Source organism: Nicotiana tabacum, chromosome 1 (genome assembly GCF_000715075.1).
Source record: "Nicotiana tabacum cultivar K326 chromosome 1, ASM71507v2, whole genome shotgun sequence".
Taxonomy (NCBI): Eukaryota; Viridiplantae; Streptophyta; class Magnoliopsida; order Solanales; family Solanaceae; genus Nicotiana; species Nicotiana tabacum.
This window is the reverse complement of record NC_134080.1, coordinates 218,254,214-218,326,302: the sequence shown is the minus strand read 5'-3', so window position 1 is coordinate 218,326,302 and position 72,089 is coordinate 218,254,214. Positions and strand designations below refer to the sequence as shown.

Sequence of the window (72,089 nt, the reverse complement as noted above, 5' to 3'; positions counted from 1 at the left end):
TGGAAGACCTGTATGAATCTCTTACCCACAAGAAATCGAGAGTAGAACTCTCGAGTTCTCTAGAATCTGAACTCAATTTCTGGGATACCCCAAATAGGGATTTCTTTGTTGCTCTGAAAGATAAGCCCATTGCTCATGGCAGAGTAGTCGACCTTGACGATATGGAGGCCCTCAATTGTAAGGTAAAAGATCTGTTCGTTTTTCAATGATGGTCTAAATTCCTCTCTGTACCCCCTCCCAAATTCTATGAACCTTTAGTGAGAATGTTTTATGCCAATCTTCACTCTAGAAATCCTGATAAGTTGGAATCCCGAGTTTTAGGTAAACGCATTGTCCTTGATTGTGTCATGTTTGACTCAATTTTTCAATGTAAGTACTCCAATTTTCCTATGATTTTCAAGAATACTTGGCCTGATGATTTTGAAATTTCCTTTGATCAAGAAAAACGTTGTATTGCTGAGTGTCCATCTGATTTCCTTCCTAACCAGTTAGGTCCTAGTGATGTTACTTTTGAAATTCGAGTTCTAGCCCACATTATTGCAACCACTCTTCTTCTTCGTACTGGATCATTCTCCACCTTCTCTCAACGAGATATCTTTCTTGTCTAGTGTCTTGTCACCAAACTCAAAGTTAAACTATCATCTTGGGTCATAAATTTCATGATTGAGAGTGTTGATGATCCGACCAGTTTGCCCTATGGTATGTCAATCACCCACATTTTAGAAGCCCATAACATCTCTATCTCAGAATACCTTTTCGTCTCTGTTTCAAAATTCTACAACTCTAGAACTTTTGCCAGTATAGGGTATCTGTGTGCCAAGAGTTCCTGGGTGAAGAAACAAAAAGGTAAAGTCAAGAACGTTCAGCCTGATTCTAAGATCATAGCTTCTATTTCCCATCATAGTGTAAGTGATCCTAATCTTATGGAGAAATTGACTACCATTGACAACAAATTGACCATCATCAAGGACCTTCTTGCTGCAACTCAATCCACTATTGGGGACATCCGTGTGATCTCCAAAGAGATTGGGTCTGATGTTTCAAAGATGAGGGTTAAAATTCTCAAACTTGGAGAGAATGCAGTCAAAGCCTTCAAGGAAGTACATGACAGAATTGATGGGGTAACAATTTCAGCCAATGCCAGCTTTGAACGTCTGAAGGAGGTGATTTTGCAACACTCTTACTTATTTCTTGCGTCATTAGTTATGGAAGTTGCAAACAATTGTTTTTGTTATTTTGTACTTTTGGACTGGATGACCATCGCTGGATACTTTTCTTTATTTTTGCTAAACTTTACATGCCTACAATGTTTGCTTATGATGTATCTGCCTTTACTTTGTTTGTTATCTATGAGTATCCCCTCTTTGGTGATGTCAAAAAGGAGGAGAAAGAAACTGTACATTGCAGGACTGTTGGCAAATCTTATTGAGGGGAAGTCAACTGAAGTATTTGCAACACCTGTTGAGCAGAGTCGACTGAGGTATATGCAGCACCTATTGAGGGGAAGTCGACTACACAGAAGTCAACTGTTATTTATATATATTATTTTTATCATCATAAAAAAGGGGGAGATTGTTAATTGTAAGTTTTAATGATGACAAATAACATATCACATTTGGTGGAGGATCAAAAAAGAAACCCAAGGAATCAAGAAGTCAAGAATAGATTAAGGAAACAATCTATTAATGGGAGTTCTAAAAGCAATGCAAGGAAAAGAATCAATGACTAGCGATGAAATAGGAAGAAGCAGTGGAGATCCGAAAGAAGAATCAATCAGTGATTCTATAAATGATTGATGGAAGCTATTCCTGGAAGGTCCCAAATCAAAGGAAAACGAGATCACAAAAAGATGCACTGAAGATCGTTCAAGCCATAAATCAAGGGATCTAGCGGATATGCCTCAAGTAACGAAGAGATATGCCTAGCGGATGGAAAGCTGGTCAAGACTATAAATCAAGGAACATCAACGAAAACGTGACCTTATTATTGGAAAGAATCAATCTATGATTCCTTTCAAGGATCAACTCCCTTGGGTTTGCAATCTCTCAAGATTCACGTCATTCACGAAGGCCTCATGAAGTGTATATATACATATACTCCAGACTTGAAGAGGATATACTTTGAACGAACTATTTTCACTCTTTTAATTATACCCCAAACAAGCATTGTAATTCTTATAGATCTGTTGTGTAATTAGTGAGAGAAGAAAAAGAGATAAACACTGGTGAGACATTGTATCAAGAAGAGAAAAGTCACATAGAGATCAAATTGTTGGTGTAAAGCTACACCAACCATTCTATACTCAAGAAACTTCGATCAATGAAAAAGAACACCCTTACAACCCAAGGGGACTGGAGTAGGATTCACATTAAATCCGAACCAGTATAAAATTCTGGTGTGTTTATTTTCTGCATTTTATTTCTGCATTATTATTATCCTATTCTTATTTCTAGTCGACTAATTGGTAAACTAGTCAACTACTTATAATATAGTTTTTAAATAGGCAATTCACCCCTTCCCCCCTATTTTGTAATTTCAATTAGGAAATGACAACAGCGCCGGAGAATTGACATAAAGGATGTGTCAGAGCAAGTGCACAAATAGCCATTCGAGAACATTTACTTAAGGAATAGTCGATTCAAATTCAACTTTTTGGCTTGCGGAAAGCTCTAAAAACTACAGACATAGGTTTGATGTCAAAACTGTATGTCTGAAGTTAGCATATTGCTTGTGCGATTCGAACTTCAGACATTTATAAATGTATATAGTTAAGTGCGATAGTCCTTAACTTTATAATATGCAGGTAATCAAGACAAGATCACTGCAGTGATCAATTTACTGAAGTTCATTTTATGCCTTTCTTTCTTTTTTCAAGTTTGAATAGATAAATACTAGAGTGAATTGTGAAACTTTAAAGGAAAGGACCAGAAAACTTTTTACCTCTCTGTTTACCCATAAAACGGTACAGTTGAATTTATATGTGGCTTCTAGATAAGTGAATTAATTCGATCCCGAAATAATATAATAACTTAAGAAATATATAATACTTAGCCTTGAAGTGAAGATAAAATTGCAGAAATAATAACTCTAGGAGCAGTGCTTCCGGGCACAACAATAATGAAATCAAGGAATAAGAAGATAAAATTGTATAAAGTTGTGAATCGATTATAGCGTAAGTTTGTTAGAAAAGTCGTGTCCTTTACAATGATAAAATAGCTCACTATTTATAGCTGCACCTAGGGAACAAGGTCCTAGGATCATGCCCTTCTTTAATGTCAATTATGAGGGTCGTTGAAGAATGTGTAATGGTGAACATGAATGAGAAATTCTTTGCAACGGGCATTATATTAAATGTTGTAGAATATTCTCCATTAAATGCTACCGGGTGGTAGGCATTTATTGTATCTTTATGAGCATCATTCTCTCTGGTAGCAAACGGAATAATTGTCTTCAGTCTTAGTTATCCTCTGCCTTCGGTGTCACGTGTCACCCTCTTATGCAATTACTTAACATAGCATATTTTATCCTATACAGATAGTCCCCCTGCTTTCCGGTGACATAACTTTGTGTCACCGAGAAGTTGGTAGAAACACTCTTTTTGGTGGAAATTATAATGATTCCCTCTTAAAAGCTTCTGACGGTTGATTAGACACACGTCTCTCCATATTTAATGCCCCGAACACGCGTCATCCCATGATTTAGCCGCCTAAAACTTTACTTATACATATCAACCTCCTTCATTAATACTCCATAACTCACCAAACTCTCTAAAACTATCTTTATTCAACTAGTATCCTGTTCTTCAACCTTCCTTAACCTCTCTTCAAACGAAAAAGTTTTTCCTTCTTCCATAACATATAATGACTTCTCCTTCAAAGAATACCAGTTCTTCAAAGAACAAGAATGAAACCGAGGACACTGCTCCTCCAATAGTGAGCACCATCATCTCTAGAAGTTTTGTTACAACAAAAGACTTTGAAGAGAAATTCCCTTCAATTAGCCTTCGTACATTGGCCGTTAGCAGGTATCCTTCTTTCATTCATCTTTCCAGTATTCCTACTGTAAAGGAAGACTGTTGTTGCTAGGACCTAGACATTATCGCTTCCGACCTGGCAAAGCAGGTAACCTTACCCAAGAGGGGTTTTACGTACTTTTATATGTATTCCTTCATTTTAGGGACATTTTCTCTGAGTAGAGAGCTTAACTCCGCCATTGAGGATTTTTGCCATTGCTATCAAGTGTGTTTGGCACAGGTGAGTCCTTCTGTATGGAGAACGATTGCTTTCCTTTAGTTCCTGTGGCTGGAAATGAGGGAGGAGCTAACTTTAGCTCATGTGATGAACCTTTATTCCCCCAAGATCTTCCGTGGGGGAGGGGGTTTGATCAACTTCAGCAAGTAGGGCCACCATGCATTGCTATCTAGAATGTATGATGATAATGACCATAGGTGTATGGAACAATATGTTTCATTTTCCACAAGTGATATCATCCCAGCCTCGGCTCCTTCCTTACCAGAACTGTGGAACCGTACTCGTAAGTGTACAATCTGTTTCTTTCTTTGTTAAAGATTCTTTCCTCATCATATTAAATTTTCTTCCTTTTCCTGCCTCAGCAGCTCAGTGGGTTTCCCCTAGGGTTGAGGTCCTGGACCAATGGGTTTAGAAGATTTTGGACGCTACCATGCCCAAAATCCGCTCGTGGAAAAGGTTGTCCCTAAAATACAGGTGGAATGTCAAAAATCATGCTAAGTTTAACTCATTATATCTTTACCTTTTCTTATGAGAAAGTTATCTGACTCCTTCCCCCTATTGAATATAGGTCTACCCCAGGGCTCAGTTGTTGTCCCCGAGGAGGACATTTTGGCTGATCATGCTGATATGGCAAGATTGCTGTAGAAAGCCTTTTTGCAAACAGGCGTCTCTAGGCGTGCTTCTGGTGCAAGTGCTTCTTCTCGTAGACCCCCGCCAGAGAATAAGCAACCAAAAAGAAGGTGTTCCTCTACAACTAAGGGAAAGAATAAAAGGTCGAAGAATGCTTCCCTTGAGTCATCTCCGGAAGTCGTGGTGACTATTCCTCCGCCCGGGTCGGCCATAGATATCGTGATGATTGACGATGATGGAGAAGCTAGTGAGGAAGGAGCTTCTCTATATAGAATACGACGACCTTCCTCAACTCAACAAACCGCTCAATCTGTTGAGTTAGTTACACTAACCAAGGATGATGTCTCGGCGCTCTAGGGAGTATGATATGGTGGAAAATGCCAACTACCACTTTCGGGTCCCAGTCACCATGCTCGGTATTTTGGGGTTGAGTATCGGGTCCATTCTATCCTCAGTTGACGAGCAACCAAAAACCAACACTGTGTTTGTCGCAACTGCTTCCCACCCTTTAACACCATTAGCTTCATCTCCATCTTCACCAATACCAGCAACTGCTATATCATCTTCACTAGCCGCATCTGCCCGAGAAGAGGGTGTCCTTCTCCCCCACTCCCCATTTCACGGGAATTTAGGGCAAAACTACGCTCCCCCCTCAAAAGATTGATAAAGGAGGAGGAGTGTTACTCTCCCTATCTCCACCAAATGCAATTTTCTATTCCGGCCGGTGGAACTTGCTAACTATCTGAAGCCTTTGGCTTCAGTGAAAGATTGGGAAAAGATACATGCTCTCTCGGGAGAGTGTTTGTTGAACAATGCCATGCACAACGCCGCAACGGTACATTCTTTACTTCCTTTGTTATTTTTTCTATTTTTACCTGAAAATATCCTGAGTTTGCCCTGCTTGTTTTATAGGCCAACTTTCTTGCTTCCGAGGGGCCTCCAAAGGTTGATTCAGAAAAGGAAGAACTTACCTCCGCACGGAATCAACTTTTGGCCGAGTGGGAGCAAACTGCTGCTCGCCTCTTAGAATTGGAAACCAAAACTGCTGAGGCTGTTGCATTGGAGACTCATTTACAGCAAAGCGAGCAAGAAGTGGTAACCCTTAGCTAAGAGATTGGCCCGTTGAGGGTTAAATTTGATGAAGGCAGGGATATATGGGCTAAAGTCTATAATGTCTTTCTTGCTGCAACCGACCATGAGGCTGCCTTCGCTAAAAGATTGACCAACTTAGAGGCAGCCTTGAACTCCAAAACTGAAGAGCTTGTTGTGCGGGGGTAAATCATGCCCAGTTGGAGGATAAGTATAGGAAAAAATTGAGCATAATAGGCTCTTTAGCTCAACTGTCTGTGACCTTGATGTAGCCTCAGATTCGTTAGATCCGCCAATGAAAACCTTTTTGCCAAGGTAACCCAACTGAAAGAAGAACTTAAGCACCGAACGGCTTTCCTCATTGTTGAGAAGACTTATGTTTTGTACAGCATGAGTAGAAAACCCTTGGAAGAGGCCAAAGAGGGTATCATTGACTTTGATGCAGAAATCTTTAAGGCCCGTGAGCTTGAGTTAGATGCTAAAAGGGGTCTCCCGACAGAGCCTGATGCTTCCAGTTCCGGTTCCGAAATTTTGGGAACTGAAGAGAAAACGGAAGGCGAAGATGTTGAAGGCCAAACTGATGAAGGCCAAAATGTAGAGCTACCCACTTCCCTTGGGGCGCAGACACTTCTCATCCTTCGGGTTCCGGAGATGCAGCAGTTTAGCTTTTCTTTTCTTTTTCCAATTTTTGTATTTGTGCCACTTTGGCACATTATTATAAATAAGTACATCTTTTTGCTCAAGTATTATTTGAATCTTTATTTCGTTCGAACATTTATGCAAGTTTTAATCTTTGCATTCTCTTTTTTCTTTTGCTTAAGTGTTTCGCCAAGTTTTACTGTTTGCGTCTTATTATGTAAAGCCTTGGGTGTGTTTTTCCCCAAAAGCATTTGGATTTTGGGCCCAAATTCTTCCGAAATCAACCCTTTATTATGGGGGTTTTTCTAAGAGAGGGCCCTCTTATTTTTACAGTTCTCTTGAAGAGGACGTCTCCTGTTCATTACAGCATTAGCATTTGAAGTACTTGTTTAACTTTCAAATGATAAAATCAATTTATCGATCAGATTATAAACAAGATGGAAAATAAAAGGACTTTACTTTATTCCTTCCGTTTTCAAAAAGTACATAAGCATTCATTATGCTAAAAAGAAATTGCCATTTCTTGTGGCTAATTCGTACAACTTGTTTCTACGGAGATGGCTGTGCAATCCCCGGTCCCGATTATACAAATATGTTCTTGATTTTCGTATATCGGTCAATATGGCAATCATTGTTGTCGTATTCTCATATCATTCCCCCCGGTGTTCAAATGCGAATTTGAACAGTGAAAATCTTGCACCTTCGAGGATCCCACTAATAAATTTCTAGACAATTTTTAGCTCGGTAACAAACTTCGTTTTCCCTTAGGAATTTATGCTATATACCAAAAGACTATCTAACAATCCTCTAGTGGTTTGCACTTTTGAATGGTCGGGTAACCTTTTTTTGATAGCAAACTCACTTTTCCGGAGGGAATTTTTCTATCGAGCCAAAGATTATCTAACCTCCCCGGAGTGGTTCTTCGCTTATGTGCCTTGCTATTAAAGGTTTTATTGTTGCTGTTGAAACTTTCTTTGTAGTATGAATTCCGCTGCTGCCTTGTTAAAAACCTTGCCAGAAAAACCCAACTGGGACAAAAACTGGACGAAGGAAAAAAGAGTGCAGCACATAATTTCAGTACAAGCAATGTTTGTCAGCAATAATATCTCTTGAGGTGTGCCACATTCCAGTTGCTTGGAACTTTTTTCCATCCTGATTCTCCAACTTGTATGAACTTTCCCGGTGACAGCTGAAACCCGGTAGGGGCCTTCCCAGGTTAGACCTAACTTCTCTGAATTGAGTTCCCGGGTGTTTTGAGTTATTTTCCTTAGCTTCGATTATAATATCTTTCCATTCTCTACTTCTGGGCTGCCATTCTAATATGTGCCAAGTCCCTGTGTTCATCGAGTAACTCCAAGTTGACCAACATCGCTTTGTTGTTCTTTACTTCGCTTGCTTGGAAATATCTTAAGGTAGGCTCTCCTACTTCCACCGGAATTAAGGCTTCTGCTTCGTACACAAGGGAAAAAGGAGTTTCTCCCGTGCTCAATTTGGCCGTCGTTCGGTACGCCCATAACACTCCAGGTAGCTCCTTGTGCCATTTACCTTTAGCCGCTTCCAATCTTTAAGATTTTGATCACTTTGTTCGTTGATTCCACTTGACCATTTATGCTCGGATGATAGGGTGAAGATGTGATTCTCTTTATTTTCAAATCTTCAAGGAACTTTGTGAAATTAGTGCCAATAAATTGTCGCCCATTATTGCATGCTATCTCTTTTGGTATTCCAAACCTGCAGATTATGTTCTCCCACAAGAAATCCACCACTTCACGTTCGCCCATCTTCTGAAAAGGACCCTCTTCAGCCTACTTAGAAAAATAGTCAGTTAGAATTAAAAGAAACCTTACCTTACCGGGGGCCGAGGGTAGCGGTTTGACGATGTCCATTCCCCACTTTATGAATGGCCACGGAGACAGAACTAAGTGTAATGGTTCTGCTGGTTGATGTACCTGCGGTACGTAGCGTTGTCACTTATCGCATTTTTTCACGAAAGTTTTGGCGTCTTGTTCCATTCGGGGCCAATAATATCCTACCCTTACCAGTTTTAGCACTAAGGAATCTGTGCACGAATGGTTTCTGCATAATCCTTCGTGGACTTCTCGCATAACATAATTAACTTCGGACGCTCCCAAGCATCGTGCCAGTAGGCCTTGGAAAGATTTCCCGTACAGTTGGCCTCCTTTGAAGTTATACCGTGCTGCTTTAACGCGCAGTGCCCATGACGCCTTGGAGTCTTCGGGCAGCTTCTCTTGTTCGATATAATCGATGATCTCATTCCTCCAGTCCTAGACCAAATTAGTCATATTTACCTCATAATAGCTATCCGCATCCACGATCGAGTGCATGAGTTATACTACCATAGCAGAATCTAATCCCTTCATTTTCATTGATGAACTGAGGTTAGCCAGTGCATCTGTCTCTACATTTTCTTCCCTCGGGATATGAGTAATCGATCACTCCTGAAATCAAGACAGTAGAGCCTGGACCTTTACTATGTACTGTTGCATGCACTCCTCTTTGGTTTCAAAGACCCCGTCCACCTGATTTACCACCAGTTGGAGTCGCATTTGATTTTTATAACCCGGAATCTAGTCCCCAGGCCAGTTCGAGTTCTGCAATCAAAGCCCCATACTCAGCTTTATTGTTAGTTAAAGGGATTGTTCTGATGGCTTACTTAGGGTTTCTTCCGAAGGCGCACTTAATATTATTCCAAGCCCGGACCCCTTTACGTTGGAGGCTCCGTCCGTAAATATAGTCCAAACCCCTAATGTCGATTCTGATACCATTACTGCCTCTTTGGTTGCTAAAGGCGACAATCCCAGACTGAAATCTGCCACAAAGTCAGCCAAAACTTGTGACTTAATCGCAGTCCTTGTTTTATATTCTATGTCGAATTCACTCATTTCGACGGCCCATTTGGCCAATCTACCCGAGAGTTCGGGTTTGTGAAGGATCTTCCGCATGAGAAAAGTGGTTACCACAACTATTAGGTTATATTGGAAGTAAGGCCTCAGCTTCCGAGCGGCGACTACGAGAGCTAAGGCCAGCTTCTCGAAATGCGGGTAGCAAGTTTAAGTTCCCGTTAAAATTCTACTAATGTAATAAATGGGAGATTGCGTACCTTCGTCCTCACGGACTAAAACTGCACTTACTACTACTTCCGAGACTGCAAGGTAGACTAACAATGTTTCACCTTTCTTCAGTTTTGAAAGTAATGAAAGGCTTGGCAAGTACCTTTTTAAATCTCTCAAAGTCTACTGGCATTCCGAGGTCCATTCGAAATTGTTTTTCTTTTTGAGCAGCGTGAAGAAACGGTGGCATTTCTCTGATGACCAGGAAATAAACCTGCTCAAAGCAACCGGTCTCCTTGTGAGCCTTTGAACTTCTTTCACATTTGACAGCTGGACCGAGATGTCCTCGATGGCTTTGATCTTATCGGGATCTACCTCAATCCCCCTTTGCGATACCAGGAATCCTAAGAATTTGCAAGAGCTAACCCATAATGCATACTTCTCGAGGTTAAGCTTCATGTTATGCTTCCTTAGGATGTCAAAAGTTTTTTGAAAATGCTTAAGATGATCACCTGCGTTCAAAGACTTAACAAGCATATCGTTTATATAAACTTATATAGTTTTTCCTATCTGTTTTTCAAACATCTTGTTTACGAGCCGCTGGTAAGTTGCTCCGGCGTTCTTCAGCCCGAAAGGCATCACATTATAGCAATATGTGCTGAAATTCTTTATGAACGAAGTTTTTTCCTGATCCTCTGGGTTCATTTTAATTTGGTTGTACCCGGAATAAGCATCGGGGAAACTCATTAACCCGTGCCCGACTGTCATATCAATCATTTGATCAATATTTAGCAATGTGAACGAGTCTTTTAGGCACGCCCTATTCAAGTTTTTATAATCTACACACATGCACAATTTATTGTTCTTCTTAGAAACTACTACTACATTAGTTATCCAGTCTAGATACTTTAACTCTAGGATCGAACCGATGTCAAGTAGGCGAGTTACCTCTTCTTTGACGAATTTATTCATGACGTCCACAATAGGGCATTTCTTTTGTCTTACCCGGAGGGATGTCGGGATCCAAACTTAGCTTATGTATGGCCACTTCCGCAGGGATACCTGTCATGTCCGCATACGACCACGCAAAGTAATCGACATTATAATTAAAAAATTCAATAAAGCCAGACCTGAGCTCGGGGTGCAGTCCTGCCCCCAAGTGAAATTTTCTTTCTAAGAACTTTTCGAACAAAGCAACTTGTGTCCACTACGGATTTTGTTGCATTCGTCTCTTTTGGTACCTAGAAATATCTCGACACCTGATAAGATTTTGAGGTTTCTTTCCCCTGGCTAACTTAATTCAATTTGGGAGCGGGGCGCCGGTTGTTGTAGTTGTTATGCTGCGTTCCCCTTCCCTTTACTACTGGAGACCGAAATCGCATTCATCTCCCTTGTTGCCGGTTATTCACCCTTTATCTGCTTGATTCCTTTGGGCGTTGGGAATTTCAGTAACAGATGATACATTGATGGTACACCTCTTATTTTGTGCAACCATGGTCTTCCCAAAATAATATTATATCCCATATCACCGTCCACCACTTCAAAATGAGTCGTCTTCATCTCTCCTTCGACGTTCGTGGGCAGCAAGATATCTCCTCAGGTTGTCACGTTTCGAGGTTGAATCCGGCGAGGAGTTTTGTGGTCGAAATGATGCTTCAGGTGAGTTTGCCTTGTTCCAGTACCCTCAATTGTATGATATTGGTCGAAATTCCTGGATCCACTAGAACGCGTTTGATTTTAAAATCTAATACATTTAAAAAAATTACCAATGTGTCGTTGTGTAGTAGCAATAATCCGTCTGCGTCCTCCTCTGTGAAGTCGTCTTCAGCAACTTCCTAGAGTCTCTTGCTATGGGTTATCGATGCCTTCGTCTTTTTTGCTGCCGAAAATGTGACCCTACTGTTCTCGTTCCCCCCTGAAGATCATGTTGATCGTCTGGAACAGGGGATTTTCCCCTGCTTTCGAGGGTTTTATGTTATCACGGTTGCGACCGTAGTTGTTCTTGGCCCGGTAACTTAAGAATTCTCTGAGATGTCCATTCTTTAATAGTGTCGCCACTTCTTTACGCAGATGTCGGCAGTCCCTAGTCTGGTGGCCATTTGTCCTATGATACTCGCACCACAAATCGGGATGCCTCTAGATGGGGTCGGGCCTCATCGACTTCGGGAATCATGCTTCTTTGATGTTCCTCATAGCTGATACCAACTCTACTACATTGATGTTGAGGTTGTATTATGATAGCCTGGGGTAGGAAGGATCTCATGTACCTAATGTTTCTTTGTACTGCAATGATCTGTTGTTTCAACCGCGATCAGTTCTTCTGTCGGTAACGAACCTGTCTGCTGACCGAAAACCTCTGTCACGTCCTCCAGCCCGTTCGTACGGCAGAAACTGTCGCCTCGAAGATCATCTATTTGTGTTCAAATCATCTTTTGATATTTCTTTCTTCTTCTTCCGTCCCTTTGCTGACGACGGGGAGCCAATCTGATCATTTTGAATCCTTATCTTAGACTCGTACCGGTTGTGGATATCGGCCCAAGTCGTCCCTTGGAACTCGAGCAAGATTTCCTTCTATTTCCGGGAAGCGTCTGAACTTTTCGGATTCAGGCCCTTGGTGAATGCTTCAGCCGCTCATTCATCCGGAATAGCCGGGAGCAACATCCTCTCCTTTTGGGACCGAGTGACAAATTCCCATAGTAACTCAGACTCTCTTTGTGCAATTCTGAATATGTCAGTTTTCTCGGCCTGCACATTTTTGGTCTCGGCATGAGCCTTTAAAAGAGTCTGCGAGCATCTCATAGGAATCTATGGAATGCTCGGTTAACAGCGAATACTACATCAAGGCTCCCCTCGTGAGAGTCTCTCCAAATTTCTTCAGGAAAACAGATTCAATCTCGTGGGGAGCTAAATCATTCCCTTTCACCGCCATTGTATAGGTGGTAATATGCTCTTTAGGGTCTGAAGTTTCATAATACTTTGGCACGTCGGACATTTTAAATCGCATCGGGATTAATTCTGGTGCTACACTCGGTTTGTACTGTAACTGAGTATACTTCTTTAAGTCTGACCCTTTCAGCACTGGTGTTGCGCCCGAGACTTGGTCCATGCAAGCGTTCACTTCCCCCATAAATCGTAGAAGTTCGCTCTTGAAGGGATCGTTCTCATTGTTGGGACCGGGTCCAGTCCCCCCAGCCCCATTGGAGCCAACCTCACCCCTCGGGGCGTTGTTGTTGACCCTCTGCGTTGTTTGATTTGTGGGAGCACCGAGAGGAACTGGACCTCGCCTATTCACGTTATTGGAAGCTCCCAATAATGTCTGTTTCAACTCCGTCATAACCTTATCCTGCCGTGTAAGGTGGCCTAGAATGATCGCTTGTTGCTCTTATAGGACCCTTACCACATCAAAAATATGCTCCTCTTCAGCATCATCAGGAATAGCCTCCCGAACATGTCGCAGATACTGCCTATCATGGACCGGCGTGGCACCATTTCCCTTATTGTGGGTGTCACTAACTGAATCTTCATGATGATGTTGGTCTTCTTGAGCCTCAAGATTGTGTGTATTGTTAACATTATTATCTGCCATTTTTTTGCCAAGACAAATAATTAAAGCACGTTAGTAAAATAGGCAAAGATCAACTTAATTACACGATTGTCTAGGCCCCACGGTGGGCGCCAAACTATTTACCCATAAAATGGTACAATTGAATTTATACGTGATTTCTAGATAAGTGAATTAATTCGATTCCGAAATAATAAAATAATTGAAGAAACACGCAATACTTAGCTTTGAAGTGAAGATTAAAGAAATAGTAATTCCGGGAGCCGGGCAGCAGTAATGAAATCAAGGAATAAGAAGATAAAACTGTATAAAGCTGTGAATCGATTATATCGGTAAGTTTGCTAGAAAAGTTGTGTCTTTTACAATGATAACATAGCTCACTATTTATAGCTGCACCTAGGGAACAAGGTCTTAGGATCATGCCCTTCTTTAATGTTAATTATGAGGGTCATTAAAGAATGTGTAACAGTGAACATGGATGAGAAATTCTTTGTAACGGACAATGTATTAAATGTTATGGAACATTCTCCATTAAATGCTACCGGGTGGCATGTATTTATTGCATCTTTATGAGCATCATTCTCTCTGGTCTGCCTTCGGTGCCACATGTCACCCTCTTCTTCAATTACTTAACATAGCATATTTTACCCTATATACTCTCCACTCCCATAATTCCTAGTATGAGTTTGTCAATTTTAATAAGTGAGCTCAAACTTAAGTTGAAGGAGTAGGCAAGTTTTGTTTGAAGGTTGCTAATATTGATTACAAGTTAGTTTATAATTTAAATAGTATATTTTTGGTGGATGTGTTGATCGGTTGATTTAACAAATATCCACTTTTTTGGTCACCTGTTTGGATTTTGTTTCTAATTTAATTTTTTTTTTTTGCAAATATAGTACTTATAAAATTACCCCTTTCAGACGATGTTAGACTCACATATAATTTTTGCTCATAAAATTTTTCAGTTTGCTCACAAAATATTAAATTGTAGTCTAACGTTTTCCATAACCTACAATATTTTAGACCGTATTTTAATATTTCTAATAAAATTTTCAATTTCCTAAAAAGAAATTTTTCGATCGTGATCTAATTGATGCATCAAATATAAATAAAATAAAAAAAGCTAAACAATTGAAACAAAGAAGGACAACTAGCAAAAACTTCACAAAACATTACACCCACCTTGAAAATGAATGATCTTGATTGTTGACTCCCTCTTGCCCCATGTGCGAACATATAACATTAAAAGTCAAAAGTGTTGTCCATGGGGCAAGCGAGGGGCAATACGGTTAAACTTGAAGTTATACTTATGGTGCAAGCAGGGTAAAAAAAAGGAGGCAAGTGCACAAATAGTCATTCTCAGGGATACTATTTAAAGATTAGTCAGTACTTATTTTATCCTGATATTTCAAATTAAAAATCTTAAATTCAAATTAAGAAACTTTACGTTGATCTTAAATTGATGTTGGGTTGCATTGGTGGGCCCTGTCAAGAAGAATGTTTTATAGTGCATATCCATGTCTGTCTGTTTGAGGATCTTATGTTACATCAACTTCCAACACTTATGGAGGATTAGTTAAATTCCTTGTCTCGGCCATCTTTCTTTCTTTCATTTTTCAACGAAAAGGTTTTTATTTATTTTTTATTTAGCGTTCGATACCTATTTTAAGACTCTGGGATAATTTATATTTGTGTCAAGAAATTTTTGTTGGGATATACTAAGTGGAGAAAAGATATTTTTGTATTGAATATATAAAATATTTTCTCTAATTCATTAAAATGAGCTTATACTTCTAATCTTGATATAATTATTATGATCAATGTAATTTGTTTATTGTTTTGATTTATCAAAAGGTACGACTTTAGAGTTAGTGTATGCCTAATAGATTGGACAATAACGAATAATATTTGTGAATAATAATTAGTTGATAGAATCCATGACTCGGTTTTGAGTTTAATGATACCCCTTTGTGTAAGCTTATAAGTTCTCATGTGAAAACCCGGCCGGTGAATTTTGTATCCGCTACATGAAATATTTAAGCAAAATTGTAAAGGATTTAATTAGTTGGTTAAATTAAATTTTCAATGATTTAATTTAATTAACTGGTATTTGAGATCTTAGCATGAGGAGTTAAAATAAGTGTTATTGAATTTTTGAAATTCATATTGAGGAGTTCAATTGCAGTTTTTTAGTGGAATAAATTACAATTAATTATAGTAAGAATTAATTCATGCTAATTTCGAATTAATACTATATTGGTAGCCTCTTATTATTTATGTGGTCCCTACTATACTAGTAAAAATCTGGACAAGACTTGAGTAAAAAGTAACTTGGGAGAAAAGTCATCTAATAGAGCTGGAGTAGGATTCTACTTATAGAAGGAGAATCCTACACGTTTTTGGAGGAGGATTTTCGGCCAAAATAACTCTATTAAATGAAGACTAATTTCACCCAATAACTTACTTTTTAGAGTTGTATTGTTCTTGCTCACCCAAAAGCAAAATCATCCAAGGTTTTACTAGGCAAATAGCAGAAGACTGCAACCCTGAATTCTTGCTGTCTAAAAGATTTGTGCAACTATTTCAAGAGGTTAGTGCTTCTAATCTCGTTATTATTGCGTTGTCTAGTTTACATATATTTAATGTCGGATTGTATGCTTGCTTTCGATGCGCATGTTCTAACAATTTTCACAATGTTTACTGCTAAAAGTGATTTTTTATTCGGAACTTGAAATCTAAACTTTTAATCGAGGATAAATATACCACTTCAAAACAACCCACGGGTGAAGTGCAATAATAGCCACTTTTAAGTCCGCTATTTAAAATATATTCATAATCTATAATATATTTAAAGATTAGCCAATTTATCCAAACTTCAGGACTAAGTATTCTGAATTTGGAAATTCAGGACTTAGTGTCTTCAATTTTTAAGCAGCTAATTTGAAATTCAGGACTAAGTGTCCTGAATTTCTGAACTACTAATTTATAATTCAAGACATAAGATTCGAACTTCAGGACATAATTTTCGAATTTTAGGACACAATGTCCTGAAGTTTGAATTTTAAGGTTTAAACTCTAGGACGTTGTGTCTTGAAGTTTGAGCGAAATTAATTAATTTTTAAATATATTATAAACTGTGAATATATTTTAAACAACGTGATTAAAAATGGCTACTTGGTGTCATTTCCAGGGGGTTTTAAGGATGATTGTCAAAGAGTATATATGTTTTGAACTTTTGACTGGTCTATTAATGCACGTCTTTTTCCCCAAATTAAAGAGAGCACATTTTTTGCTACTATTATGAGACGTCTCGTATCTAACCATTCCCATAATAATTAATATCTACCCTTTATTTAATTGAAAAAATACATAAATTTCCCCTATAAACTTGTCCGATAAAATTATTTTATATCTTTATTATATGGACAACCTATTATTCCCTATACTTGTTTTAAATAGGGGCACGTATCATTGGCTCGTTTTTTCACCTTTTTCTTTGATAAAGTGGTAATTACTATTTTCACGACAAGTTTAGAGAGCAACTTATGTATTTCTAGTTAATTTTTTAATTACTAAAGCATTAGTTAATACAGTTCAATTGCAAATATATCTCTTATAATCTAAAACTAAAAATTCGAACTTATAATATAATGAAAATCTTTCTCAAGAAATTAACATTTGATACCATTTTATTGGAAATTAAGCTTTTACTAAGTATATTAAAGGAAACTTAAAAAGTGTATAAAAAATAGCAAGAGAGAGATAGGGATAGATGAAAACATACACTACTCCAGCACAAGCGAGTTTGAAAGTTGTAATGATTAGACATAATGTTAAGATCCCTTTTAAGTATAAAATATTTCCAAATAGTACTACATATTTGTTACAGAAAGCATATAATAATAATAATTTTAACGTCAGAAGGAGAGCCTTGTCGTAATTGGTAAAGTTGTTGTCATGTAATCAGGATGTTACAAGTTCAAGCCGTGGAAATAGTCTCTTACAGCAATGCAGGGCAGAGTTGTGTACTATAGACCCTTATATTCCGACTCTTCTCCGAATTCCGTGCATAGTGGGAGCTTAGTGCACCGAGCTACCCTTTTTTTAATAATTTTAATGTCATTGTTACCCTACGTTGGTACTATATGTACTAATGTTAGTTTGTCAAGTCTTACGTTTGATATTTCTGGAACTTCATATCTTAGATCTATCCCTAGCATGGTTTGTAATATTTTGGCCAATCTTAGCCACTTATTTTCTATTTTGACCTCCCCCCTCCCCCCGCCCCCCAAAAAAAGAAGAAGAATTATTACTTAGTATTTTCTAATTACGGAGAAAACGTTAGTAGAAGAATAGCACTTTTTTTTATTTCTCACCAGTGTCCGATACTAGTATTAGAGTCTGATTAAATCCGAATTTACATCGAAAAATCACATATTAGAGTAAAATGCTCCATAACAAAGGCGATTTCATACTCATGAAATAAAAGAATAGAACTAGTATTATATAATAGTTACACAAAGATTCATCTCGGCAAAAGTTATAGTAATTGGCAGTTATGCACTTAAATTCTGTTAATATTTTGACTAAAAATCCTATGAACTTAAATGAAATTAAATGGACACATAGTTTGTATTCTCTACCACAAAGTAGTGGTTGAAGTTAGTACTTTCCACCTACTAAATTACTAATTTTAAATCTGGATTTGGTATTAGTTGTTGTGCTATGCACAATAAATCAATATTAACTTTACAAATAATTCAGCATTAAATTTTACTAAATGAAGGAAAGTTCTAGTACAATAAAAAAAATTATACTTTAATCAACTACATTTAAAGTAGATCAATTACATTTAAAATAACTAATTTAAGATCAACACAAAGTCTTGAGTGTGTAACAATCTTTGACAAGCGGATTGACTAATTAATTACTAATTAATTAATAATGTTGATACTTTACATTTCAAAATTCACGATTCTACGTGCTTTAAATTTTGAAAAATTCATTACATGGCTCCAACGAACTGCATGAGAGGGTCAAAGACAACCACGTTTTCGTCTTATTCTCCCTTTCATTTATTTTATATATGAATTATTGCCCACCATGACATAATGCAGTCAAACCTCTCTATAACAGTTTTGTTTGTTCCGAATATTTTAGTTGTTATATCGAAGTACTGTTATAGATAACATATATTATAACATAACATAAAAATTGGTTCCGCAAACGCTTGACTTTTATAGTGAAGTGTTGTTATATATGAATGTCGTTATAGAGAGATCTGACCGTAGTTACGTACATATTTTTTTGCCTATTCGTGTTCCATATTCGTATTGTAGCTTGATTAAATTTCGATTCAAGCGGAAAGTAGTATATTAGACGGGGACGGTATTAGAGTGGCGGGAGCGGGTTCGATCGAATCCAATAATTTTGGTCTGAATTTTGTATTTATCTTAAAATATATTGAATATGTATAAATTATTAATTTAGAGTCCGGTCACTTAATACGATTAGAATTCCAAACCTATAAACTTGAAATACTGGCTCCACCTCTAATATTAGGATAAAACGCTCTTAAGTAAATGTGACTCCGTACTCAAGACTCAAATCCACGATCTTTGATCAATGATTAAGGAGTATTTACTACATCACTACTATCTTTCGCGATGACATACTAGTTATCCAATAATATGTGGATCAATAAATATTCGAATCACCATTCCATTAAATAAACAAAAAAATACACATCATAACAAAATACCCACTCTTATACATTCATCTACTTCAACGATGGCTGTACATTTAATTATTTTTTTCCAACTCAATAAATATATATATATATATATCTTTATAAATATACGTTAATGTAAATACAATTTTTTTTCTCATTTCCACGTATGTTATTTATTAGTCCATATCATAAACGCAAATTTTAAATGATATAAAGAGACAAAAACATAGAGTCTCCCAAAGCAAAGTGAGATTGACGATGAATTGAAATTCTATTTTATTCCTTAAACAGACAAAAAATAAGTAAAATATAATGTTTTCGAATATGAAATATCATAAATTTTCACCCACAACGGATACTATTTGAATTGTTACAGCTTAAATATTAGTAGTATAATTTTGTTTGGTGTAAAATTAACACTTCTATAGTCGTGTTAATTTGAAGTTTAAAACGTTTTAAAAATAATAAAGATATTAGTTAGAAAGCTAAAGTGCCAAATTAACACGCAGTTAGATACTCATGGGTGGTTTGGGATAATAGTGGGATAAATTAAGATTAACACGCAGTTAGATACTCGTGGCCACATAGACGGATTCAAAATTTTAAATTTATGGGTTCCTGTCGCAATCTCAAATTAATATACAATAATAACTGAGTTCACAAATAGATATTTAATAAAAAATTTAACAAAAATATAAGGTCTACGCAAAAGTTAATGGATTTTCGGGAACCCATATATTATACTTTAGATCCGCCCTGCTCATGGGTTGTTTGGGATAATAGTGAGATAAATTTAGATATCCATCATTTCCTATACGAGATAGCTAATCCTTCTAATATAAAATTTATTTTGAAGTTAGGTAATACTTATAATCAAACAAGGAATAAATACAACCCCAAAATTTATCTCAAGATTAGTGTTCTTATCCCGCCTATCAAATTATATCCTAATTTGATCTAGTGACTAGTCGTCGGGTACAATGGTTGGATATCCATGATATTCTATGAAATGAGATATCTCATGAGATTAGCTGTCTCATATGGCTAATCCCAACATTTTAGTATAAAATTTATTCAGAAATTAATTGATACATATAATTAAACATGAAATAATACAATCTTAAATTTTATTTTGTAATTATTATCTTTATCCCATATACCAAACCGTCCCGAAAAGTTTGAAACAGAAGCCTCTTGATCACCTGACAAAGACAACAGGACAACAAAAAAGGACCAAATTTAGGACATGCCCCCATTTTCTTTTATTTTATCCTTTCCCTTTCCTTCAAGGTTCCTCAATGTTCCTCAATGTTTTATTATTGCCATTGTCTGTCTTGTCTACCAAATCATTGTATTATTTTAAAAAGACATATCCAAATTTTTTCTTGAACTATTCCAAATTGTTTAATTTTTTATATGTATGATTTAAACTTCAAAATCATACCATAACCACTATTTAAAAATTGAATATCGTATCCAATAACAAAATACCAATATCGAAATTTTAGAATTTTTAATTTCGGTATGTTAGTTCGGTATTTTATCAAAGTATGGGTAGCCCTACTTGAAATATTACACGGGAAAACTATTATTTTGAAGCAGACACGTGATCGACCTATAGGTTACGAGTTTGAGCCGTGTAATTAGCCACTAATCTTTGCGTCAGGGTAAACTGCCTACATTACACCCCGTTGGAGTGTAGCCCTTCCCCGAACCTTGCATGAATAGAAGATTGCTTTGTGCTTAAAAGAACTAGAAACTCAGAAAGAGATCAAAAGCAAAACTCGATATCTCATACCCCGAGCTGCAACAATAAAAAAAATATCTAATCACATTTCACGAGTGAGGTTCGGAAAGAATACTATATGCACAAATATTATCCTTACTTTATGTGACTAGAGAAATTGTTTCCGCTGGATCCTCGGCTAAGGACCATCCTAGGAAAAAATTCAAATTTTCCTCAAAGCAACTACCAAAATAATATCTCACTCAAAATGGCAGTGGTTTTTTTTGTTTGTTAAACAATAAACAACGTACAACACATAACAGGCACACACATTTGAATAAACAATTTTAGCCTTCTCTTTATTCTTCTTCGCCATTTTTCTTCCTCTCAACAATCTCTTTAACCTTAGCATTTGTCAACCTCGTAATTTGTGAAAAATCTGCAACCATTGGTCTGTTACCTTGTTCTTGATTTAGCTTAGCAAGAAAGCTTTCAGAAACTTCTATTTCCATAATTTCATTTCACTTTAGGGAAGAAAAAACAAGCAAAAATTATCAGCTCATAATTCCATTTGGGCTTAACAGAAATCGAAGATATATTCGAGGAAACCGAGGTTTATGCATATTTTTTATTTGGAATTTTCAGGTTAAAATTTGATGTTCATGTTCGAGAGAACCCCTCAACATAGGAAAATCTCGAACATGTATTTGAAATTCTGAATCTGAATCAGGGTTTTTGGATTTGAATGAAACTACATTTTACAACCGAAATTTTTTTTCTAAAAGAAGGAAGTTTCTATTTTCCTTTTTTGGAAACCAGATGCAATGTTGTCCGTTTCGGCACCGTCGAGAACACGCAGTTCTCTGGAAGAAATGCTGGAATCACTCAAGCAAAGGGACGAGAATGAGAAACCCAAAGATATACCACCGGCATTACCGACCCGACCCAAATCAGCTTCTAGAACTAGGCCACCTTCTCCTAAGAGAACATTGCCCAATAATACCACGGGAAATCGCGGTGTTGTTGAGTTGGAGAATGGGAAGAAAGAAGAGGTTAAAGGGAAAAGAGGAAATATGTTTGGGGCCAAAAAGGGTAAAGAGATGATAATGGAGTTTAGTGAGTCACCTTATGTTAATTCATTTTCGGTAGAAAAGGAATATAGACAGAGATTTTGGGAAAAAGATGGTGCAAAGCTGCTTGATAATAATAACAGGGTTCATTATTCACTCCCAAAGTTTCGCGAGGATGAGTGGAATGACAACATCAGTTATTTTATTGAGAAGGTAAAAAAGGAAATTACTGTAAAAAATTGTGTGTTATGTTCAGTTTTATATACTTATGACCGCTTCTTTGTTGCTTTGTTGGAATGGTGCAGTGGCGGAGCCACACAAACTGAAGGGTGGTTAGTCAAACTCCCTTAGACAGAAAATTATACTATGTATATAGAAAATTAGTATATAGGTCAGAGATTACTTTTTGTAGATATAGAATAATTCTTGAACACCCTTAGTGAAATTCCTGGCTTGTCGTGGTTTCTGATAATGGGTAGTGGGACAATCCGTAGAGTTTGAAATAATCTTTTTGCATGGGGAGTTGCTCGTGTCATTGATTGACTAGCTTTTATGAATGCCGTCAACCTACAATAACCCTCCTCCCTTATCTGGGTTTGGAACTAACAATGTGAGCTCGTATAAGATGTGTAGTTCACAGACCAGTGTTAATAGAGATGATTCATATAGCTAACCTCAACTAGTTTGGGCGTTTGGGATTTAAGATAATTCTAAATCTAAGGTTTGGTAAGAGTAATATCTTATTTGGTTCTATAATGCACAGTACATCTGCTTAGGTTCGCGAATGTCTTTTGAAATATCTTTCGTGTCTTTTGTCTCTTGAGCTTACTGCAGTTTACTCATAAATCTTTGGTGCATGTTTAAAAAGTTGATGTTACTTACTAAATGGTGAGTAGGCAAGCAAAATTCGTGCATGTTCTACTTTGAACTCCTATTGTTTTGTCAGAGTGTGTTTGGTTTTTCTTTTTTGGCTGGGAGATTTCACTGATTTTACCTATTCAGTTATAGCTTCGAGACGGATTTTGCTTGTAATTAATGAGTTATGTTTGGTTCCGCACACTCAACTTTGAAGTTGTATGTTTCAGAAGCTTTGTGTCTGGTGCCATCTGAAAAATAGACAATGGGAAGCAGGACAGATACAATCAACTTCTGGAGACAAAGCTTCAGTATTGCTTTCTGATGGCAGTGTGAGTTCACTTGTTCTGGCTATTCACTATGATGAACAGTGAAGCTTAAAACAGTTGAATTAAAAGGATGTGTATGTAATTGGACTTTGTCATCCTATAGGTTGTGGCTGTGCCCATTGGAGAGCTTTTACCTGCAAATCCAGATATTCTTCAGGGTGTTGATAATCTCATACAACTTTGTTATCTCAATGAGCCATCAGTTGTTCACAACCTCGAACATAGATATCATCAGGACAGAATATATGTGCGTACTCTTAGGACGACTCATTGTTTCATTAGATGTAAAACTTCATGCCTTTGTCTTAATGTTTTCTGTTTCCTCTATGCTTACAGACTAAGGCGGGCCCTGTTCTAATAGCAGTCAATCCCTTCAAAGAGATCCAATTGTATGGAAACGAACATATTACAGCTTACAGGCAGAAACTGTTGGATGATCCTCACATTTATTCTGTTGCCGACGCTGCCTACAGTCAAATGATGGAAGGTCTTTATAATACCAAAGTTCATTCCTGGTCTCTGAAAACTTTAGATGAGTGCTGTCTCCTTATTTTTTTTTTTTGCTTTTGCTGTGTTTCTTGCAGATGAAATAAATCAATCCATCATCATAAGGTTGGTTGAAGTGTCTCCTTGTTCGATTTTGTATAATCTGATGACAGTAAAAATGTGGTTTTCTGAACTGGTTTTGTAATTGCATGTCTTGGCTGTAATGATCAAATTTACGATAAGCCTATGCTTGTATTTCTAAGTGACTAGCTTCTCTTCATATCATGTAGTGGGGAAAGTGGATCTGGGAAGACGGAAACAGCAAAGTATGCGATTGAATACTTGGCTATGATTAGTGGAGGAAACAATCGGATAGAAAGCGAGGTTCTGCAGACAAGTTGCATATTGGAGGCTTTTGGGAATGCCAAAACTCCTTGGAATAACAACTCCACTCGATTTGTCAGTCTCTACACTTGCTTCCATCTTTTCTGCCCCTTTTTATGGGGGGGTTGGGGGGGGGGTGGAGTAGATTTTTTATGGTTTATGCCCCTTTTTTGCACTTGAACTGACAGTTGTCTTGATGGGTTGCAGGGAAAGTTGATTGAAATTTGTTTTAGTGCAGAGGGAGGAATTTGTGGTGCTAATGTACAAACATGTAAGGATGTTTACTAAGTTGAATCTCCTTAGAAAATACAACTTGTTGTAATTGTCTTGTTAGCATTGTTTTGGTATCAATTTCTTGTAATACTGTTTTGGTCTCATTACTGACTTTTACACATCTTTATGCATGTCTAATATGTTGATGCTAAAATAATGAGCAGCTCTTCTCGAAAAGGTGGGCATATTTCTTCTCTGTGTTCTTCGTTGGATTGTCTTGTTAAATATGTATCTGTTCATCAGAGTCTAAATCTTTTGAAACACGTCTTATTTTGGCAGTCAAGAGTGGTTCAACTGGCTCATGGCGAGAGGTCTTACCATATCTTTTACCAGCTATGTGCTGGGGCTCCATCTGCTTTGAGAGGTTTGTATTTGGATTTTGAACCTTTTATTGTAATATCTTTTTGTTACTTATTTTAGCTGTTTGGGCTTCAGAGCTGTCATTCGCTCTAGGTTTTAATTGTCTCAGTAGGATATGATTATTCAGTAATTTCACTATGCACCTTTGTTAACATTTTCAAGCCAATGAACCAGCTTCTATTGTTACTGCTGCATTTTACAACCTGTGAGATGTTTCTCCTTGTATCTTTTCTTAGAACTGAAATTACTATGATTCTAAAGGTAGCATAAGAGCTATAATTTTTTTATAAAGTGCTTTTCTTATTCAGCAAACATTAGTTGATGATGGTGATCTTTTGTCTGAATTTGTGACATTGTAATTATAGATATGTATGAGCTTGCAATCACGAGTCTGTGGTTGCTTTGCCTAGATGCTATAATGTGTTATATACTTGGTGCGTGGAAGTTTGAGCTGGAAAATTTGGAATTTGAACAATAAACTAGAGGAAGTATAGTTTCTAATATTTTAGAAGCGGAACTACTGTTTCTTGGCTAGATGTGTGATTGAATACTCTACAATTCTGCATGATTTTTGTTTTTGTTTCTCTTTGTTTGAGAGAGGAGGTGGGTGTTAGTAAAGAAGTCCTTGGAAGATTTTGCACTTTCACATTCAGAACATTTATGCTATTCTTTTGTCAGATAAACTAAAGCTGAAAGGTGCATCAGACTACAACTTTCTCAACCAGAGTGATTACTTGGTGATCCATGATGTTGATGACGCTAAGAAGTTTCACATGCTTGTGGTGAGCTAAAGGGATCAAATTTACGGTTAATTTAGATTTTATTTTTCTTTCGATTCAAAGTAATGGTGGATCTATTTGTTATTAATTCCTTTCATGCACTTCCTTTTCAGAAAGCCCTAAACACCATGGGGATTTCCGAAAGAGACCAAGAGCATGCTTTTCAGATGGTTGCTGTAGTGCTATGGCTGGGAAACATAACATTCCAAGCAATTGGCAGTGAAAACAATGTTGAAGTTGCACAAAATGAAGGTGAGCTATATTTGTGAAACACAGTTTTGCTAATTTTGCTCCTCTTGTTTTAATATTTGATTTCTATGCTTATACTTGTGTCATTATTGATCTCTGATGCAATTCTTAGTAGTCAAATGTGGCCTAGACTTCTTAATTTATGAAAGTTCTGGAGTTTCATGAGGTCATACAGTTCTTCAAACTCGTTCACACCAGGAGTCGGACTGCAATGAGAACGGATACAGTTACTGAACAATTAACGTATAAAGTAGACTGGTTCCAGGATTAAAGTTGGCGATAGGTGCTGTCAGAAGCAACTGTATTTGACTCTTTATTTATTTTTAAACGAAGAGTATGGTTGACTATTTAATAATTGGTAATCCGGAAAGATGAATAATTCTTGGTTATTAATAGTATTCCTTGTTAATCATCCCAATATAGTAGCACTAAGTAAAATATTCCATTGCGAAAGAACCATTTAACCATTTAGTACTTACAATTTCATCACATTCGGTTCTATATTACAAAAGTAATCTGGTAAAGGAAAACAACGTGACGACCTAAAATCGGAGGGCCGTGATTGGCACTCGTGGATCCTACTCCTGTTGAGCGAACCCATAAACTCTAGTACCTCTTAATCATCAACACATGCGTAAGGGCACTTGCTTGCCCAGACCAACACTCATAGACATATAACCATGCATAGATAATCCTCAAAATGTGAATCCATAACCCAATCACATATATAATACGTTCCGACAAGGGACTACATCATTCACATATCACAAAATACATATACCACTGTCATCATGGAATTTCTAAAAATGTGTAAAGGAGTGCAATATATCTTCGGGACCGCCGGTTATGCAAAAAGAATAGAAAGCTCATATGCCACCACCAGATTCATGAGTGGAGCACCTAGCTCGTAACTGTGGGATGCGCGTTTGTATATGCAAGATAGTGAAAGGAGTGCGTATAAAAATTCTCGGTAAGTCTTGCAGACTTCCCTCCAAAAGGTGGGACAAGTCCTTCAGAGAACATGCATTATGTAGCCAAAACATAGTTTCATAAATACATCATTAATTGAAATCATATACATGTGAAAGATCATTTAACTCTTCATATGCAATCGTGGGATTTCAAATCATATGCATTGGCTTAAACATTTAAAGATATTCCTTGAAATCATATCATTTGTCTGATGGCCATTTACACAATCAAACTATGCTCACAGGTTCCATAAATCATCATACATTAAACATTCTTTAAATGTGGGATAATAGTTTGGAAATCTTATTTGAGAGACAACTTATTCCCACAGATCTTTTAACAAATCATACTTTGCTCCCAAGAGTCAATACTTCTTATACCTCACGCGCGGGGGCCATACTTTCTCATAATCTGCCTCTTAGGGGCCATACTTTCTCATTATTCACCCAGAGGGCCATGCTTTATCATAATGCGGCTCATACGGCTTCAATATATAACATTTCAATACAACGCTTTTGGCCTCATCATGTATCTTATGAATATTTGTACAAATATGGTGTGGGCTTAAGCATGATATATTGTCATTTCCACTAGCACGACCCCTTTTGGGTTTAAACATGATCGATATATCAAAACATAGATATTTCAGTATTCATTTTCATTTCATTACAATCACCCACCAAACATATTCCCATCGATCCAATACCTTAAACCAAGTATTTCTCACATTCCATTATATAAAACAACTAATTTGAGCGACATGGAACATAGATTTGAATTAAGCTTAATGAAAATTTACGGGGACTTAAAAACAAATAATTGTGGGATAATCATGTCTTTCCTTTTACTATTACTGAAAATAGATTCGTATCACCTGTTGTATCTATTACTGTGATACTAGAATAGAAGAATATGTATTTCCTTTGTCCCATTGCATATCCCCTTATCTTACTCCCCTTCTTCACTTTTATTCAAGTAATTTTTCCGTTACGATGCTCAATTTGGAACCATCCCCATGCTATGCTCTAAAAAGGATGATCAATGGTTATTTTGTTTAGCACACAAAAGAAAAGAAGATTCACAAACACGGAGATGTTCAGTATTCATAAATTACTGTGAGGAGGATGAAAGAGTGTAGATAACATGTTTAGTTTGTGCACAATCAACTTTTTGTTGACTGCTTTGCCCTGTACCCTATCTGAAATTTCTTTGTCTGGTCAAATATTACAATGTTGTTTCTCCTTTGAGTAGGAGACAGTGTGTCATGTTTTGTCATTGTCAGTTTTGCTACTATTTCCAGCACTTGTTTTTTAACTGCAATGTAATCTTTTCTAATCATCTTTTTCTATTTGTACGCGAAGATTTTGAATTATTCCCAATTTTGCGAGTTTCCTGATACAGTGTTATATGTTCGTTATAACTATGATTATCTTGCGGCGCTAAAGCTAACCTGTTTGATATTTCACCATCTCTAATATTGCAGCCGTTATAAATGCTGCTAGCTTGTTGGGCTGTAGTGCCAATGACCTCATGCTAGCTTTATCAACCAGGAGAATGCAACCTGGCAAGGATAAGGTTGTCAAGAGTTTAACCATGCAGCAGGTAGGTTACTTGGTTATATAGTTCTCCTACAGATTCTCTCTTCGACATTTTCATCCTCACATTTGCCGTAATATGCAATAAGTGTGTTACTTTTGCGTATTATGAATACGGCACTCCTACCTTTTCTCTTAAGAACCATAAAAAAATGATTTTAACTTTGGTTCAGGCAATTGATACAAGAGATGCATTGGCGAAGTTCATCTATGCAAACCTTTTTGACTGGATAGTGGATAAAATTAATAAATCTCTTGCAATGAGTAAAGAAAAGACTGCTAGAACCATAAATATCGTAGATATTTATGGCTTCGAATCATTTGAGGTAAATTGATTTTCAAGATGTTGTTGCTATTGTACCGCATAAAAGTATATCTGTTGTCTCACTTGCCGTTCCTCCTTTTCAGAAAAATAGCTTTGAACAACTTTGCATAAACTACGCAAATGAGAGGCTCCAGCAGCATTTCGACCGACATCTGTTTAAACTTGAGCAAGAAGTAAGAACGTTAGCATGTTTTGTAGTTACTGACTTCTTATTTCTTCATGCCCTTTTTTTGGGTTATGGTTCTTATTTCTTCATTCCTTTCAGCTACTCAGTTCCTTAAACTTAGATAGGAAAACAAATAACAATGCTTTTTGCTGACTGTGCATCAGTTAGCTATAGTATGAGTTAAGCTTTTTCCTTGTCAAAAAATGAGTGAACTTTTTGTGAGAACTTTTCGTGAGAAAGTCTGAGCAGATATTTTAGAACCTCTGTTGCTGTCTGCAAGTGTTGTTGAAGTTGTGCAGATGAAATAAAGATCATTATCAGACACTTTTCTCTTTGTATTTGTGGATACCGAGCTTTATTCAGACTTCTGTAGATATTTATTACAGCTTATGTTGAATACTGACGCCAAAACTGATGTACTTTAATTCAGGAATATGAATTGGATGGAATTGATTGGACAAAAGTAGATTTTCAAGACAACCAAGAGTGCTTGGATCTTTTTGAGAAGGTATTTGTGCCTTTTGGTTCTTTTCTTCCACTCATTTTGCATTCAGGAATACTCATTGGGGTCGTTTGGTAGGAGGTATTAGAAAAAATAATGCAAGCATTAGCTCTATGCATTACTAATACCTTGTTTGGTATATTTTTTCAACATGTGTATAACTAATACTTGTATTAGTTAATAACTAATACTTGTATTAGTTATACATCTTACTTGGTATTATCCTATGCATAAGTAATGCATAGAAAACTATGGCATTAGTAATACCAAGGCTATTAATGCATGCATTAGTATGGTTAAAGACAAAATTATCCTTAAAGTCCCTTAAAGCTAGAGAATATGGAGGGCATTTTTGTATACAACTATTTTTCTTAAAAATTGTACAATCCATTATAATTTTAATACATCACACCAAACAGTAGATAAGAAATATTATCTGCATAACTAATGCTTGCGTTACTAACCCATGCATTACTAATCCATGCATTACTAATACACCTTATTCCGCACTATTCTTATACACCCTACCAAACGACCCCATAGTCTGCAAAATTTCATCACTTTGGATTACACTTTTAACACTTCAGCATAATACAGACATAATCTTGTTTTATTTTCCCTTGCAGTATTCTTTCTCTTTCTCATATTCAATTGTCGATTTGGATAAGAAGAGACACTACCTCATTCGAATTATCACAATTTTGATGGACATCATTTACAAACACACTCATACTCACATGCACACGCAGACACCCACCATATGTTCATATTGTAGAAATACTTCTCGGCAGTGAAGTTGAAAATGCAAATTATCCAGTACACAGTGTAATGATATATCATCTCTTGATCTATGGATTCCAATGATGCCTTTTGCAGAAATCCATCGGGCTGATATCTTTATTGGATGAAGAGTCAAATTTTCATAAAGCGACTGACTTGACCTTTACCAATAAGCTTAAGCAGCACCTGAAAGCTAACCCTTGCTATAAAGGAGATAGAGAAGAATTTGGCATTCGCCATTATGCTGGAGAGGTCAGTTTCTTTTCGAAATGTATCCCTTTTGGTGTCAAACCTGTGCCATATGATGTCTCTTTAGATGTGAAGTGGCGATTTCCTTGAACTGAGACTCTTGTGAGGCAATTAAGGTTTGGGATCTGATACATTAGAATTTGCTCATGGACAATAGTTAATGTTTCAATTAATAAAGATCAATAAGCTTCTTCAAGTATATCTAATATTCATTACTCGCTTTAATAGTTCTGTTTTGACCATCATAAAGTTTTAATTTTATCTTTTTAGGTCATCTATGACACAAGTGGCTTCTTGGAGAAGAATAGAGACACGGTGCACTCTGACATTATTCAGCTACTCTCGTCAAGCAGTGAACACTTGCCCAAGTCGTTTGCTTCTTCTTTTGCTAATCAGTCTGCAGATTTTCAGAAGCAAACAGTTGCTACTAAATTTAAGGTAGTATGTCATTTTCTTAATTCCTTATAAAACTAGATGTGCTGGTAAATTTTTTTATAAATTTCTTTTGACAAAATAACAATTTGTATTCTGATGCTATAAGAAATACCTAATGTTGCCTTTATCAAAATCTTGCAGGACCTATTGTTCAAATTGATGCAGCAGTTGGAAAGTACTGCGCCACACTTTGTTTGTTGCATAAAACCGAACAGTAAGCAGGTTCCTGGCATGTACAATAATGATCTTGTCTTTGAGCAGCTCAGGTGCTCTGGTCTTCTTGACATTGTTAGGATCTCTAGATCTGGGTATCCTACTAGGATGACACATCAAGAATTCTCTAAAAGGTGAATTATGTGCTCCTTTCTTTGCTGCTGAGTTTCCCTTTTGGATGCTTTATAACTTATACAAATGTGTTTATTTAGGTATGGCGTCCTTCTTCCGCAAGTTCATGAATCCAAAGATCCCTTAAGCATGTCAGTTGCCATTCTGCGGCAATTTGATATCCTTCCCGAAATGTACCAAGTTGGGTATACAAAGTTATATTTCCGAGCAGGACAGGTAAGTTTGTTGCTTTATCGTAGTTTCTTAAGTGTACCTATTTTTTCTTTCATTACGAAAAATAATTTGGATTGCCATTACTCATTGAAGCAGATACCTTGTAACGTATTTAATTATTACTACTATAGAATTAAGCCAATAAAAATGTTATGTTTCTTAAAATTTGGTTACATCATGAAGAGAATTTCCGATTTAAGAAGCATATTTGACTTCAAATATTTCTGCAATCAGTCCCGTTATAGTAATCTAATGAAAAATGAAGATAAATATGCTAATAATTTTCCTACGATAAGTATGGCTAATTTGGACTTCTAGTGAGGCAATGGTTGTGCACGTTATTAAAGAATCGATTTCCTGGTGTATCGAATTTCTGAACTTCTTTCTTGGTGACTTGTAGATTGCTGCACTGGAGGATGTGAGAAAACAAGTTTTGCAGGGCACTCTTGAGGTACCAAAGTGCTACAGTGGTCATTGTGCTCGTCGTCACTTCCATGAGCTCGAAGGAGGAGTCATCATACTCCAGTCATGTAAGGCAAAATGTTTTGCAGCAGTTTTAATTTTGAGAATGTTGATGAACCTTCGAAGAAGCTATTCATGAACAGAATTTTCTCAAGCCAGTTTTCTTTGTATATGATTTTGTTTGTTTTAAGTAGTTAGTATATTACTTAAAGTTCTTGAGCAACCAGGGATTCCATATCCAAGCTCTTTTCTCTCAGTTCTTTCTTCCTTTCTTTCCTTTCTTTTTTTAGTGGAAATATGTCACACTGCTGAAAGTTCTTAAAGTTATTAACGGCATGAAATATTGTGGAACTTTTAAGCCAAGGTTATTATTCTTGGAGGTATGATGTCAAAATATTTTCTTGTAGTCGTTCGTGGTGAAATTGCTAGAAGGCAGTATAATGCATCTCTGGAGTCAAAACGAAAGGCTGCTAACAAAGAAAACGACAAGCAGCTGGTGGCTGTTGTGCAGATACAATCAGGTAAAGTTTTTTCTTTGGCGTCTATGATTATGAAATGAAATATGGGTTTATATGCCTTGCTTTTCTTTTATTGCAGCAATTCGTTGCTGGTTGGCTCAGAGGCATCTTAATCAGCTGCAAAGTTTGAAAAAGTTAAACCAAGACAGAGAAAAACAAGGCAGAAAGACGTCGGAGGTGAAGGTACCGTATTTGATAGAGAATGATGGATATCTTCATATGCAAGCTCTCTTCCGTCAGCTTCTGTTATCTAGAGGGACCCTAGCATGGAATGATTTATCTTTCTTCTAAAAGCTTTTTCATAAATACTATTGTAATTTGTCTTTTTTCTTCGTTCAGAATTGTAGTGTCTGCTTCAGGATTAATATCTTTAAGAATTTGGTGGCCTGTTGCGTGAAGCCAGTTTTAGGTATCTTTTCCCCCCTTTTTTGACAAGCAAATCCAATTAAAGGTGTTCTGCTACTTTTCTGATATGAGGAATGAGAAAATGTTTCATATTGTCTCCTTTCTCTAGATGATGAAATGCTTAGTCTTGAAATTGCTAAGAGTTTGATTCTTTAATTAGAAGGTAAAGAAGTGAGAAAATATGAGTCTTTTTCAATGGATAGGAAGGCCTTTTTTTTTGGTTTAGATGTTAATCCTATTGCCCAATCTGCAGCACAAAGAAAAACAATCAATTAGCAGCCCAAAAGGAAAGAATAAGGACAGTAGGTCAAGAGTATTTAATGGAGCCCAAAACCCCTTTTCTCTACCTTATAATCCACTTTCTCTTTTCTCTGTTCTAATTGCCCATGGCTGTCACTTTGACTGCTGAAAGCAAGGTTGATTCTGTACTAAGCTTAAATCTTTTTGTCTCAGCAGGACTTGCCTGCAGAAATTTTACCTTCTGTTGTAGAAGACCTCGAAAGGCGCGTTATGGTGGCTGAGGCATCCCTTGACGAGAAGGACAAGGAAAATGCTGCCCTAAAGGAGCAAGTAAACCAATTGGAGGCCCGATGGTCAGATTATGAGGTCAGGATGAGGTCGATGGAGGAGATGTGGCAAAAGCAAATGGTGTCTTTGCAGGTTTGTAATATCTCCAAATCCATGTGATAATGTAGTATAATTCTATTCATGTAGCAGAGTTTTTTGTTGTTGCATTTCTTTCCATTTGAAGAAACAGTTTGTGAGATGAAACTGCGGAATGAGACTGATAAAATCCTTTTGAAAGTTATTTTGATGCAATTAATGTGCATGTAGTCATTACGCTTCTAGCGCATTGAACAAGCATATTTTCTTTTCCCACGGGAGAAGCAATTGTTAGAGTAAAGAAAAATAAATCTTTATCAATGTAGGAAGAATTGTTTTTTCTACCATGGATGTCTACGTGGTTGACATTATTTATTTTGCTTTCAGAAAAGGAGTTAAGGTTTATGCTCTTCTAGATACATGAATGTTTAAATTGCCGACTATCTTATATATCAAATGCTTCGCTACGCAGGCAAGTCTGGCTGCTGCCAAGAAGAGTCTCGGTGTTGACAATCCAGCCGGTCACCCTGGAAAACGTGAAGGTTCCCAATCTCCTTGCGGTTATGATTCTGAAGACACAACAACTATGGGCACTCACACTCCTGGGGGCAGCACTCCTATTGAATTTGCTAGCAACGGTGTAGATTTTGGAGGTATTAGAGAGAATAATGGCGGTTTATGTGTAGTCAATTACCTTAACAGGGAGTTTGAACTACGGAGACAAAATTTTGATGATGAAGCCATGGCGATTGCTCAGTTGAAGTCAGAACAGTTACATTCGACTAATCCTGCAGAAGATTTTCGAAGACTGAGACATAGGTTTGAGGAATGGAAGAAAGATTACAAGGCCCGGTTAAAGGAGACAAAGGCAAAGGTACACAAGTTTGGTTATTCAGAAGCAGAGAAAACTCGTAGAAATTGGTGGGGAAAGAAGAGCAAAAGATAGTAACTTTACATAATTCTTCTTATTTTGTGTGTGAAAATGTATAGTTGAAAGTAATTTCCGCAATTATGAGTGTCTTAGTGTAGCAGAATTAGTCGAGACTGGGGAAAGTAGTGTGCTCCGAAAGGATCCACTCTGATCCATCTGTTTGTGAATAGCTTGTTGTAGACTATGTTAGGTTCTGAACATACATATATGTTGGAGTTAGTTCGAAAACGGACTAGAGATTTCCTAGTCCATAGATTTTTATGCTGAGTGTTGCAGCAGTTGTGATAGATCAGTTGCAACTGCAGAAAAATGATTACTAATTTTGTACAACTTAATGAGTGGCAAAATATGTTTGCGTTTTGCTTATTAGATATACATTTCTGGACTGATTAATTTTAGCTGTTTTTTTAGAATTTCGTTATAAGTGGAATTACCTATATATATACTGCGTACATGCTACCCTTTTCAGACCACACTTGTCTCAGACCACGCTTGTTTTCAGACCACACTTGTCTCAGACCACGCTTGTGGGATTACACTAGGTTTTTTGTTTTTTGTTGTTGTATCCAAAATGGCTTTCTCCATTCAACAAAATGAAAAAATTCATGTCAAAATTCTAGCTTTGTCACAAACCATTGTGGAGCTTTCATACTTAGAGTTGGTGGACTTAAAGTAGCAAAAGTTTCATATGACAAACAACAGCTTCTGGACTTTATTTGATTTTGATAAGATAAACTGCCATTCAAGATTGAATGTTGTTGCTACTTTTCCTTTCCTTTTTTGCAGTTACAGCAAAGTAGAGACTCCATTGTTGAGATTGCAGTTACTTTTCCCTTTTCCTTTCCTTTTTATTTTTTTTGGAGACAGAAACCATATATTCCAACAACATACCTAGTGTGAGCGTGACCCACAAGTGGGGTCTGGTGAAGGTGCGTAGTATGCAGACCTTACCTTTCTACCTTGTGTGAGGTAGATATGCTTTTTCTAATAGACCCCTGGCTGAAGAGAAAAAAAAAATTCAAATCAGGTCTGAAAAATACAAGAGTAAAAAGACAATGATGAAAATACTGGAAAAAAAAGTATAGATAACAAAATAAACATAGTAAAAGAAAAACCAGTACTAATAAAATTGAAAAGCATATACTCCCTTAATTTCAATTTATATGACGCAACTTGTCTTGGCACGGAGTTTAACCAAAAAGAAAACTTTTGAAACTTGTGGTCTAGGGGCTTTCAATTTATGTGGTTATAAAAGTTTCTCATTAAGAATAAAATGAAAAGTTCTTTTTTTTTCCTTTCCAAAAAGATAAAACCATAATAAAAAAAGGAGAATGCGGTGAGCGTGGATCGAACACGCGACCTTCAGATCTTCAGTCTGACGCTCTCCCAACTGAGCTATCCCCGCTTTGGCTTGGTGACGCTGTTTTATTTTATAAATAACCGAGCGTAAATAATAACTGGAAAATTCGAGGACCGTATTGCAATATTAGAACATTTTCAATTTCAGATGACCTCGAGCCATTTGCGCTTTTAAATCCCTTCAACCTAAAAAACGCCAAAACGCACTGACAAAATCAATTTACTTTTGCCGGAATCACAAATTCCGATTCTGAAGTCCGGTGAACTCAAGAAATGGTTATCAAAAAACGGGTAAACAAGCTTCCTGCTGAAAATGGCGGAACCGATGACGTTGAAAGTTTCCCTAAGAACAAAAAATGCAGCGAACAGTTCGATCACTGGGCTTTTCTGGTAATTTCTATTACTACCTTGAAAATGTATATTTAATTGTTTTATATTTTCTAAGTGTGTGTGTGTGTGTGTGTAATTGAGCCAACTAGTTTTGTTGAGGTGGCAGTTGTAATTGGGACCTCCTAATTTTTCATCAAAAAATTGTTAAAAGTCCTGTAAGAAGTTGTGCTTTGTTAATATGGATCTGAATGTCTGTGAACTGTATGAATTCTTCTGCATTTGATACGATGGAATTTCGATAGATGTGTTTTTGTTATTCTTACACCAGCCAATTTATAATAGTCATTACTCATATATCTCTCTAACGGAATTATTATTATATTCTTATAAATGTGGTATCGGGGCAAGCTTACCCGCACCTCGACTAATTCCACAGGGCTGCTGCTACCTCTCACCAGCACAAGTACCGAGTAAACTCTATCCACCAAGGCTTTGACAGATGGGAAGAAATCACCTAGTAGTATTTTTCCTTGGTTGGCTGGGATTTGAACCCGAGACCTCATGATTCTCAACTCACATCATTGATCACTAGGCTACACCCTTGGATTTTAGTATCTATGGAATATACTGTTGGATTGGTGCTTAGGACATTGAATTATTATAGTAGCTTGGTTTGTAATGCTGGCTCCATTTAGATTTAATCGTAAAATCTAGCTTTTGATTAGTCAATTTGCCTAAATTTGAGTAAAACCATTTAAAGATTAATTTACTTTAAGATATCAAGTTTATAAGTATTTTTAGATAAAAAATTTCAGTTAAACTACTTATGTTTACCCAGAGCACCTCATCCTACTATTTGAACTATTCTTTTATTCTAAAAATGGTAATGTTGTTGTTGTTGTTGTTGTTGTTGTAATAATGAAGTAGTGGCTTTGGTAGTGTAATTACTCTTTTTAAGGAATTTATGCTCCCATCATGTTACTGTGTTTATAAAGACAATTGAAATACATGTTAGCGAAGAAATGGTTAGCAAAGACAATTTATGCTTCCAGATTTGGCCATCAGGCAAATCTGGAAGATGATTCCTGCGAGTATTTTTTGGTGTTTATGGTCAGAAAGGAACAACAGATGTTTTGAAGGTTTATCAACTTCAAATCATTCCCTCAAGGCTAGATGTCTATTGTATCTTTGTAGTTGGCATTACCTTTCCCCCTTAGATTCTCCTGACAACTTTTTGAACTTCGTTAGCTCCCTGGTACTAGAATAGTCTTTTTGTAATTGAGCTAACAAAGTTTTTTTTGCTTCCATAACTTTTGTATTATTATGCATCTTCTTAATGCCAGCAATGAAATCTATTATTACTTCATCAAAAAAAAAAAAATACATGTTAGCGAAGCATGAGTTTTCCTAAGAACATTTTGCGTAGTTTTGGGTTGAGGTATAGTTGTAAATGTTAATAAAATGTATGTTTAATGGTGGATATTGTGAGTTTCACGTGGTTTTTTCTGTGGATTTGTGTAGAAAAAAAGAATGGAAATTCTTTGGCATCTCTCATTGGTACTCGTGTTAATCCAATATCTTTTAGCCTCATTTGGGTTTCTTTGTTTGTTTGCAATCTTGATCTTGCATCCCTTATCTACAGAAGCTTACGAATCAATATGGTTTTGGTCAGAGGCGGATCTAAAACTTGAACTTCATGGGTCGAGTTCGAATTATAGCATAATTCATTTGATTTACTGGACTCAAAATGAATTATTTGTACTTATTTAGTGAATTTTTTAACATATATATAGTGCCCGAGTCAAAGCTACTGTTTCAGATGAATCCATACCTTCCCCTCTACATCCACCCCTGGTTTTGGTTACTGTTTTTATGGTCGAAGCAAGTGATTCCCCTTCTTTAGTATACCTGTCCATTAAGGCATACTTCCTTCTTGCATATGATTATGTGTTACAGCTCATAGCTGGGGCTGAGGTGACTCATGAGGTTTATGTTCGTAGCACCTCTTCTTATTTGAGTGTATTTTACTCTGCTTTTGCCTGCAGTACTCACTATTCATTTTAAATATCCATACAAGTGCAACAGTGTTCCTTAGTTATAAAAGAAAGACAAATTATTCCTAACTGGTGAACCATGTTTGGGTTTTGGGGGGGGGGGTGCCTTTAATCCACCGAGTTTCAAAGTTGGAAGTAGCAGATTTCTCGGTTATCAGGATAAAAGGAGAGAAATAATTTTTTTTTTTGGAGTGAGATGGCCTGAATAGAACAAAATGGATACATAAGATTCATATAGCAGTCAACTTATTTGGAATTGAGGCGTAGTTGATCAAGTCTTTTGCCATTGCCTTTTCCTTTTCTGTTACCTGTAATTATAATGTGTCCATAAAATTGAACTGTTAGAGTGGTCTACATGGCCTACATTATAATTTTGTGTTTATGGTTGATGTTCTACTGATGCTGATTTTTGCAGGATCAAATTGAGGCCCCTATGTGGGTGGACCTTACTTTAGAATATAAGTCTGCCTATCAAGAAAAGTAAGCATCTACACAAGTTGTTAGGTTCTCAAATTCATGTTGGTTGCTTGAGAAATTAGTTTCTTGATCCAGCATATTCATCTTTTTGTTGCAGGGACGATGATTGGTTCCACATAAGCCATCCGTAAGCATCTTCTCTCTTACTTAAGCAGTTTCACTATATCGACGTGGTATCCTTACGTTGAATGAATATTTAGGTTTCACCAGGCTTCTTCTAAAATGTTGAAATCTGCATTTTCTCATGCTGGAGAGGGTTCCATAAACCTGGAGCTCGGGTTGCAGGGGTCATGTTCTCCTAAGCTTCCACCTTCGGTTTCAAGATCAAGAGGCAAAGATTTCCGAAACAGACAATTGGGACAAGGAAATCATTGGCTTACCTTGGATAAGAAACATCCAGTTAAACAATTAAGCTCTAAATCTTCAGCTGCAGAGTCAGAAGCTTGTAAAGTAGTTAAACAGAGGGCAAGCTCCCAAAAATTAACAAACTCTGCTGCTTCAGACTCAGGTTCTTCTTGTCAGCCACCAGATCTTAGTTCTGGCAATGAAAAAATTAGCTCGAACTCTTTGGCTGTCACGAGATACGAAAGCCTGCCAAGAAGCTGCATTACATCGGAGAACGGTGAACAACATTACCAAAAATCATTGGGCATTAACAGTTTAAAGAAGTCTCTCAAAGTGTCTGATCAAGTACTTGGTCGAACTAGCGGGTTCTTGTCAGATCTAAGAGTAAGTCTGGGGAAAAGTTGTGTTACAAGACAAGCATCAAGAATGGAGGCAAACAATTTTAGGCAGTCAGAAGGTCAGAAATCTTCTTCAAGTATGTCGAGTGTAGGATCTTCTTCAAACCCCTACAAGGAAAGGGAGAATCTAAATGAGAGAAAAAATAAAGAGAAAATCCCAGATAGTAGAAATGCAAGTAAGATGGCTCGAGCTCCAATTGGAGAAATTAAGAAGACAAAGATGTCCAAGGTTCCTGTTCAACCTCCTGATAAAACTTCTAACATTAAATTGGTTACTGGAAGATCTGTTTCTTCGTCCATTAGGAATGAAGGTGCTAAAGAAAAGGTGAGAGACTGGAAAAGTTGTTTGAAAAGCTTATATGGCAGGCTTCCCCTTTTCATTTTCAGTAAAAGGTTATGATTAGGTAGGCTATTGAATAAAATTTGTATGCTTTTTGCCTTTTGTTTTACTGATAGGTTTGGAGATTGAGAAGGGTTTCCGTAGTTTTTGACCATCTTTAAATTGTTGAGCATTTGAGCCAGGGCAAACATTTTAGATAAATTGAGCTGCTCTCAGGCTTTAGTCTGTTCGATGTTCGTGATGCATTATTTCATAACGTTTCATGTCGCTTTCAACGAATGACAAACTAATTGATTTATCCAATTTTTGTGTTATGTTATAGGTACATCAACATAATGTACAAAGAAAACCTCTTATTTCTCGAAGAGCCAATGATCATGTATCCTCAATTGTGGTCTCGAAGGCTACTGCTAGAATTGGAGGTAGCCAGTGCATTAGGACTGTTGGCACCAGTAAGGTGAATGTGGCTGGGAGAATGGGTATGACCCAGAAGTCAAGCATCTACGGCAACCAAAGGTGTTGTACAGAATTCACAAGTTACACGAAGGAGAATAAACGAAGCAGTGAGAAAGCAAAGTCTAGTGATTTGATGGTAACCTTTGTGCTCTAAGCTACTATTATTGTTAGTTTTTCTGTTCAATTGTAAAAAGAAAAAAAAGGTATCTCTATAGATTAAATTAGTATATGCAAATTGATGTGGTGAAGCTCATTCTGGAGACAGATTGCAGAATTTAGAGTATTCATTTATCATAGTCAGTAGTTTGTGGCCTTATTTCATGGAGTGCAACAGTCCTAACAACTTTTAAAGCAACAGTCCTAACAACTATTAAAGTAGACCTGAGATGCCCCATGAAATCGGACTAACCAGCTTGATAAAACAAAGCCCAGAGTGACCAATAAGAAAAAACTGAGCCTGTACGGTCCCGGCCCAGTTACTGAGCCAAGGTTGGTCCTAGGTTTTTCAACCAGTGAAGTGACCTGGACCATGACCGGCCCGGTCCAGACCAGCTAGGAATTAGGGAAAGTCCACTTTTAACCGAGATATTTCCTAAAAGAATAAAGTAGAAATTCCAAAGATAAAAGAAAATATAGGAAATGTTCTTTTTTGAAAAAGAAAATAGCCTGACCTATCCCAGCCCTTTACAAGTCCTGTTTACCGTTAGGGGTCGTGGTCTTTGCCGGGCTTATCCCCTTAAAATTTGCACGGCCTGGCCCATTTTGAATTGAGCCAAGTGCAGGGCTGGACCAAGCCCATCCAGCTGGACCAGTTAGCACATTTATTTTAAAGCATATACTTATTAGTTATCGAGGCCCTTGGATAATAAGCTGTATGGTTGTTTTGAGGAATAATTCTTATCCCCTTAAAATTTGCACGGCCTGGCCCATTTTGAATTGAGCCAAGTGCAGGGCTGGACCAAGCCCATCCAGCTGGACCAGTTAGCACATTTATTTTAGAGCATATACTTATTAGTTATCGAGGCCCTTGGATAATAAGCTGTATGGTTGTTTTGAGGAATAATTAGATTTGTCACTCTTGCATCTCATTTTGATAGGGTTTTTTCCAATTGTTATTTATGGGGTGTCAGATAGTCCGTACACCTATAGTAATTCAGTGGGAGAAGCAATTGTGCAAAAGGATTAACTTTCTTTACAATGTTACTAATGCAGGTGAATGCTGATAATAAAAGGGATGTGGCTAATCGTGTGAATACGAAGAAGAAGATTTTCCTTAGATAAAATAGCTAATCTGTATGTACATAGTAGCACTCTGCCTGTTTTCATTCTTGGCGAGCTGCAATGGGAGATCCAGCTCTCTGAAATCTTTAAATTGTTGCTGCATCTTAATTGTGCTTTGCAGAGGTTGATCAAAAACTGACAATATGTCTTTTTTCCACATCAATATGTTCAATATTACTGTGATGCTGTGTTTTTTCACAGGGTAAGCCATCTAAACTTATCGATAAATTTCATTGATCTATTGATTATATCTTGATCCTTCAAGTGATAACTTACAAGAAATGAAACATGAACTGTAGCTTCAATCAGAATCCCTTTTACAGACCTCAAGTCAAGCCGCTTCTCCCTTTAGTTTTTCCTGTACATCTAAAGGTGTATATTCTTGTGAAATTCTGAAATTGCTAAAAGTGAAGTCATTTCCTTATAAACTGAAAATATTGGCTCAAGTAAACCTATCCCTATTGCTGTAGGGTGATTTGAACAAATATGACACTTCGGTGCCACTCTTGATTTTTTGACCCCGCTTGCCCCATATGGGTAGAACTTCAAGTTTAACAAGTGTTGCCCCTCGCTTGTCCCACGGGTAAAACTTTTGACTTTTGTTCTTAAAGGTTTGTCCATAGGCAAGCGGGGGTCAAAAAAATCAAAACTATCCATTTTCAAAGTCATTTGGTGTAATTTTCTGATTACTATAGGTCTGCCTCTAGTAGATATAGCAGCACCATGGTGCGTAAAACTTTTGTGTGACTGTTGGTACATAATTAGAAGTATAAATGCATCTAGACGCACTGTTCAAGCGTCGGTGGACAGAATTACCCGTGTACTTGTGCTGGTAGGCGATAACAGGTACCTTATAGAAGTAGTTAACTGTGTGTGCAAACTGTATCGGACAGGACACCATAGTTATAAAAAAAATACATATACACGAACACATGAGCCAAAATTATTGGTGTGCCTAGGGGTGTACATGGATCAGGTTGGTTCGAGTTTTCAATTACCAAATCAAACCAATTGTCTCGGATTTTTAAATCTATAAACCAAATCAAACCAAACCAACAAAAGTCGGGTTTTTCAATCTCGATTTTTCTCGAGTTTTTCGATTTTCTCGGATTTTTCGACAAAATCTTCATGGCATAAATTTATAATTTGTGCTCTAATATTTCTTAGGTCCTAGTAGTATAAAACTAGATAAGATGTTACCCAATAAAATAATACAAAATAATGTGAGATGAGTCATGATTATACTGAAATAGTCAACAAATCGCATAAAATAAATATTTCTAATTAATAAGCCATAATAAAAATAAATATAATCTAAAAGTACTAAATCATGTTAAAATAAGTACGACTAATAAGTACTAAGTATTAAATACATAACTAAATAATATTAAAAGTAAGTTATGTATTTTCACTATCTAAAGTAATGAAAAACTAAGAAAATTCATTGCCAAAAAAAAGGAAAACTAAGAAAATAAATATCTAATACTATTATCATTCCTAGTATTGAATTGAATTTTTTTTGTTAACATTTTTATCGATTTGATTTTGCGTTGAAATTTATTTGAGTCACTAACTTTTATGGGCTATAAAACATATTTGACCATCCAAAAGTTCTAAATCAAAGCTTAAAATAATACATTAAAAGAGAGAACTATGAAAAAGGTTAAAAAATATTTATAATTTACATTACAATAATTATTTTTATGTATAAAATATTTTAAAACTTGTTTACATGTAATGTCGGGTTGGTTTGGATTCAGTTTGGCTTTTTTTAGTTAAAACCAAATCAAACCAATTATGATCGGTTTTTTTTCCTAACACCAAACCAAATCAAACCAAGCCATAATCGGATTTTTTTTCTCGGTTTGACTCGAATTATCGGTTTGGTGCGGTTTTTCGGTTTCCTTTGTACATCCCTAGGTGTGCCTCCACCATTGGCGGGTAGTAGGAAGGATGGACCATATTTATGTGTTAGTATAGAAATTTTTTTGCTTCGGAATAAAACAAACAATTGGAGGAGACAAGGAAAAGTTCAAGAAAGTGTACTATTTCTGTTATAACAGAAGTGTCAGTGTTTCATCGTCTCTACAAGTAAAAACAACAAAGTTTACAGTGCCAATCCAAAAAATTGAAGAGTATATTATCAAGAACCCAGCTAAGCTTATGAAGGAGCAGACTCCTCCACAATAAATTCATGTGCTCCTTTCCCTCAAACCCACTCTACACACTTGTTGATCTACCATACAAGTTACGGGTGTTAAAGTAGTTGGCAGAAATCTTTGTCCCACATCGGTGGGAAATGAATAGTTGGGGGGGTTTTCCCCCAATAAAAGAAGGCTTAATGTTTAGGATTTAAACACACCTCTCATTTGCCTTCTCATCTGTTTAAGGCATTTGTATCTTCTCTCTTTAGTATTATTTCACTTGTATTTTTGGAGTGGAATAAAATATTGGTTGTGTCCGAGGAGTAGGCAAAATTAGCCGAACCTCGTAAATTCTGGTGTTTCCTTTATTGTTGTTTTATTGTCTTATTTATTATTTGGTGACTGTCATAATTTTTGGTATAGTAGTTGTGACTTGTTCACACTATATACATTTGGCTTCCGTAACAATTGGTATCAGAGCCAAGGTACTGTCTAAGTATGCTCTGTGGTTGCAGCTTAGTCTGATCTTCCACACCAGAAAGAAAATAATCTTGATTTGTGTCGTCAGCTATTAAATAATATTTGTGTCAAAGATGAGAGACAATAAACAAGAAGAATCTACATCAAGTGTCAACAATACGTCATCATTGACATCTTCGCTTATGACAAGAATTGTGTCAAATGCGAAATTTGCGGTAGAAATATTTGACGGGTCCGGACATTTTGGGATGTGGCAAGGCGAGGTTCTAGATGTCCTTTTTCAACAAGGGCTAGATCTGGCCATTGAAGAAAAGAAACCAGATGTTATTGGAGAAGAAGATTGGAGAATTATCAATCGTGTTGCTTGCGGCACCATTCGATCCTACCTTGCCAGAGAGCAGAAATATCCATACACAAAGGAAACTTCTGCAAGTAAATTATGGAAAGCACTGGAGGATAAATTTTTGAAGAAAAATAGTCAAAATAAATTGTACATGAAGAAGAGACTGTTTCACTTCACTTATGTTCCTGGTACCACGATGAATGAACATATCACCAGTTTCAATAAGTTGGTCACAGATTTGCAAAATATGGATACAACTTATGATGATGGTGACTTGGCCTTAATGTTGTTGGCGTCACTTCCTGATGAATACGAGCACCTTGAAACTACTCTACTCCATGGAAATGACGAAATTTCTCTCAGAGAAGTTTGTTCGGCTTTGTACAGCTATGAACAAAGAAAGCGAGAAAAACAGAAGGGCGGAGAAGGAGAAGCACTATTTGTGAGGGGTCGTCCTCAAAGTCAAACGAGGACAAAGAAGGGAAGATCCAAGTCAAGATCCAGACCCAGCAAAGATGAATGTGCCTTTTGTCGAGAAAAGGGGCACTGGAAGAAAGACTGTCCGAAGTTGAAGAATATGGCCAAACATAACAATGGAAAGGCCATTATGGATTCAAATGTAGCTGATTGTGATGATTCAGACTTCTCATTAGTTACAACAGAGTCAATAACATCATCAGACATATGGTTGATGGACTCGGCTTGTAGCCATCATATGTGTCCCAACAGGGACTGGTTTGTGGAATTTCAATAAGGAGAATATGGAGTCATCCACACAGCGGATAACAACCCTCTTACCTCATATGACATTGGTTCAATACGATTAAGGAACCATGATGGAATGATCAGAACATTAACAGATGTTCGATATGTACCAGACTTGAAGAAGAATCTCATCTCTGTGGGAGCCCTAGAATCAAAAGGGTTCAAAATCATTGCAGAAAATGGAGTGATGAGAGTATGCTCCGGTGCACTAGTGGTAATGAAGGCTAATCGGAAGAATAATAATATGTACTGCTATCGTGGCAGTACAGTTATTGGGACAGCGACAGTAACATCCAGTGACGACAAAGAGGCAGAAGCAACCAAGCTATGGCACATGCGCTTGGGACATGATGGAGGAAAATCCTTGAAAACTCTATCAGATCAAGGATTGTTAAAAGGAGTAAAGGCTTGCAACTTGGAGTTTTGTGAGCATTGTGTCAAAGGGAAACAGACAAGGGTTAAATTTGGTACAGCGATCCATAATACTAAAGGCATTTTGGATTATGTACACTCTGATGTTTGGGGTCCTTCCAAAACACCTTCATTGGGTGGGAAACACTATTTTGTAACCTTTGTTGATGATTTTTCTCGAAGAGTGTGGGTGTATACAATGAAAAACAAAGATGAAGTGCTGGAAATTTTTCTCAAATGGAAGACGATGGTGGAGAATCAAACAGGCAAGAGGATCAAGTGTATTCGCACAGACAATGGAGGTGAATACAAAAATGATCATTTCAATAAGGTCTGTCAAAATGATGACATCGTCCGACACTTCACTGTCAGACATACACCACAACAGAATGGAGTGGCTGAACGTATGAACCGGACCTTGCTGGAGAAGGTACGGTGTATGTTGTCCAATGCTGGCTTGGGCAAAGAATTTTGGGCTGAGGCAGTTACATATGCATGCCACCTCATTAATCGCTTACCATCTGCTGCTATTGATGGCAAGACACCATTTGAAAAATGGTATGGAAAGCCTGCTGTAGATTATGACTCTTTGCACGTGTTTGGCTCAACTGCATATTATCATGTGACGGAGTCAAAATTGGATCCAAGGGCAAAGAAGACTATTTTTATGGGAATTACTTTTGGAGTCAAAGGATATCGCTTATGGTGTCCTATGACAAAGAAAATAATATTCAGCAGGGATGTTACCTTTGATGAATCTGCTATGGTAAATAAGGTAACAGAAGATACCAAACAAAATAAAGGTGCTTCTAAGCAGGTGGAGTTTGAGGGAAAATTTATTTTTCCTACACAAGAAGCAGAGGAGGAAACAAATGAAGATTACCCTCTGGAAGGAGAGCCAGTAGAGGAGATTCCAACTCAGGAACCTCAACAACAACTTGAATCAATAGCAACCAGCAGGCCAAAAAGAACAATAACGAAACCTGTTCGTCTCATAGAGACGGTTGCTTGTGCAACCTCAATTGTAGCTGATGATGTTCCTACCACTTATAAAGACGCAGTCCAAAGTTCAGAAGAAGATCAGTGGAGGATTGCCATGAATGATGAAATACAGTCCCTTCATCAGAATTATACATGTAGATTGGCCAATCTCCCGAAGGGAAAGAAAGCAATTGGGTGCAAATGGGTATTTGCAAAGAAGGAAGGATTTCCTAACCAAGTAGATGTTCGCTACAAAGCAAGATTGGTGGCCAAAGGATATGCTCAAAAGGAGGGAATTGATTACAATGAAGTATTTTCTCTAGTTGTAAAACATTCCTCCATTAGAATTATGTTGGCTTTGGTAGCACAATTGGATTTGGAACTAGTTCAGATGGATGTAAAAACTGCGTTTTTACATGGAAACTTGGAGGAGGAAATCTACATGACTCAGCCAGAAGGATTCAAAGTTGCTGGAAAAGAAAATATGGTGTGCAAACTTGAAAAATCATTGTACGGATTGAAACAATCTTCTAGACAATGGTACAAGCGATTTGACGAGTTTATGTTGCGGCAAGGGTACAAGAGAAGCAAATACGATCATTGTGTGTATTTGCGCAAGCTTAAAGATGGTTCCTTTGTATATCTTCTCCTATATGTTGATGATATGTTGATAGCTTCCAAGAATTCGGAAGAAATTGATAAGTTGAAGATTCAACTGAAGAAGGAGTTCGAGATGAAGGATTTGGGTGAGGCAAAGAAAATTCTTGGCATGGAGATAATTAGAGATAGACGTTCAAAGAAACTCTGTTTATCTCAAAAGGAATATTTGAAGAGAGTACTTCAACGTTTTGGCATAGATGACAAGACTAAGCCAGTTAGTACTCCACTTGCATCCCATTTTAAGCTAAGTACTATTATATCGCCAATGGATGAAGTTGAACGAGAGTATATGTCAAAGGTACCATACGCAAATGCTGTTGGTAGCTTGATGTATGCAATGGTTTGCACAAGGCCTGACATTTCACAAGTTGTTGGAGTTATTAGCAGATATATGCACAATCTAGGGAAGGAGAATTGGCAAGCTGTGAAGTGGATTCTACGGTATATTCATAATACTGTAGATGTCGGGTTAGTTTTTGAGCAGGAAGACAATCAGTCTGTAGTTGGATATTGTGACTCAGATTTTGCGGGTGATCTGGACAAACGAAGATCAACTACTGGTTATGTGTTTACTTTTGCAAAGGCACCAGTTAGTTGGAAGTCTACTTTGCAGTCAACAGTTGCTTTGTCTACAACAGAGGCAGAGTACATGGCTATTACAGAGGCTGTGAAAGAGGCAATTTGGCTTCAAGGATTGCTAAAGGAGCTTGGTGTTGAACAAAAAGGTATCACAATTTTTTGTGATAGTCAAAGTGCTATTCAATTAGCGAAGAACTAAGTTTATCATGGAAGGACGAAGCACATTGATGTTCGGTATCATTTCGTACGAGAAATCATAGAAGAAGGTGGAGTCACGGTGAAGAAAATTCATACTACGGAGAATCCTGCTGATATGCTGACAAAGGTGGTGACTGCGGTCAAGTTTCAACATTGTTTGGATTTGATCAACATTGTTGAAAACTGAAGATTGAAGATGAAGACACAATCAAAATTTGTTATTGAGAGAAAATTGAAGATGTGGAATTTTGCCAAGGTGGAGATTTGTTAAAGTAGTTGGCAGAAATGTTTGTCCCACATCGGTGGGAAATGAATAGTTTTGGGGGGGATTTTCCCCCTATAAAAGAAGGCCTAATGTTTAGGATTTAAACACACCTCTCATTTGCCTTCTCATCTATTTAAGGCATTTGTATCTTCTCTCTTTAGTATTATTTCACTTGTATTTTTGGAGTGGAATAAAATATTGGTTGTGTCCGAGGAGTAGGCAAAATTAGCCGAACCTCGTAAATTCTGGTGTTTCCTTTATTGTTGTTTTATTGTCTTATTTATTATTTGGTGGCTGTCATAATTTTTGGTATAGTAGTTGTGACTTATTCACACTATATACATTTGGCTTCCGCAACAACGGGTTCGACAGAATTCAGTAATTTGGATTCAAACGGGAGATATTACACTATATGCGCAATATTTATACGTATACTAACCAATGCCGTATTCAGGATCCGAGCTGATAGATTGAACGACATAATTTTTCATTTTATTTTGTTCAAAAAAATGACTCTTTTATATATTTAAAAATAATTTAACTTTAAAACTCTTATTTTATCATTCATAATTTAATTTTATAGTCGCAAAAATATCATTGTATATTTAAGACTATAAATTTCAAAAGTCTTTCGTTCTTTTTTAAACTACGTATTCAGTTAGTGTACTACAAGTCTCCCCTTGGTGAGCTCTACAATAGAATATGCTTTTCTTCTTCCATGCCCCAATGTTTACAAAGTTTATGGAGTAATAAGAGGAGATTAGAGAACATAAACTTGGAATGGATAGAAGGATTTAATTTACATATATGAACAATGTAAAAGAAAATTAAACTATTATTGTATTATACCATCTTATTTCTTCCTATGCGCGTACCATTTGACCTTGTGTTTTGTCTTATAAAGCTTTTCTCTTTTTCTTTCTCGTTGTGATGTGGATTCGTCTAAGGTGTTATGTGCACACTTTTTTCAGAAGCTTATCAGTCTAAAAGCCTGACAGTCCTTCTCTTTGATCTGTCCTCATCGGCCCGCCCTCTGTCATGAACGTCGCAATTATATGGGTGAAATTAAAAAATAGCCAGATTTACAAGTGGTAATTGAAAAATAGCCATAGTTTTAAACGTAATCGAAATTTAGCCACTTTTCATGTAAAGATAAATCTGAACGAAAATACTATTCAAAATCCGAAAAATATTCCAGCATAATATACTGGACTCCAGTATAATATACTGGAGTTCTAGCATAATATACTGGACTTCCAGCATAATATACTAGAGTTCCAGTATAATATACCGGTCCAACATAATATGCTGGAATTTCATACACATGTGTTCCAATCTCCAGTATATTATGCTTGAACTTTTTGTGTGTTGGAGTTCCAGCATAATATGCTAGAAGTTCATACACAGTTGTACTAATCTCCAATATATTATGTTGGAAAACTTTTCTTGTTGCAGCAAAATAGTGGCTATTTTTCAATGACTTCGCAAACACTGGTTATTTTTCAATTACTAGTCCGAAAACTGGCTAACCCATGCTATTTGACTACATATAAGTCACGTTAATATGATATTGTAAAATAATTATCAGTGTTTATAAGTTAAACTCGATGAAAATCTTGAGGTGATGATTGAAGGAATATTTATGGCAATTAAGATGATGTGTTCAAGTTTCTAACGGCTCTATTTCTCAAAATCGAGCTTCTAAGTCTGTTTTATCGAAAACGATACATGATGTAATAGTAATCTTATAATAGTGCGTAGATATATATATATATATATATATATTTTTCCATTTTTTCATTTGCAAACAAACAAAAAAAGGAAACTACGTCGAAGCTTGTTTTTTTCAAACTTATTCGTGAAATTGACCCTTTTTTTGCCAACCTCTGCAGCTTCCTCCAAATCTTTTCTTGCCTTATTTAAACTTTCCCACATTTTGTCTCCTTATTTCTCACTCTTTTTATTCCAATATTACCCCTTTCAACTTTTTTCTCACTTATTATATTGAATTTTATTCTAACATTATAAATAGCTACTTATCGAAAGATTATCGGAAACAATCTCTCTACCTGCATAAAGTAGGGGTAAGGTCTGAGATCCCACTTGTCGGAATACAATTGTTGTTGTTGTTAGCGTAAAATGCTACTTCAGTTTTTCTTTATGCGATGTATTTTAAGTTTTAATTTGTCTAAAAGATAATGATACTTTTTTATATTTAGAACAATTTAATTTTAAACTCTTCATTTTTAACGTAATGACATAATTTTATAGTCACAAAAAGATTTATAACATATTTTAGACCACAATTTCAACAAAATTTCTTTATTTTGCAGTCAAATACCTTCACAAACGAGACGGAGGGAGTAATAAATTTACTCTAGAATTAATTAAAGATGTCGATAGTAAGTATGCACAGATAATCGAAGAGAAAATAAGTACTTATTACTTAATTCGACCAGTTAAACAACCACTAATTAATCCAGGGAGAACTAAAAAAATCACAGTAATTTAGTTAAATTTCTTTATAATGACGTTGTATATATATAACTAAATGCTTTAACTTATATGTGATGATGATATTTAAGTGTATTTTTATATAATCAATGTAATTTAACCTGTTGAATATAGAACATTATATACCTTATTTTACTCTAATTATTATGGATAATAATTACCTTAAACCCCTACCTAAATATTACCAATCTGCTATGTTTTACTATTTTCATTTTCATTAATAGATGCTACAAATTACCAAAGGGTCAGTCTAGGAAATTCTTCCAATTTGTCTTCTTCTTGAAATTGTTATAAACCCCATACTTTCCTCTAATAACTCAAATATATATTGCATATATTCTCTTCTCTTCCCTTCTAAAACCCAACTAAAATAAACCTTCTCTTCCCACCTCCTTCAATCACTTACTTCCATTACTCTTCACTTTTCTGTCGAAGTCTATCCTGCAGAGGTACTCAAATACAAAAAAGTTACTACTATAAAAAAAATTAAAAATGACTAGTCATTACGAGGATATATACAGTGTCAGTGACGACTACAACGAGGACGACGACGACGACGAAGAAATTGTTGAAGAAGAAGAAGAAAATAACTCACAAGAATGTAACAAATTTCAAGAAGGTAGAAATAAAGGAGAATTATTCATAGAATTTTTCTCAAGAAATAAGATAATAGACCCTAGAGCACAATGGGTTCAAGAATGGAACAGAGTATTTTTATTAGCATGTGCCATAGGGCTATTTTTAGACCCTTTATTTTTCTATGCTCTTTCTATAAGTGAGAGTTGCATGTGTCTCTTCGTCGACGGTTGGTTCGCCGTCACCGTGACGGCGCTCCGGTGCATGACCGATGCATTGCACGTGTGGAACATGTGGTTGCAATTCAAGATGATCAACAGATCGCGGCGAAATCATATGGTGGCTCAGCCATACTTTAAGGCGAAGAAGGGTTTCCTTTTTGATCTCTTTGTTATCCTCCCTTTACCCCAGGTGAGTTTGTTCTATTCATTTCTTACGTCCTATGTTCCTCGAACTCTTTAAAAATATCATTGGGTGCGTATAAGATTTTCCAAAAATGGTACATTTTCGGAGGATCCGACACTGGTGCAACATCGTTTTGGAGAGTCCGAACAATATATATAGCTTATGACCACCAGAGTCGGAACTAAGATTTGAAAGTTGATAGGTTCTGAATTTGCCATGAAACCCATAGCTTGTCTTAGTTACCGGGGTTCACAATTAAATGTTTGTACATATTTAATGAATTTCCTAATACTAATACAATATTTAAGCAAAAATGACTGGGTTCGACTGAACTCGCACTCAATGGACTAGCTCAACTTATGGCTCATGCTCTTGAAAGAATCAACAAATAAATCTAGCTAGATTATTCACAATCAGACGTGGACATAGAGTACAATATATAGGTTCACAGGACTCCGATAGTTTTTGCATAGACCCTAAATATATATTAAGAAATTTACTAAATATTCATAAATATTTGGCAGTAAACCCAATTATTAAGGTATATTAATTAATTTGAAGTTTCCGTAAAAACTCATAAGCTTTAAATTTTGAATTCGCTCCGGTTCACAATTTGTTTTATTTTGAATCAAAATGGTGCATATATCTTCTGAGGTATCAATAGTAGATAGAAGGTGATGCCAAATAGTATCATATGTTTTGGAATTTAGCATGAAATTATACTAAAAGATGACAAAGCTGGCATGCATGTCATCCGTTGCTTTTGTTGCATGCAGCGACAATAGCAGTAGGCATGTGATATAACCTTGATTTTTAAGGAAATTTGTACAACAAAGTATTATTAGGCGGATACAGAATTTTGAATTTATGAGTTCTGAATTCTTGAAAAGGTTGTTTATTACTATTAGATTTTAAATAAATTATTTATATATCTTTAGTAAATTTCTTAACATAAATATAATTAAGGTTTTGGCCTAAGTTATTGAATTCCGTCGAGCCTAACTAGAATTCTAACTTTGCCTCCGGCTCAGGGGCGGAGCTAGAGTGTAGCTACTGGGTTCGGCCGAACCCAGTAGCTTTGGTTCGAACCCTGTATTTATCTTAAAAAATCCATTGAATATGTATAAATTATTAATTTAGAACCCAGTAGATTAAAAAGATTAGAATTACGAACCCATAAGCTTGAAATCCTAGCTCCGCCTCTGCTCCGGCTATGTGTTTATCTTTGCAAATGACATTTATTTTCGACATATTTTGTGCATGCGGAAGATAACCTCATACGAATGAAAAAGTTAAATTTTTTTCTTATTGCCTTCGTTTTATTTTATGTGAATTTATTTGACGGACCATGAACTTGAAGAAAAACAAAAGAATTTTTAAAATTTATTATCTTAAATATGATATGAGATTAGTATAGCAAATAAAATCATGCAATTAAGAAAAAATATAAGAAGTTTAATATTAAATTATTTTCAAATACAACAAGGTGTCACTATAATTAATTATTTCCACTTCCACATTAATTTTTAACTATTTAGCACCTATGTTGCGCAGACTATCCAATATGCTGTCATACTCGTGTCTGATTCTTCAAAATACACTACTTTTGGAGGATCCGACACGCACCTGGCGATATTTTCGAAAAGTCCGACCAACATAGCTTAGCATGATAATATAGTTTTCAAATTTTTTGGACGTACTTAATTAATTCACAAAACAAAATTTGCAGCTAGTGATGTGGGTAGGAATCCCAGCTCTATTGGAGAAAGGATCAACAACAACAGTGATGACAGTACTATTAATAATGTTTCTGTTTCAGTATTTGCCCAAAATCTATCACTCCGTTTGCCTCTTGAGAAGAATGCAGAATCTCTCTGGCTACATCTTTGGCACTGTTTGGTGGGGAATTGCTCTTAATACCATTGCTTATTTTGTCGCCTCGCACGTAAGGACGATCTTGTCTTACATTTTGGCGCAGTCAGACCTTTCTATAAAAGCTATCCTTTATAATAATATTTTATTATAACGGCTAAGTTTTCTTTGGAACAAATCGTTCATGTTATGTTATAATATATGTTCTCTATAATAGTACTTCAGTATAACAGCCAAACAATTTCAAAACAAACAAGATTGTTATAAAGAGATTTGACTGTACTTACAAATTTTAAAGGAGTAATACTTTTACACCATTAGTCAAATTACTTATAATAACATGTAGTGTAATTGTTTATAACAACATGATCCTATAATTCGAAAAATTAAGTGAGTAGTTTGTTATAACAGGTCAATACATTGGCTTTACTTTTTTTTTTTTAGTTCGTTTAAAAAAGAATAAAGTGGCGTCTTTCTATTTGTAGAAACTCTTTATTAGCTTTAAAATTTTCGTTGTATCCCTTAATGAAATGCTCTTGTAGCAATGGAAATGTTAGAATATGTTTAGGATCACAAGTTTTAAGAATAATTTTGATATGTGTCAAAAGTCTGTCTTTCTTTTTTAATTGAATTTCATGTCCCGTCAAAAACTGCTACATAAAATAAAACATATGGGGTATTAAAAGTTCAAAATATATGAACTAAGAACGAGTAATCCACCCATACTTAATTATAGTCTCTCCATTTCAATTTATGTTGCAAAATTTGAATAGACACGGAGTTTAAGGGCTTGTTTGGCCATATAAAATTCACTTTTTTTGAAAAAATTTCACTTTTTTCGTAATTAGTGTTTGACCATAAAAATTTCGAATTTCACTTGAAGTTGAATTTTGTAGTTGTTCGGAATTTGAAAAACTCCAAAAAGGTGTTTTTCAAAATTTTCACTTCAAATCACTCACAAAAATCCAAAATAACTCTAAATTGTATTCATGTTCAAACACAACTCTAATTTTTAAATACCATTTTCACTTGAATTTTTTTTACTTTTTTTCCCGAATTTCACAATTCTTATGTCCAAACGCTCACTAAGAAAGAAATAAAAACATTTAAAAATTGTGGTCATAAATATTGAGCAGGCGATATTATTTTTATGTTATGTATATTCGATGTTTTCGTGTGTTTACTTTTTATTTTTATTTTTTAAATCCCCTTGATAAAAATTCTGTTTCCGACACTGGAGCAGGCCGTGGGAGCATGTTGGTACTTGCTAGGAATCCAAAGGGCAGCAAAATGTCTAAAAGAACAGTGCAGAGTTACAAATGGCTGTGGCCTCAAAATGTTGGCATGTCAAGAGCCAATTTACTATGGAACAAGTAATTTAGTGAAGGAAAAAAGTCGATTAATTTGGGGAGAAACCAGTAATGCAAGATTTACATGCTTAAACAATGGAGAAAATTTTGATTATGGAGCTTATAAATGGACTGTTCAACTTTTTGCAAATGAAAATCGTTTTGAGAAGATACTTCTTCCCATCTTTTGGGGTCTCATGACTCTCAGGTAATTTTATTTCGTCCTCCGTTTCAATTTATGTAATAGTATTTTCTTTTTAGTTCGTTAAAAAATTGATAGTTATTTAAATTTTAAAAATTATTCAACTTAAATAAACTTTCATTTTACTCTTAATGGAAAGCTTTTAGAAGTCTACATGCAGTGGCAAAGTCAGAAATTTTTTTAAGGGCGTTCAGACGTAAAAGAAGTAAAAAATTTACTGACAAAGAGTGTTTAATATATGTCATATACGTCTGAAATCTAATATTTTACTTATATATATATACAGTATAATTTTTCGTAATATTTAGACCACCCTTAACAAAAGCTGGCTTCGCCCCTATTTGCATGGTGTAACCGCTCACAATTGTAATAGCCGAAAAATATATAGTTTTTATGTATTAATATCTATTATACATTTTTTTTATACATAGTCAGTGTATATTTTATATATATATTTAATTAGTGATTGTAATTAATTTTGACAGATTGGCCAAATATGTTAATTAACCGTATAATTTTATAGCCAATCAATTCTTTTGGCATGTTCAAAACCGTAAATTTAATTTATTCTTGCCTAGTGAAATTATGCCACATAAATTAAAATAAATTAAAACGGAGAAAGTAATTAGTGGTTTTTCTTTTTGTTTGGTTATGTTTATATTGAGTAAAAAACAAATTAATCAAAGTGGATTATGCATATATGATTATATTGAACAGTACATTTGGGAACTTGGAGAGCACAACAGATTGGCTAGAAGTGATTTTCATAATCATCGTTCTTACCTCTGGGCTAATTCTGGTCACCATGTTTATTGGTAATATCAAGGTAAATTTCCTAATGTTGTAATTACCACTTGATAGAGAAATATTATATTGCTCTAATAAATGGAAAACGTAATAATATGAAGAATTTAACTTATATCTAACACCAATATGATAATGTTTTTTACATTCTTAGTATATGTGTAGCTAGTAGGTAAAATTTTCTTTATTTTTCAAATTTCTAATTCTACTTTTTATGGATGGTTACATGTAGTTATCTTTTAGGTGACCTGATAATATAAAAATATTTTTACCTGTCAATATATGGAAGTTGTAGTTTGACTTAATCTCTTTATGATAATTAAACGGATCCATTTTGCAAGTTTGTTATTACCGGTAGTTCCTACAAAGGATCGGACTAATGACGTATACAATACTTGAATACACGACCTAATAAGAAAAGAATGAAAAAAACGATGTTTCCAGCTTCTGGTCTTTGACATAAAGAAATAAATAATAACGAAGGGGACACCCCCCCCCCCCCCCTCCAACTTTGAACGGTAGTTATTGCATAGAATAGAAGGAGAAAAATGTCTGTCGTTTAAAGTTGGAGGTGAAGTTTGATACTTAAAGCAAATTTCGTAAGTGCAAATAATTTTCACCCTTTAAGTTACACTCCTATATACACTGACAGTGTAAAGTTTCTTACGCGTTAATTAATCAGTATCATTTAAGCCTATGATAACAGATGGTTAATTAGCTTTTACTAGTTACCAATTATAAGTAACTCGATCGTATAAATATTTTTTACACTATTAATGCATAAAACGTCGAGGCATATGTTGATACATGTAATGCAGGTGTTCTTGCATGCAACAACATCAAAGAAACAGGCAATGCAACTAAAGATGAGAAATATAGAATGGTGGATGAGGAGAAGACATTTGCCTCGAGAGTTAAAGCAGAGAACTCGAAATTTTGAAAGGCAAAAATGGGCAGCAATGAGAGGAGTTGATGAATGTGAAATGATCAGAAATCTGCCTGAGGGCCTTAGGAGGGACATTAAATATCATCTGTGTTTGGACTTGGTCAGACAGGTAAAGTTTTTGGTGGTTTAACCTATATTTTTAGTTGCTCTAAGATAATAACCGACAAAATGTATATTTTTTAGTATATATATGCAGTATATATAAAAAATTAAAATTATTTTATGTACTTTTAGCTAGCAAGTGCAATTAACTTCGGTCGACCTGCCAATTTTGTATTTTGCCCATAATTCTTGGTGAAAACGAATTCAGGATTTGAATTTTATGGGTTTCGAGTTTTACAAAAAAACAACTTCAAGTATTAATAACTGTGTTCTAAATTTAAAATTTATACATATTTAATGAATTTAATAACATAAATACAAAATTTATATCAGACAAACTTACTGGATTTGACCGAACCCGTAAGTTACCTCCTAGCTCCGTTGCTGCGTATATTATACATGTGCCGTTATTTTTAACTTAAAGTGATTAAATGTACGACTCTCTCGGTTATTTCTTCTAAATTTTTTTTATTCCTAACTAGCTTATTAATTCAGGTGCCTTTGTTTCAACATATGGATAATTTGGTGCTGGAGAACATATGTGATCGCGTGAAGTCCCTGATATTTACTAAGGGCGAAACAGTATGTTCGAATCTCATTAAATTGTTTGTATTATTTAGTAACTCTGATGCAATAAAAGTGAAAATTGAATAACCATTTATAAAATTATTCCTACGTACCTACCGTGATATTTTTGTTGGGAATAAATTCCCACAGAAATAATATTCACGGTAATAAAAGCGGAATAATAATGTAACACCGAGATACGGTAATTAACAAGAATAAAAGAGTAACAACGACACCAAGATTTTTACGTGGAAAACCCTTTTAATAAGGGAAAAAACCACGGCCCCGAGAAGAACAACTGATATCACTATAGTAAGGAATTTTACACTTTGTAGGTCCGAGTAAAATACTCCAAAGACCACTACAATACTCAAAAGAAATAACCCTCTTTTGATATTCCCACCTCACTACAATATCACTCACTCTCTATTTTCCTCACAGACTATTTTCTTATACCCTGTCTGTGAAACTTCACTCTTTCTTTCTCTCTTTGTTGGTGTGAAGAAATGAGAGTTGAAGCTCTCCTTTTATAGAGCTAGCTTCACTCTCTAAAGCCTACAATATTTGACAATTTATACACACTTTTCACAGTCCAACAAAGTTGGCTACCAAACCAAAGAAATTCAACAAGATTGGCTACCTAACCAAACCAAGTCAACAAGGTTGGCTACCAAACTAAAGAAACTTTTATTAGGCACATGCCTAATACTTCTTCAATGAGATGAACATCATCAATTTTATACCGACTTACTTAAAATTACAACACTAATTTAAAATTCTGAATTTGCCTCTGACTCCATCGTCTTCCCTTTTTTTTTTTTTTTTCCGGTTAGATAACAAAGGAGGGTGATCCAGTTCAGAGAATGTTATTTATAGTAAGAGGTCATCTACAAAGTAGCCAATTATTGAGAGATGGAGTAAAAAGTTGTTGCATGTTAGGTCCCGGCAACTTCAGCGGAGATGAACTTCTGTCGTGGTGCCTCCGGCGGCCTTTTGTAGAGCGGCTACCACCGTCATCGTCGACACTCGTGACGCTCGAGACCACCGAAGCGTTCGGGCTCGAGGCCGAAGACGTCAAGTATGTCACACAACATTTCAGGTCAGTGGCAGTATTTGAGTTACGTGTTCAGTTGAATTCAATATTTTTTTACGCAAAACATAAAGGTATATGTAAATAAGCATAAAATTTTAACATATACTCTCTTTGTCCCATTTTAACTATTTGGGGAGTCAACAATTTTTATTTAACTATGACTTTTTTAAAATGTTTTAAAATATTTTGAATTATCATGTGGATCCAGGATTTACTCTAGGGTAATTCAAAATATAAAGAATTAAACACATGAAGAAGTCAAAAGAATTTTCAAAATCTACTATATACATAATGAATAATTTTAACCTTATATATACAATTTTGCATCCCCTAGTTCCCTCCATGCTAACTATGTTGATTTATACTAGTTGTCTTATAATTTTTAGATATGTATATATTAGTTAAACAAAAGTTAAAGATTTTATGTCCAAGTTTACATTGAAAATTATGTACACTGCCACTCGCACTCTGAACCCCTTAACATTCTTTGGGATAGAAGAAATATTAAGTTTTGAACTCATAATTTTAGTAATAAAATTTATTTAGTACTAAGAATTTTAAACAATGAATTCAACAACAACAACAACAAAAAATCCAGTGAAATTTCACAAATGGAATCTCGGAAGGGTAGTGTGTACGCAAACCTTATCCCTACCTTATGAAGGTAGAGAGGCTGTTTCCGAAAGGCCCTCGACTCAAGAATTGTAAACAATGAATTCATTGCATTTAAATTCTAAATCCGTCCCTGTTAATTTCAGGTATACATTTGTGAAAGAAAAAGTGAAGAGAAGTGCAAGATATTATTCACCAGGGTGGAGAACTTGGGGTGCTGTTGCTATTCAATTGGCTTGGAGGAGATATAAACATCGTTTAACACTTACTTCTTTGTCATTCATTAGACCAAGAAGGCCATTGTCTCGTTGTTCTTCGTTAGGAGAGGATCGACTTAGAATTTATACTGCTTTGTTAACTTCACCTAAGCCAAATCAAGATGATTTTGATTTCTAAAATCATTTAAGAAAAGGCATTTGTACTGATATATAATACTTATAATTTTCTTTAATTCGATTAATTATTAAAGGTGGTATTCACAGTTACCAACAAGAATTGTGGTGAAGTAGTAAATACTCCTTCATTCTTAATAAGAGGTCACGAGTCCGAACTCTGAGCATAGAATCGTCTTTATTAGAAAGTGCTTTACCCCTCAATATGAGACTTACCGGTGCAAATCCAAATTTAATTGGACCTCAATAAAAATATCGGACATCGGGTGAATAAAAAGAGGTTATATTCATAATTGATAACTTGATTTAATTTGTGTGCAATGACACTCTAAATCTTGACAAGATTAGGGTGTCTATGTTTCTACTTGATCATTATTTCCAAATTAAAAAAGAGAGTATTCTTTCTTAAACAGAACAAAAAGGAAATATGATTACATAAATTAAAATGAAAGGAGTAATTGGATAAGTATATGATAAAATAATTTAGGTGCGCTCAAATTGGACACCATAATTATAAAAAGGAATTAGAAAAAAGAGAGAGCAGACTAGCACCTAAATCCTATGTTGCTAGGACTCTCGCTGGGTGCGTGTCGAATCATCCAAATGTAATGTATTTTTGGATGATCCGACACGAATACAATGATTTTGAAGAGTCCGCGGAACATAGCTAAAATTTGACAGTATTAGGACCCCAACAACTCAAATTCATAACTTTATTCAAACTCTCCTCTCTCATCTCCGGCTTCATAATCTTCCCGGAGAACTCAGCAGTCGACGCCGGCGTCAGCGGAGCAACAACTCGGAATAATTTTGCCGGAGTAGTACCAGAAGAAGAAGAAGAAAAAGCTGCTAATAAATTAGTCTTAGCATGTTGGTGCAATGACCTAAAAGTATAAGTCCATCTAGCAAAACCTTGATCTTTGAATTAATTGTTCTTGGTTTCTGCAAAAATATTTAAGTTTTCGATAAGTTATATTATTCTATATAAAAAGAAAAGAGTTTATTTTTTTTATAAAAAACAAGAGTTGAAGAGTAATGCTAATAAAACTATATTGTGCATTTTTTTCCCCCTCAGGTTTCAAGCGTTTCAACAAGTATATTAAAACATCAAAAATTATTTCGATATCAAGTTATTAAATTCTTGAATTTGGTTCTATTATCTAAGATCAATATCTTAGAAGAGATTAAATTATTTATAAAAGAAATTATTAACAACTTTACATCTTAAAAAGGTGAAAAAAATAGACCTTAATTAAAATATATAGATGAATTGTTGTTTTGTTCTATTATCTGAAAGGGCCCCATTAAAAAGTGGCTTTAGGCCCCCAATTTTCTTGAGCCGCCCCTATACTCTTTCATCGTTAATTAGAGGTTTCGGGTTCGAGCCATGAGTAAGAAGTCGTCTTTGTTAAGGAGCACTTTACCCCTCACCTCTCGACGTGAATCCAGATTTAGCCAGGTTCATAACACGGATATTATATATCGGGTAAAACTAAAAAAAGAAAGAAGGGTTCTATTCATAATTAATGCTTGGTTTAATTTGTGTACGCTGATAGTCGAGATGTTGACAAAATTAGTGTCTATGTTTTTACTTGATTTTTATTTCCAAATTTTCAGAAACGGATCATTCTTTTTTGAATAGATAAAAACGAACGAAATATGATTACATAAATGAAAGGAGTAACTGAGTAAGTAACTCATAAAATAATTTAGGTGCGCTCAAATTGGACACCATAATTGTAAAAAAGAATTAGGAAAAAAAGAGAGAGTAGACTAGCACTAAAATCCTATGTTGCTAGGACTCTTCGTTAATGCCGCTAATCCTCTAAATATAATATAATTTTGGAGGATCCAATACCGGTATGACGAGATTTTGGAGAGTGTGCATAATATAGCTAAAATCTGATAGTATTAGGACCCCAACAGCTCAAATTCATAACTTTATTCAAACTCTCCTCTGGTTTTCTCATCTCCGGCCTCATAATCTTGCCGGAGAACTCTGAAGCAGTCGAACGTGGCGTCGCCGGAGCAGCAGCTCAGAATAATTTCGCCGGAGTAGCACCGGAAGAAGCTGCTAATAAATTAGTCTTAGCATGTTGGTGCAATGACCTAAAAGTATAAGTCCATCTAGCAAAACCTTGATCTTTTAATGCCTCAATTGCTCCAATACTTACTGCAACAATCCATGTTGATCTCTTTGTAGCTGCTGCTGCTGCTGCTGCAGTCATTTTCTTGATCAAAATATTAAATTTTGCCAGCTCTTTTTAGGAGATAAGTTAATAGATTGAGAAATAGGAAAACTTGATCATGTATATATATATAGTTTAGAGGAGAAAATATTGATAAATGGTCCCTTATGTTTGAAGTAGGTTTAAAATAGTCCCTTAAATATACTTGTGAATGGCTTCAGTCATTTAAGTTTGTCAAAATCGAATACTTTTGATCTTTGTTAAATACTTAACAAATTCTCCTATTAGATTTAACGGAAACCGTAAAAAGATGATTTAACCAAAAATACCGGGGAAGTTCCATTGAATCTGTTGCAACTTAAAAAACTGCAATAGAAATTGCACATAAAAGACTGCACCATACCCCAAAAATATATCAAAATAACAAAAATTGCAAAAAGAATAGACCTTCAAATGTGAGTTTCCGTTAAATATATATTTTCATAATTTTGTTAAACCTAACAACTAGTGTTTGCTAAATATTTGATAGAGACCAAAGTGCTTACTTTTGACAAACGTAAATGATCAAAATTCATCAGACATATATTCGAGGGACCATTTTAAACTCGCCCCAAATTTTAGGGACATCTTTGTCAAGGAGAGTAGAAAATCAACACGTGTAACTGTTGGAAACAAAATAAAAAAGCCAAAGGGAAAATTGCCTATAATTTAGGCGGAATTGAAAAAAACTAGTGCCTATGCTGACACAAATTATGTTTGAAGTTATTTTTTCTAGTTGGATTGTCCCACAAAATTTGGATCTTGTTGGGTGGTTTTTGCTTCAGATGTACAACATATGCAGACACTGGAAAGTGAAAATGGAATTGTCCCAAATCGTATTTGAAACAAATCTAGATTAGTCGGATCAATAACTCCTCGTTTGGATGGTTGTTACTCATCGTTTTATAATGTACTGTATGATAATGTATTGTAATTGATAAATAATAGATTTGAACTCATAACTTTAAATATATAATGTGCTCAATGTTAAAACTTTTAAAAATTAAATTTATAGAATTTAAACTTTAGATTCGCCTCATCCCTCATTTCATTTCTATCTCATCAGCTGATAAAACACGACTATACCGCCAATGGAACCAATCATTAATTATTAAACTCTTAGGTAAGAGAGTTGCCTACAATTTTCTAAAAAACAAACTACAATAGCTATGGCAAACACCTGACCCACTCCAACTTATTGATCTCGGCTTTGATTATTACGTAATAAAATTTACCAGTGTTGAAACTTATACTCCCTCTGTTTCAGTTTATGTGAACTTATTTCCTTTTTTGTCCGTTCCAAAAAGAATGAACTCTTTCTAAATTTGGTAATAATTTAGCTTAAAGTTACGACTCTACCCGTAATGAGAAGCTTTTATAACCACACAAATACTCTGGGCCCCATTTGGACTTGTTTAGGACCACAAATTTCAAAAGTCTTCATTTTTTTCTTAAACTCCGTGCCCAATCAAACAGGTTCACATAAATTGAAACGGAGGAAGTAACAAAGTACTCTATCAGGGCCCTTTGTATTAAATGTGGCTGTTTAGGACATAATGCCACCCTTTGTTCAGTACCATTAAAGCCCCAATCATCAGTATCAAATTCTACTAACCCACCAGAATCTTCTAATAATTACACCTCTGATTTCCCTACTATTATAGACCACTTGAAAACCTCAAACACTCAACCCAACGACACCCCAACTACTACAACCCTAGAACACATACTCTCACCAATGCCACCTAACACCCAAACTTCATCTATGCTGCATCCACCGCATTGTCCCCTCCCCAACCATTGCCACACCATTGCAACATCATCTACAACTTCTACACAATACACGCAACCTTCCCTAACCTTAGACCCTAAAGAGCCTGATGACAGACCCTCATCACCTAGGCAATCGACTGAAAATCTGTCACCTTAATTTAGAAGCCAAGAATCTCATCATGAAGCCTTGCCTCTCCATTTTCCGTCTCCATTCCCAATACCATCTTATCTCCCTTCAAATACATCTCCACAACCACCCACAGATGCACTTCCAACCATTGTTACACCTGCAAACCAAAATAACACCAAACACAATCATGTATCGCCACAACTATCAGATGCACCACCATCACCACCAACGTCCGCGCTGCTTCATCAACAACATCCACATAAACCACTACAACTATACAATCACTCCACATCCACTTCCAACAATCACCATACTTCCACATGCACTGCATCCAATGGCAAATCAACCTTACTACCACCTTTACCAAGCACCGATGCCACCACTAACCCCACTTCTCCCACTACAAATGCCACAACCAGCTCTAGATTTGACCCTACTCCAACAACAGGCAAACACAATCCTGGAGCACAACGACATATATCCATGCAGATCCGAGAAAGCTTATTCACACAACCACAACTGTACAATGCCATGCAGATACTACGCCAACAGGACTTTGCCACTCTTTGTTTGACTCAAAAGATGTTAGAGTCTTTTTGGACAAATCAATCAAAATGAAGGGATAAATCATAATCAAACTTAATTGATTCCAGACCAAGAGATTTCATAATAATAAATGTGTAGGGGATGACAAAAATATCGACAATCTCATTAAGATTCAACATTGCCTTCTTCCTCAGTCCCTAAGGAAAGAATATTACAATTGCTTTTTTCTATACAAGATACAAGAAAGGAGCTTTGTTCTTATTTTCCTTCTGTGGGAAAAATGGAGAGAAACCCCCCCTCCCCCTTGAAAGCCTTCCTGGGGTATGTATATACAATTGAAATCCCTTCACCCTTAGAGTGACTTGACGCGCTAGGGCCAGCGGTGCATTCTGGTCGTGATTCCAGGCGTTGCTTTTTTCGATTTATCGGATATTGTGGAGGAGAAATGAAGTGGACTCTATTGACTTTCATTACCCGATTGCTAAAAAGGGGGTCGTGGGCAACCTGGTCGGAGTGGTCAGATTTTGACCTATACAGTTAGTCCCTCCATCTGTCGGGGCCGTCCTTTGTCGGGCTCGACGGACGGAGCATGTTTGTAGCGTAGTCAAGAGGAATATGACCCCCAACTTTCTGTTCCTTAGTTGCGTTTTGTGAACTTTTTGGCGGGGTGGAGGTGTTGTTTCGATACTCGTGGACCGTTGCGATGGTTTCGGAATCGAAACACCGGTTGGAAATGAAGCGTTAGTTCGTGGATGCGACCATTATGACACACGTTCCTGGGAAACCGAAACGTATCGTGCCCTATCAGATTCAAATGATGACTCTTGGGTTTCGTGCTCGGGGAATTTATGTCTCTTATAAATAGGGGAACTTGTCATTTGAGTAATTCACTTCATCATTCCTTTGAAAGAGTTCTTCAGATATTGCTTTTTCTGATACCCTGAATTCTTGCTTACCTTCTTGCTCACTGCAACTTTTAATCTTTTCTTCGTATCACTTCTTTCGGAGAGTTTTCTGCTAACAATGGTTGGCGATTCTTCTCGTGATAATCTTCCTACCGCTGATCCGGTAACAGAGAGCTCTGTTCAGGCAATCGGAGAAGTGGATGTGGTAGAGAATGAGGAGATTCCCTCGGTAGATGAAATTCTGCCTCGCCCAGGGAGGGACGCGACTGACTTCAGTTTCAGCGGTGGAGCGGAGCCGGAACACGTCGCTTCCGTTGTGAGTGAAAGGGGAATTGTAGAGTTGAGGGAATGGTGGGGAATCCCCAGTTTCGTCGAGATTTGAGGCGGAGGGGGACAACAAAATTCACTTCGACCGCCTCGAATATTATGTGTTCTACGCCTACCCCTTCATTGTAGGGTACTCACTTCCTCTCCCCATATTGGTGATAGATTTCTGCTGCTACTACGAGGTGTGCCCTACTCAGCTTTCTCCTTATTTCTATAAGTTATTTCTCATGCTGCTCAAATATACGGAGCTTGCCGGTCGTGAGGTCACTTTGGGCCATATGCTTAGCATTTTTGCTCCACAACTGATTCGAGGTACGATGATTCATGCGCGTCCTCAGGGATCAAAGGGTCTAGTGGTGAAGATGGATGATAGAACCAATCGTCGTTTCTATGAAAATTACTTTTATATGCGGACCGAGCATATTGTGGCGGACTCGACGGGATTCCCTGAGAGATGGAACTTTGCCCGTAAGTTTGCGTCTTTAATTAATGAAATGTTCGACCATTTTTCGCGGATGCTAAACTGCTTTGTTTTTCTACAACTGAGAGATTGCCCCTGCCGCCTGTCGAAGGGATTTGCGAATGGGTGGAGGCCATTCTTCCCTACACAGTAGGAGTTCGTACCTGGTCGACTTTCCATGAGAGGTTTGGACGCATGCCTCTTACAGGTGAGATGACGTCCTTATCTATTGTTATTCCCCCTTTTTTTGTTGTTTAGCCTCTTATGTATCGTTCGTCGTTGTCAGGGAGGGTACGGAGAGAAAGGGCCCCTCAGCTAGCCTTTCGCCAGCCGGCCGCATCCGCTTGTCTTGTGGCTGTACCTGCTGCACGCCCTTCGTTGAGGGCTACTTCGGTTGAATGCGCGGCCTTGGTTACTCCAGGGAGGGATGATAACTAGGGATTTTGATACATTTTATACTCCTTCTTGCTTATGTTTTGATTAGAAATTTTGTACAAAATAGTCCCAAAAGTCTCACAAGTTGTGCTTGATTGCAGGTTTGATCAACAAAGTGATAAGATGTCAAAGATCGGCTCAAAAAAGAGTGAAACTTGCACAAGTACCAAGACAAGACAAGCTTATGCAAAATAGGCTCAATGCGGCCGCACATCATTCTGTGTGGTCCGCATAAGTGAGGTTCAGAGAGGTGGACTTCCAGGCCAACAGGCAATGAGGCCGCATGAGATTTAATACGGACCGCATTGGAGTCAATGCAGCCGCACTCGATTTAGTGTGGTCCGCAAAACCAAGGATCAGAGAAGTGCCAGTTTGGAGATTGAAGCCAATGCAGTCCGCACTCCATTTCATGCAGACCACACTAGAAGCCACCGCGGCCGCACTCGATTCTGTGCGGTCCGTATGTTCAGAGAGCTGAATTTTAAGTCAAGAGCCTTAGTGCGGCCGCACGTGATTTTGTGCGGTCCGCACTAGCCCCGCAGGGGTATTTTTTTTCCAGATTTTTCATCTTAGTATAAATAGATTCTTTTTCCATTTTTAGGTTATCAGATAGTTTTAGTACTGGGCTGCGCTTGTGACTTCGAATATTTTAGCTATTTTGAGTAATTTTAGCTTCATTTCAACATTGAATCTTCTAGTTTATCTTAGAAATTAATTAATATGAGTTTTTCTTCATCTATTTCTTTATTTTCTTCTCTAATTATGAGTATCTAGACCTATAAGTTAGGGTTATGGCTCAATCCTAGTATGGGTAATTGATGGGTCGTGTGTTTTAGGGCTAGATTGACTATGAGTGTTTGATATTTGGGCTAATTTCATGTTTAATTGCTGAATTGGTGGTTGCAAATACTAGTTTATATATAGTTGACTTTGGCTCTTCTTGAGAAAGAGAGCCTAAGTCTCTGAAATTGGTGCAACAAGGAATTGGGGCGTACTCAAGAGAGTGATAGCCCCAATTAAAGGGTTAAATCTAGAGATAGTAATACCCGACTTGAACCTTGATTTCTTGTGCAAATTTGCATACCCAATTGGTCTTGATAAAGTCAATTCGGACAAAATCACTCGAACCACCGAGAGGTGTAGAGTGGGTAAAATCATGCAATGGTTATATCATACTCTCCAAATATGTCAATCATGCCTTAGACTCAAGTATCCGTCAATTGACTACCTAGGCGAAAGTCACTACCCTAGTGCCTTTTAACCATTTGAACAACTCGCAATAGTTTACTCTTAGCTTATTCTAGTTTAATTTAGCATTGTAGTTTGATAAACTTAGAAGTAAATAAAAAACCCAAAAAATGTTAAGAAGTGCAATTTGGAATACATACACAACTCCACTTTAGACAGACACCTGAATCTAACTTCTAGCTCCCTGTGGAAATCGATCTCGACCTTAATCGGGTAAAAGCTGCTTCGACCCTCTCTCGCTACTCAATAGTAGTGCAGGGTTGGCCTCGATCACTTTTTGGCGCCATTGCCGGGGAGCTAACGGTTTTGGTTATCTATCTAAATAGTTTTGTGTATTGTTCTTCTTTCCTTCTTTGTTACTAATTTTGTTTGTGTCACAACTCAGGTACCAAATGGCAGCTAACAACGCCAATGACCCTCTTGGAAATGTGATTGCGAGGGAGGAGGTAGATGATGTCGGAGATGATGAGGTACCTCTTATACCTCAAGGACAATGTAGAGGCCGCCAGGCTAATGCTAATGTTAATAACAATATCCCGGACCCTCTTCTGCCACCTCCAAGAGTGGCTCCTAGAGTGCTTCCGAACCAAAGCTATGCAAGTGCTATTGTCTTACCCCGAATTCGGGCGGGCAATTTTCAAATAACCAATGTGATGTTGACCTTACTAGAGCAACGTGGGTACTTCACGGGTGCTGCAAATCAAAATGCTTACAAATATCTCAAGGGGTTAGTGTATACATGTTGGGGGAGCAAACAAACTAATGTGTCCGAGGATGCTCTTAGGTTGAGACTCTTCCCATTCTCACTTAGAGGGAAGGCGTTGGATTGGCTCGAGCGACTTCCCAACTATTCCATCACTACTTGGGATGAGTTAGTGGACAAGTTCATTGCAAAATTTTTCTGACCAGGGCATATGGCTACATTGAGAGATGAGATCTTGGTGTTCAAGTAAGAGCCAACGAAACCTTTGCATGAGATTTGGGAGCGTTATAGAACAATGGTGAAGGAATCCCTCAACAATGATATGACCGAGGCGATGATCCAACAGACTTTCTACCGGGGTATTAACACCACAGACCAATGCATAGTGAACCAACTTGCTGAGGGCAACTTCATGAAGTTGTCGTATGATGAGGCTTGTGACATTCTTTATGAGATGGCTGACACTTCTTCCGCTTGGCAAAGTAGAGCCAATGTGCCCCAGGGTGACCCCATGCTTATTCCTTTGCACAAGGAATTATATGATCATGGGCAGGCTATAGCTGAGTTGACAACTATAATGAACCAACTAGCAAAGGCACAATTGCAACAAGTTCAAAATCCTCGCCAAATGAATGCCATGGAGGTGTTAACATGCTTGTCAATAAAAGAAGACAAAGAGGTCAACAGAACCAAGGGAATTCGGAGCAATTTGACAATGATTGTAGTGGATTTCAAAATGATGGTTATGATGAACAAAGTGAAGAGGTGCAATACATGAATAATTATCAAGGCCAAAGAGGCAATTCTTCCAACCAATAACAATGGAGACCCCAAGGAAATTGGGGAAATCAACAACAAGGCAATGGTAACTGGGGGAACAACAACTAAAACAACAACTGGGGCAATCAGAACAACAATCAAAACAACCAAGGAAATTGGAATGGTAATAACAACAATTGGGGTGGTAATAAAAATCAAGGTGGATGGAACAATGGAAACCAAGGAAACCGAGGGCAAGGCTTTCAAAAGCCCCCAATGTACTAACAACCAAACAATCCACCCCTATTTCCATCTCAAGGTCCTAGTTCTTCTAACAATGATATGGGTAGAATTGAAATGATGTTCGAACAGATGATGAAGAAGAATGCGGACTCAGATGCTCAATTAGCTTTCTACAATACCTCTATTAGAAACTTGGAGGTGCAGTTAGGTCAAATCTCATAGTCTTTAAATACTCGCCCGAAGGGTGCTCTACCAAGTGATACGATAGTGAACCCGAAGGGTGGGAACAATCATGTTATGGCGGTAACAACAAGAAGTGGGAGAGGCGGTGATGTGCATGCCTCCAAACAAAAGTAAATTGTGGATGATGATGTTGAGTTGCAAGAAGATGAAGTTCCTTTGGTAGTTGAAAATGTGACTGATGAAAATGTGAATGAAGAAGTGAGGATTGATATTCAAGATGCTGAGATGGAAACCCAAAATGATGTGAACCCGTCTAAGGAACACATAATAGACATGTCGGAGCTGGTTGTGCCTAAAGAAAAGGCTCATTTACCAAAGCCACCTCCACCTTATCCTCAAAGGCTTGCGAAGCAGAAAAATGAGAATCAGTTCAAAAAGTTCATTGACATGATGAAGAGCTTATCCATCAATGTGCCTTTTGTGGAGGCTCTTGAACAAATGCCGGGCTATGCTAAATTCATGAAGGACTTGGTAACAAAGAAGTGGTCTATGGATTGTGAAACTATAAAGATGATTCACCAAGTTAGTGCAATAATGCATTCAATGGCCCCGAAGCTTGAAGATCCCGATGCTTTCACCATTCCTTGCACCATTGGGAGTGCGGATTTTTCTAAAGCTCTATGTGATTTGGGGGCTAGTATCAATTTGATGCCCTATTCCATTTTCAAGACTTTGGGTATTGGGCAGCCGAGACCGACTTCCATGAGATTACAAATGGCAGATAGAACGATGAAGAGACCATTGGGTATTATTGATGATGTGCTTGTCCGGGTGGACAAATTTATCTTGCCAGCTGACTTTGTGATCTTGGATTGTGAGGTAGATTATAAAGTTCCTATCATTTTGGGAAGACCTTTCCTTGCTATGGGGAAGGCCTTAGTTGATGTGGAAGCAGGGGAACTCACTTTCCGGGTGGGTGATGAAAAAGTGGTCTTTTATGTTTGCAAATCGATGAAGCAGCCCAACAGTACCGAGGTGTGCTCTTTTGTGGACCTCGTCACAACAGTGATAATTGATGACACCAGTGCAATGATCAATATGGAGGACCCTTTAGAGTCCATTTTGTTGAATCTTGATGTCAATGATGATGAGGGCCGAGTGAAGTGCGTGAACTTTTTACATGGAATGGGCCTTACTCTTATGAGCCTAGGAAATTATCTTTGGACCTCGAGAATAGAAAGACTCCACCAACTAAACCTTCAATTGAGGAGCCTCCGGTGTTGGAGTTGAAACCAGTGCCTCTACACCTCAGGTATGAGTTTTTAGGCTCAAATTCTACTTTTCCAGTTATTCTTTCCTCTTGTCTTACTAACATGAAAGTTGATGCCATATTGGCAGTGCTTCAAAAGCGGAAAAAGGCAATTGGATGGACTTTAACTGATATTCGGGGGATAAGCCTCGCATTCTGTATACACAAGATTATTGTGGAAGATGATGCAAATCCCTCCATGGAGCATCAAAGTAGGTTGAATGAGGCAATGCAAAAAGTTATGAAAAAGGAGGTGATCAAATGGTTGGATGTCGGGGTTGTGTACCCCATCTCTGATAGCTCGTGGACTTCACCGATGCAATGTGTACTGAAGAAGGGTGGCATGACCGTGGTTGCAAATTCAAAAAATAAGTTGATTCCTGCCAGAGCCGTCACCTGTTGGAGGGTATGCATGGATTACCGCAAGTTGAATAAAGTGACCCGCAAGGATCACTTTCTTTTGCCTTTTCTTGATCAGATGTTAGACCGACTTGCTTGGCGTGCCTTCTACTGTTTTTTGGATGGGTATTCTGGGTACAACCAAATTTTGATTGCTACGGAAGATCAGGAGAAGACCACATTCACTTGTCCATAGGGCACATTTGCTTTCTCTAGGATGCCTTTTGGATTATGTAATGCACCGACTACATTTCAGCGGTGTATGATGTCCATTTTCACTGATATGGTGGAAGACATTTTGGAGGTATTCATGGACGACTTTAGTGTTGTGGGGAATTTATTTGATGAGTGCTTGAAAAATCTTGATAGGGTCTTGGCCCGTTGTGAAGAACCAATCTTGTTCTCAATTGGGAGAAATGCCACTTTATGGTGGAAGAGGGCATAGTTCTTGGACATAAAATTTCAAAGCATGGTATTGAAGTAGACAAAGCAAAAATTGATGTGATTTCAAGGCTTACTCCCTCTTCATCTGTCAAGGGATTCCGAAATTTTCTTGGGCATGCGGGGTTCTACCGGAGATTTATCAAAGACTTTTGGAAGGTGGTGAATCCCTTGTGCAAGTTGTTGGAAAAAGATGCTAAGTTCGTATTTGATGAAAAATGTATGCAAGCCTTTGAACTTCTCTAACATAAGTTGACCACCACTCCTATCATTACCGCACCTAATTGGAGCTTGCCCTTTGAGCTCATGTGTGATGCGAGCGATGTTGCGGTTGGGGCGGTTTTGGGTCAAAGAGTGAACAAAATATTTTATCCGGTGTACTATGCGAGTAAGACAATGAATGATGCTCAAGTGAACTACACGGTGACCGAGAAAGAACTTTTGGATATTGTGTTCGCAGGAAAAATTCCAGCCGTATCTTATGGGTGCTAAGGTTATTATTCATACCGACCATGCCACACTCCGGTACTTGATGATGAAGAAGGATTCCAAAGCTAGACTGATGTGATGAGTCTTGTTACTTCAAGAGTTTGATTTGGAGATTGTGGACCGGAAGGGTAGTGAGAACCAAGTAGTGGACCACTTGTCCCGCTTGGAGGAGGAGGGGAGGCCTCATGATGGCCTAGAGATCAATGATTCATTTCCCGACGAACAAC

At 36.8% G+C, this 72,089-nt stretch overlaps 3 protein-coding genes and 1 non-coding gene across 6 annotated transcripts; 3 read left to right on the top strand and 1 right to left on the bottom strand.

The window, feature by feature from the left end:
• Positions 1-21,379: 21,379 nt before the first annotated feature.
• On the top strand, positions 21,380-34,382 carry LOC107807686 (myosin-2). Its single transcript, XM_075257168.1, has 23 exons — positions 21,380-21,981; positions 22,854-22,955; positions 23,056-23,199; positions 23,289-23,439; positions 23,537-23,564; positions 23,729-23,897; positions 24,030-24,101; positions 24,375-24,459; positions 25,134-25,237; positions 25,348-25,486; positions 27,939-28,057; positions 28,224-28,376; positions 28,459-28,548; positions 28,972-29,049; positions 29,920-30,075; positions 30,343-30,510; positions 30,649-30,854; positions 30,933-31,068; positions 31,466-31,595; positions 31,935-32,048; positions 32,125-32,228; positions 32,907-33,110; positions 33,526-34,382. Exons 1-23 carry the CDS (start codon positions 21,523-21,525, stop codon positions 33,997-33,999), a joined length of 3,585 nt encoding a protein of 1,194 aa, XP_075113269.1. The 5' UTR covers positions 21,380-21,522; the 3' UTR covers positions 34,000-34,382.
• Positions 34,383-35,316: 934 nt separating this feature from the next.
• TRNAF-GAA (transfer RNA phenylalanine (anticodon GAA)) lies at positions 35,317-35,389 on the bottom strand. The gene has a single exon. It is a non-coding gene; the product is annotated as a tRNA-Phe (tRNA).
• A 110-nt stretch (positions 35,390-35,499) lies between these two features.
• LOC107807684 (uncharacterized) lies at positions 35,500-41,206 on the top strand. Of its 2 annotated transcripts, XM_016632115.2 has the most exons (6): positions 35,500-35,733; positions 38,143-38,207; positions 38,302-38,331; positions 38,405-39,272; positions 39,610-39,879; positions 40,956-41,206. In XM_016632115.2, exons 1-6 carry the CDS (start codon positions 35,617-35,619, stop codon positions 41,022-41,024), a joined length of 1,419 nt encoding a protein of 472 aa, XP_016487601.1. In that variant the 5' UTR covers positions 35,500-35,616; the 3' UTR covers positions 41,025-41,206. The 2 variants fall into 2 exon arrangements, with proteins under 2 accessions (XP_016487601.1, XP_016487602.1); XM_016632116.2 differs by lacking the exon at positions 35,500-35,733 and having other exon boundaries at positions 38,137-38,207; positions 38,415-39,272.
• Positions 41,207-50,683: 9,477 nt separating this feature from the next.
• On the top strand, positions 50,684-59,384 carry LOC107807685 (cyclic nucleotide-gated ion channel 4). Of its 2 annotated transcripts, XM_016632117.2 has the most exons (8): positions 50,684-51,351; positions 53,075-53,290; positions 54,461-54,774; positions 55,486-55,594; positions 56,391-56,627; positions 57,116-57,202; positions 58,021-58,286; positions 59,039-59,384. In XM_016632117.2, exons 1-8 carry the CDS (start codon positions 50,857-50,859, stop codon positions 59,286-59,288), a joined length of 1,974 nt encoding a protein of 657 aa, XP_016487603.1. In that variant the 5' UTR covers positions 50,684-50,856; the 3' UTR covers positions 59,289-59,384. The 2 variants fall into 2 exon arrangements, with proteins under 2 accessions (XP_016487603.1, XP_016487604.1); XM_016632118.2 differs by lacking the exon at positions 53,075-53,290.
• The last annotated feature ends 12,705 nt before the right edge of the window (positions 59,385-72,089 follow it).

Coding starts and splice junctions, on each gene's coding strand:
- LOC107807686 (XM_075257168.1), top strand. CDS start 21,523: ATGTTGTCCGTTTCGGCACCGTCGAGAACACGCAGTTCTCTGGAAGAA. Junction 30,511..30,648: donor CAGTTGCTACTAAATTTAAG/GTAGTATGTCAT, acceptor AAAATCTTGCAG/GACCTATTGTTCAAATTGAT. Junction 31,596..31,934: donor AGTCATCATACTCCAGTCAT/GTAAGGCAAAAT, acceptor ATTTTCTTGTAG/TCGTTCGTGGTGAAATTGCT.
- LOC107807685 (XM_016632117.2), top strand. CDS start 50,857: ATGACTAGTCATTACGAGGATATATACAGTGTCAGTGACGACTACAAC. Junction 56,628..57,115: donor GTTTGGACTTGGTCAGACAG/GTAAAGTTTTTG, acceptor TTATTAATTCAG/GTGCCTTTGTTTCAACATAT. Junction 58,287..59,038: donor TATGTCACACAACATTTCAG/GTCAGTGGCAGT, acceptor TGTTAATTTCAG/GTATACATTTGTGAAAGAAA.
- LOC107807684 (XM_016632115.2), top strand. CDS start 35,617: ATGGTTATCAAAAAACGGGTAAACAAGCTTCCTGCTGAAAATGGCGGA. Junction 38,332..38,404: donor TGGTTCCACATAAGCCATCC/GTAAGCATCTTC, acceptor ATGAATATTTAG/GTTTCACCAGGCTTCTTCTA. Junction 39,880..40,955: donor CAAAGTCTAGTGATTTGATG/GTAACCTTTGTG, acceptor TTACTAATGCAG/GTGAATGCTGATAATAAAAG.